We start from the raw sequence: 72,089 nt of genomic DNA on the forward strand, positions 1-72,089 counted from the left end.
CATAACTTAATCCTATAATGTTTGCAAAGAAAATTCTCTAAATTTTTTGGAAAAATCATGTTTTTTATGGAAAAAGATGGGTTTTTTAATGAATGTATGAATGCATGGATGCGTGGATGCCACATATTCAAACATGGTGAAACAGACATGGTAATGGTAACGCAAACATGGTACACAAACATGGTAATTCAAACATAGTACACACAGGTTCAAAGGTCCAGCGTCACGAGCATGAGGTCAGAGAACCAAATAGGGATAGATCTAGTTAATCACCTGTACAACATGTTCTACTGATACGTCAGAGTCTACATTTTTCTTTCGGATATTACCGGCTTTCACAACTAAACTGATGAGCCAGAAATATTCTCAAGAAAAACTCGTCTGAGTGTGGTTCTCCGCATGACAACTATCCAAGTCTTCACCTGGATCGTTTCTGCACCACGTCCTAATAAGGCCAGGATGGGTTGGGGTTCTACGGTCTCTCAGCTTCTACAGTTCAATGCGGCAATAATGTCTTCGCTACGAAAGCATGCTAAACATATATTACCAACAAGGAACCTCCACTGAGCGGAAGGATTCTCAAGTGCGCCTGCACATGACTATACCCTCCACCTAATTTCTTATGTGTACTTAATCCGGGTTAGGATTTGTCCATAATGTATCACTTGTAACAGAACCACACAAGTAACAGAACCAAAGAATCACACATGTAACAAAAATTAAAATAAAAACAATAATTAGAAATAACCCTTCCTTTGGAAACAATAAAAAGATGGTCCCCAGTGAAGTCGCCATTTTTCTGTCGCGGGCGAAAAACCGTTTTGTTCCTCTTTTTTGTGGATGAGACACCTGATGCCTTCTTTGGGCTCGAGTGCTCAAAAAATGATTTTTCTTTTGTACCGACCAAACTTTTTATTATTTCCAAAGGAGGAAAAGGAAAAAAGCTGCAATAACCTAAAAGTGGGGGGAGATCTTGGGTAAGAGGGTTGGTTATACGAAGGGAAGGTATTAGCACCCAACGTATCTGTAGTACTCTACAGGGTTCTTTATTGTTTTTTATTCTATGCTACGGTGAAGGTTCTGTTGTGAAATAGGTGGGACCTAAGGTGTTTGTTTGATTATGCTCGCAAAGATCATCGCGATCCTCTGCATACATATCCCTTAGAGGGAATCAGAGCATCTGTAGCTCGGGGTCTACGGGTGCTAAGGTTTGAATGGTTTTTTTTTTGTTTTGTTTTGCTCGCCAAGGATCGAACTTGTGCCTACGTATTCTCAAAGGGATGTTGAGAAAGTCAGAGCAATCGTAGTTCCCACTTATGCTAGTGGAAGCAAAGGAAAATAGACAAATGTCGTCTAAATGCTAGATGTATCTAATCTATATCATCACATACATCTGTTTGATTTTGTTTGAAAATCTTTTCATTATAAGCCCGGGGCCATGCCACTTAGGGTGCTTAGAATGATAAAGATGTTTTTGTTTAACCAGCCTTGTGGCAAAAGTTTCAATGAAGTCAGCCTTGTGACAAAAACTTTGATTAATCAGCCAGCCTTGTGGCAAAAGTTTCAATGAAGTCAGCCTTGTGACAAAAACTTTGATTAATCATCCAGTACGGTGGTAAAACAGTTTGATTGATTAGCCAGCCTTGTGGCAAAAAGAAAGTTGGATTGATTAGCCAGCCTTGTGGCAAAAAAGTTTGATTGATTGATTGATTGTTTGTGATGATATAAAAGAGATACTCCTAGCATAGAGATGAAAAATGTCTAATCTCCTAGGGTATTTGATTTGGATATTGGGGATGCTTATAAGAAGCCCGTGGGTCCTTGTACGAAGCCCAAGAGGAGGCTATCCGGGGGTCCTTGCATTGTAAGCCCAAGAGGAGGCTATGGGAGGGACAATCCAGGGTCCTTGCATTGTAAGCCCAAGAGGAGGCTATGGGAGGGTCACTCGTTTGTACAAAGCCCAAGGGGAGGCATGGTATAGTTGGTCTGAGCTCTTAGAGCGATTTCACCGGGAAACCATACTCTATGTCCTAACCTAAACTAGTGGAGATTCTTTGCACGAAGCCCAATAGGAGGCTATGGGGAACCTAGTGTTGTACTAAGTTGAATAAGCATATAACACAATCACAAGTATGAACAAGTACAAACAAACATGAACAAGTACATGAACAGTTATATATGACAGAGTGTGTGTATATAATGGAGTTTATGAAGGAAATATACCTGTAAGCATGCTCCATTTGTATATATAGAGGCTCGGGACTCATACTCGAGGAGAGGTCCACTTGAATTTATTCAAAGCTATGTAAACAGGTATTTACAAAAAGGGCTTGGGACTTATACCTACATGGAGGCCCATGGTATTTTTGGGAAGATTTAAAGAAACCTTCATTTTTGGTTTGTTATTCAAAGTTAAAAATCAAACTGATCGAGATATGTACAAAAGGCGTACAATGAAATACCTAATTTCATGTACATGAATGGGTATGTACAAAAGGGCTTGGGACTTATACCTACGTGGAGGCCCGTGTTTTATTTACAAAACATGGTTGATTGTTTTTATTTACAGACGCGTCGTTTGAAAAACTGTTTGAAAGTTTGTTTTGAAAGAGTTTTCTGTTTAAAAAAAACTGTACAAAAAGAAAAGAAGTGGGACTTACACTCTCTAATATTCGAGAGGCCCCTGTTTTATTTTCATAAAACAGGGTGGATGGTTTGAAAAAGATGTGTGATTTGTTGTTAAAAAAACTGTTTTGAAGTTTCGGAAAAAGTTTTCTGTTTTAAAAAAAAACTGTACAAAGAAAAAGAAAAGGGACTTATACTCTCTAATATTCGAGAGGCCCCACATCGTTTTGAAAATCAATTGATCAATTAAAAAGATTTAATCAATAGTTTCAAAAAGAAATGGTTTATTGTTTTGAAAAGAATGATCGTTTGTTTTAAAACAATTTGAATTTGACAAAAGTCAACTTAATTAAGTAAAAATCAAATTTTAATGCTTAATTAAGACCTAAAAAATTAGGGTTTGATCACAAAAATATTTACAAGTGATTAGGTTTGAAAAATCAAATGAAAAACAAAATTTAAAGTATTAAAAAACACTTAAAAACATGTCATTTTAAACCTATTTAAAAATGTATTAAATAAATATTTTTTGGTGATTTTTTTTGGTATTCATAAAATACATATATTAAATGAGAAGTGTACAAAAAATGAAATTAAAATGAGTTAATTTGATTGGTTAAATTAAATGATGAAGTTGTTAAAAAAATGAAGAAAATAAGTGGTAAAAAATTGGGTTTTGTCTTTATAAGGGTTTGAACCCACGCCCTTATACTTACCAGCCAAAACAACAACCAACTGAGCTGCGCGCGCAGCTTGTTAATAATACACACTCATTTGATTATATTTAAAACTAACAATTTGAAAATTCTGAACAGAAAATGGCGCCAAGAACACCATCCCCATTTGATTTTGAAAATTATGAAAACTGAACCAAATTGATCAAGTGAAGGGTCTAACTCACTCGTTTTTTCACAAGGATCATGATGGTACCATTTAATTTCATTTATTTTAACTCTAAGGCCACTGATTCTCTGATGAACACGAAGAACCCTAATATGACAAATCATTGTGAAATCGTGTATGATCATGATATGATGCAATTGATTGAGGGTTAATGATCCTCATAGGTGCAGAAACAAGATGGTATATCAATATTTCATTTATGATGCGTGCATGATAGAGTTTGAAGTTCATGAGGCTTACCTTCAAAAACGGCCAAACTGGAAATTGAAATCGTGCCTGGAGGTGTTATAGATGTTGTTTCTTGATCTGGACAGCATCAATGGGCCTTATGGAACATGTTTGAATGCTTGGAACAGTTTGAATTCATCTGAGCTAAGCTATGGAACCTGAACTGCAGTTGCTTCAAGTATGAATCGAATTTGAAGATGGAGATGTTTCAGATCATGGATGATAGTTGGGATAGCTCATATATGGTATATGGAATGTGTTTGGAAGGTTAGTTTGGACAGATATGAGCTTGAATGAAAATTGGCATGATAAGGCTCATTATGTGTTCATATGGAGGTGAGGTAGTGATTTTGAATTCTGAGTGTTTTTGGGGTGTGTGGATGGATCAAACACTTCACATTTGATGTTTATGGGATGTTAGAACCCTCACTTTGCTTAGAAATTGCAAGAGATGGAAATTGCAATTCTCCCTCTTTGAAACTCATGAAACTTGTAACTTAAGAAAGAAGAGAGAAAACCTATGATTATGAGGTTTTGGTGTGAATTTGAATGAAGTTTGGACCTCTATTTATAGGCCAAGGATTCTGAACTCCAAGATTTGCAAGTTGATCAAAGAATGGTGATTTGGCACTTAAGAGATAGAATGGAATCTTACCATTAAATGCATATGGTTAAAGTTACTAAACCATGGTTAAAATTGGCTATGCTTCTTATCTCTTTCCCATCTGTCTCAAATCAGAAAAATATCTCCAATTATTGCCTCTATGCATCATTACTTGGTCCATTTGGCAATTTGGTTCATAACTTTGTGAAAATGGCTTGAAATTTCAAGTGAAAAGTTCACTAATGGCAAAATTCAAAACCATAGCTACACTCCATATTTTTTCATGCTCTTGGACATTTTGAAAAGCTCATATTACACACTTCAAAACCCTAGTTGAAAGTTTCTTCAAGACCTTTAAGGAAATGGGTGAAAAAGATCCATGAACTTTGAAGAAAATGAGATTTCAAGTGAAACTTTCAAAAAGTACCAACTTTGAAGCACCATATCTCTTAAATGGTTGATCTTATGGAAAAAATTTATATGTGTCAAAGTTTTTTATTGGATCAAAATCTACAACTTTCATGTTGGAAGTTTTTTTCAGTTTGTAGGTGAAATTTTGAGAAATTCCCTTCCAAAGTTTGGAAAAAACCATTGAAAAACACTTAGAAATTTTTCTAAGTATGAAAAGTCAAACTTTTGACTTTTGATTCTTGATTGATTTTCTTGATTTTTCTTGATCAAATGACTTCTCATATCATATATTGATGATTCAAAACTTCAAAAGTCATGGTTGACCAAAATTCCCCAAAAGTCAATGGTGATCTTGTACAGTTGACTTTTTCAGACGAATCGCGTTTCTGGAGATTTCAAATGAAACAAGCTATCCTCATCAAATGAATAGTATGAATGGATCATATTGAAGCATTTGAGGATATTGAATCATGATTTGAGTTGTGGCACCATGTCCTGATTAAAAAGTCAGTGGTTTAGTGAATTAGGTCAAAAAACCCTAATTGTCGACCTGATGAAATTGATGCCTGTAGGTCTTGGATTGAGATACAATTTCCATTGTATATTGTCATAGGGATTATTTGAAGATGATTGAAACCTTTGATTGACTCCCTGGGGATTTTTAGGGTTTCCCAAATGTGATCCCTGATTTCAGTCCCTGATAGTTCAAAAACCCTGATCTGAGGATTTGTCTGATCAATCTTTGTATAGGAGATGTTCTGAGCCAATGGATTAGGTCAAAATGATGTACTTGGGGTTTTGAGGTCATGTCCCAAGTCATTAGGTCAAATCCTGAGCAAAAGTCAGGAGTATGCTGTCTTCAGTCAAAACCCTAATTCAGTCGATTCAAAGCTGTTGAGTTTGTTGAAGTGAATCTCTGGGGACCAAATGTTGATTGTTGATGAAGATAGTTCTTTTGAAATGAAGGGAGAACAAAACCCTAATTGATTGTTACTTGTACTGATGAGTGATTTCCTGATTAAACCCTGCTGAGTCACAAGTAACAAACACAAGCTATGCAATTTGTTAGAGATGCAAATGATGCATATGCAAATGATATGAGGTGGTATCTTAGGTCAAAAATTGGGGTATGACAATATCTTAATGAACTATCTTATGCATCTTTAACCTCTTGAGCTATCTTTAGTAGTTTGTTGACTTCAAGTGTTGTCATCATCAAAACTAAGCACCTATTTCTTGACTTACATATTTTCTATCCATAAGCTTCACCATCTTGGATCACTTCTTGACTATACTTGAAAACACATAGATCTATATTCTACCACTTTTTTATGATGAATACACATCTCTCATGGATAGGGTTTAAGAAAAAATAGATAGATAAATTTTAAAGTGGTTAAATTCCCCCTCACATGAGTAAAGAGTATATTTTACTCCCCCTGAGAGTATACTTCTCGCCCTTTGGCATAATCTAAGGAGCTAGAAAAGATGCTAGAAAGTATTTATAAATATGCAAGCACATAATTTACATAGTTCAAAAATATCTAAAGAAGGGAAAATGTTGATTAATTATCAAAATTCAATACTAGAACTCAAATAGAGACAATGGAAAATGCCAGGAATCTAGAATGAAGGAAACTGTGGAAAAAATCAAACACACTTAATTGCTAAAATTAAAACTCGGAAGTAAGACTAATTGGTTCCATTAATATCATCATCTATTGAGGCGTTTCTCAGTATGATAATTATGTCCTTTTCCATAAGGGTATTGAAGATTGTATCATTATAAACTTAGCTTCTTATGGAATTCATACCATGACCCCTTTAATTGTTCACTTAGGGTTTATCCAACTTTAAAAAATGATTAGGTTAGTACATATACTAAAACCCTAATCTTGAAATCTCTTGATCTTCCCCTTTGATTCAATGTAATACCTTGTTGAAATTAGTTTGATTGCCATGATCTCTCCTTGTTTATCCACTTGTACATATGCTTGTTGATTTACACCTTTATACTTTGGTTATTGTCTTTGTATATATCACTTTTTAGCTAGCCCCACATGCATGGGATATTCATTCATCATCACATCATACTCATATATAGATGATATGATCTCGAGGTATGTCATCCCTTTTATTCATCAAGCTTATAAACTTGAATTTACTTATATGTATATACTCACCCTTTGATTGTATCCATGATAAACATGTTATGTCTCACACACCACTTGAGATACTCACCCTTAAAATCTTATTTGATTTGTATGATTCCTCATTGAAAAATTCAAAAGAATGTGAATGGTATTGACTAAAATTGTCAAGGTACTTACTCTCTTTTCCTCCTCTTTTATCTTGTGCTTAGTATTGTTAAAGCTTAGCACCCTCCCTGTTTTAAAAATAACTTCGTATTGTTAAAGCTCAGCCTCTTTTTAATTAACCTTGATTTTATATTATTAAAGCTCAACCACCACTCTTTTAAACCACTCTTGCCTTGTATTGTTAAAGCTTTGAACCTTTTAAAACTTGTTAAGTATTGTTAAAGCTTAACATTTTAAAAAACCTGTTGAGTATTGTTAAAGCTCAACATCCAAAAGTATTTTGCCACTTGGCTCTTTACTTTTCCTTTTAAGGGGAACTACAAATGCTCTGACTTCCCTATTGTTAAAGGGGTATGTAGGCACAAGATGCGATGTCTTGTCGAGTACACTTTTAAAATCTTCTTTCCTCATCATCCCACTCTATTTCAAATAAACAAAATAATAATAATAATAATAACAAATACATATTTTCAAAGAGGTTCCTGTAGAGTACTACAGATGCGAGGGATGCTAATACCTTCCCCTTGCATAACCAACCCCCAAACCTAAGATCTCTGTTTATTTTATTAGTTTTGATTTTAAAAAACTTCTTTGGATTTTATTTCTCTCTTTTTCCCACTTTCTTTGGAAACAATAAAGTGCGGTGAATACTTTCACTAAAAATAACGAGCTGGGTTAATCTAATGGCCTCGGTCTCAATTTTTCACCGCTGTAGAAGCCTAAGATGATTGAGCGGCAAAGAAACTACTTTAAAGTGCAGTATGTTTGCTACCTCAACTATCCAGGATTGAGGAACATTAATTCATATGATCGATATTTTTTGAAAATTTACTTTCACTGCTAACATTGATGCAAAAAAGTAATAAAATTTCTTTTATAGTACAGATGTTGGACCATCTCTTCTCACTTATGATCATTGTGTCTTCTATGTACTGACGATGGAAAAAACGATGTTCACCATCCTCAAATCTGTAACCCACCAACTTACCCATATCAGTGGCTTTGTTCATCAAAACACTAAAAGCTTCCGCAAATATTAAAATTATGAAAAGAGATAAAGGATCTCCTTGTCTTAAACTCCGACCCATTGAAAACTCCTTAGCGGGACTACCATTTACCAACACTAAAGATGATGAGGATCTTAGGCATTCTAGAATCCACTTATGCCACTTCTCATGAAGTCCCATATTTTCTATCATAAAAATTAGGAAATTCCAATCCACATAATCGTAAGCTTTTTTGAAATCCACTTTGAATAAAACAACTTCTTTCTTCTATCTACTGAACTCGTCTATTATTTCATTTACCACCATCACCCCGTCTAGATTCTAAAAAAGAAGAGAGTGTTAGCGGCAACCAGATGTTGTCGTAACCCTAATAACTAACCTTTGTATGGTCATAACTAACCTTTGAGAAGCTTACTCGCGGGACAAAGAAATATAATAAAATATTTTATTTATTTCTTGCATTTTAAGTGGTCATAATAGTATTACCAAATTTTATTTTATGTATGTGATGCATAAAATGTACGTTTATATGCGAGTGTATGAGAAACACAACTAGATGAGATCAAACTTAATAAAAATATCTTCAATTAAATATTAAGTTAATTGTTTTTCAAAGTTTAACACTAATCAAGACTAGTATCGAATAATATAGATTTTGCCTACCGCGACGTGCATGTTTTATATTAGTAGGGTGTGATGGAATAAATGTAGTATCTAATTGCTAAATTTTTGGGTTTGAATTAACTAAATTAATTATAATAAGATTATATATGTTGAGAAGCAAGAGTTGAGAATAATCCATATGATATATTAGAATAAGAAGTTATTCACTCAACTAATAAAATTTGAGAGTATTATTAGATACAATTGGAATGAGTTCTTACCTAAATAACTGAGTTTTGTGTAATTTGTCTACCGCGGACTTAAAACAAAGTGAAATATGGATCTCGAACCACTAGAAATTCTTCCAAAGAGATTTTCTTAATCAAATATTGAGGGTCATTTGATTTGAGTAAAAATACTGGGATCATTTTAATAAAAGTCTTTACTAAAATGATTTTGATACAATCTTTTTTACAAGTTTTCTAGTTAGAAGTTATTGCATTTTCATTTTATATTTTAATGTGAAATGTTCTCAAGCACGAGAAAAATTGTGTGTTCTAAAGAAACTAATTTCTAACAACCAAATATAACTAAATTCGAAGAGCGATGCTTCTGAAAACACTCAAGTTGAATTTCTAAATATAACATGTATCATTATTGTAGTCGTCATAGAGAATCATATGATCATTAACCTTAAGGATTTTCTTTGTATAAGAACTACAAGACATGAGAAATGTAAGACTTCCCAATATTTTCTATACAATTTAGGAATCCAAATGGATCTAAAATAGTTTTGAGATTTTAAAAGTTTGAATTTCCTTATAGATCAAATAGTTGGTCACATATTCTATTTGAGATTATCTTGGATAGATATATTATATTCAAGATGAATGAATTGTACATGTACATATTAGAGATTGTTGAAAGAATGAGCAGTAGTTTGTGATGTTAAATATAAATTCATATTAAGTTTATTTGAACTAAGGAAGACAAGCACAATTTTTAAAAATAAGGCATTCATTTCATGTGTTGAAAGAAGAAAACTTCTAGTGGTTATAAAAAGAGTCAAAGTAGAAGAAAGAAGTAAGACTTCCTCCTCATACATTTAGTTATAGAAAGTTAAATCATATACTTTTACATCATGCATATTTGATACCATATGTTTATCTCACATTTATATGAATGTGTAGAGGCTTTAAAGAAGTAGGACATTGATTATAATTTGAGTCAGCTTACGTCTAGAATGGAACAACGAGTTTCATTGACTATAAGATTTTATGATTAGATTTAAATTGGAGTTTAGAATGAAACCAAATAATTGCTATTAAGTTTCATTTAATAATAAAACACTAATTTTAAGTCTTGGATTGACAAAAGTTGAAATGCATGTTTTAGTAATAGGAGAATTGTTGTTCCAATTATCCAAATAATGTTTTTATGCTAATCAAGTTGTGGATTTGAGTTCCATTATCTTGATAAGCTCATCATCAATAACAAATGTGGGATGGATCAAATAAGATTTGAACCTTATGTATATCAATTGCATGAATTTTTAGTCCAAATAAGTGAGAGATGTATTTCCAAAGTCTTTGTGAATGGATTATAGGACTCATTTGATTTTATAACATTTGATATATGAAAGTATTAATTTTGGAATATGTTTCCAGTGTCCTAATCATCGACTAAAATGAAAGGATATATGATATATCTTAAATGTATACATGTGTATATGGACGTATATTTGCTATAAATTTGTTTCCCTTACTCACAACAATAAATAACGCTTTTTGTGACAAAGCTTTCACCTCAGCTAGAAAAAACTGAGGTATTATGTCAAGCTCGCCATGTTTTATTATTTTTTAAAATAAAAACAACTTAGTTCCTCAGTTTATAATAAAACTATAATAAAACTGGAGAGAAAAACAAATCGGGACACGCTTCGAATCTCATCTAAGGATGTTTTTGTGTTTTTATTTATTTATAAGTGAATACTAAATGATCTAACTCTTTGGTTTCCTTAAAAACGAGGGATAACATAATCAGATTTTACTATAAAAACACTTGTTAAATATATTTTACCCTAATCCTAACTTATATGTTGCCTCCTCAAACTAGTACGCACCATTCTTTGAGATGAAATGCAAGACAGAAAAATATTCAATGTTCTTTTATCCTTGAACAAAACCTTTTTTCTGGCCTTGCAATCTATTTCACATAATGGTATTGATGTTGTATTTTTGAAACAACTCTCTGTTAAAGAATGTTGGAAAAGTTTCTACATAGATTGAAAGTGTAGAAAATCATTCATGCTTTCAAGTTAAACAAAAAACATTGTTCAACCTTTGAAAATATATATGTAACTGGTGTAAATAACGACAAGGTTCAATTTCAATCAATACTTTGATACGTGAGGAAAAGAACAATAGCAACCAAAATAAATGGCCTTCAGCAATAATAACTAATAAGTAGTAATTATAAAAGAATAAAGAGATAAAAGACAAAAGATTTGCTTACCTAGTTTGATCAAAAGATCTACTCTAGGGAGAGAGCGGCTCTCCAATTCACTATATTCTAAAAGTTGTTACAAGATTACAGATGAGTTACAAGAAAATAGCCTTCACCTTCAGAGTTCCCAAGAACAACCGTGAAGGCTCCCAAGAACAAACTCCTATTTTTTACCTAAGTGTTTCCCAACCTCCAACTCTCAATATATGAATTACTCAAACTCAAGGTGTTTAGAAGTATTTCTCAAACCCCTTAGATAACTCCAAAGAATTCTAAAAACCTTTGTCTTTCTAAGTTTTCCCTTTAGAATACCATAAACCCTATAAATCCTAAGATTGTCACCCTTATAAAACACTAAAGAGACACATATTTAAAATTACAAAAACCAACCTACAAAGTCCAAGACACAACCCATTAATTATTAGAATAAAATATTATAAATATCTTATAAAATATTTTATAGTGTATTAATTTAGACTCTTTAAAATTAATTTATATCCAATATACTAACATTAAATAAAGGATTCACAAACCAAACCGGTCAGATCTGAAATCTGCAAACCGTCCAATCCGTACATTCTTGTTATTTTTCGATTTTCTGATTTTCAGCAATCTCGAAATATATTTTCTTTCTCTTCATTTACAAAGGTTTTAAGGCACACTTCAACAACAACAAAATCTAGAATTGCAGCGATGTTGATGAATCGAGACTTTTTTTAATATTCTGTGTAAACAATGTAATGTTTAAAAAATAGATATTATTCACCTCAATTTTATTCCAAAACTGAGGAGCTTACTTATTTTATTTTATTTTATTTTTCTATTTAAAATATAAAATATGTATCCCCTCGATTTTTTTAACAACCGAGGGAATATGTTACACAACTACAACAACAAATCTCTATCCTACAATCTTAAAGGAACAACGCTTAATATATTGTCAAGACATCTATCCACAAAAAACTATCTACATTCATCACTATATATATTTCTTGTGAAAGAATTTGCCTTGATAACATTTGCTCAAGATAATGAAATTTTGGAACTTAAAAACTCTTGAAAAAGTTCTCAATGATGGATTGTAAGTGCAGAAAAAACATTTACAATGTTTGGAACTGATATTTCCTCACTTGAAGCAGATAGCTCTTTAAAAGTTGATTGCATGCAGTTCATAAAAATTTAAAATAATGAGAGCAAAATGTATCCAATAGGATTTGGATTAGAGCAACGATGTGTTGTTCTCCAAGAACAACAACTACTATGGTAACACTGCATTTGTCGTAATAATATAATTTAGGCTTAATTACAGTTTTGATCCTCCTATTTTTTCGGATTCACGAAATTGATCCCCCTATTTTTAATTTAAACAATTTTAGTCCCCCTATTTTAGATTTAAATAATTTTGGCCCCCCTTTCATACTTTTTCACTTAAAATTAACGATAATTTCACTTTTTAAATGACATATTACTTGTAAAACATGAGAAATCATCGTATATAAACTTATTATTGAATTTCGTAGATAAAAATATAAGTTAAAAAATAAAAAATCTCATCGATTTTCTTTCAAAAAATATGAGAGGGGGACTAAAACTGTTTAAATATAAAATAGGGGGACTAAAACTATTTGAATTTAAAATAGGGGGACTAAATTCGTGAACCAGACAAAATAAGAGGACCAAAACTGTAATTTAGCCTATAATTTAATATTTTGTGTAAACAGTGTAATATTAAAAAAAGGCTTATACACCTTTTAACTCGGTTTTGTTAGAAACCGAGAGAATAATTTTGGCGTGATAATTGAGAATATTGATCATTGTCCTTAAACAAACCTGTGTCGTCCACTTCATGAGTATTTATGCTCACGACACTTTCATTAGCGATCCGTGTGAAACCTAACAGGCATCCATTATAAAAGCATTGTGAATATTAATAATTGTTAATGAAACATATAACATGAAAAATTCGAAGCGTAAAAGACTCGGTAAAGTTCTCTACGATGGATTGTAAGAGTAGAAAATAAATTGTGTTTAAGGTTTGTGTTCTTCAATAATCAATTTTTTTACGATGTTCATTAATAATCATATAATCATTCATTTAACTAACCCTTTTCTTGTTTTACATCAGAAACAAATAAATGCAAAAGGGATCTGGAATATATTGCATCCAACATTTTATCTTTCCCGACATTTCAATCAAACGAGGGTCCAACATCTGGTCTTCACCCAATGATGACAATGAATCAAATTCAAAATTATATATATATATATATATATATATATATATATATATATATATATATATATATATATATATATATAGAAATATTTTGTGTAAACAATATAATATTATGGGTAAACAATTAATTTATAAAATATTACGTAGTCTGTAGCGAATTTATATATAAATGAGTGTTATACTTATTTAGAAATAAATATTTTACCCATAATATTACATGAGTTTTTGAGTAAACATATTACATGAGTTTTTGGGTAAACATGTTACATGAGTTTTTGGGTAAACATGTGTTTTAATATTAAATATTTTACCCAAAAATAATTTTTAATAATTGTTGATCTACTATATCTATTCATTAATAATAGATTGACCAATCTATTCATTAATAATAGATTGACCAAATTTCCTAAATTACCCTTTCACCAAAATTTATTTGCATTAATAAAAGGTCATTTTTGTAACTAACAAATTAAGTATTCACTCTTTCAACTTTATTGAATGAATGCCCCAAGTGTTAGCTTTTCATTGGTCCGAATTAAATAACATTTTCCCTACAACTTTATTGCATGAATGATAACATCACATGTAAGCCATGGATGATGGAAGTCATATTTAAATTTCTTTTACATTTCATTTTCCCACACTTTCTTACTTTCATTTAAATTTTTCTTAATTTATTTATTATCACAAAAAATATTAATAATATATTTTTAAATTTTAATCTTACTAAAAATTTCAAATTTCTTCCACATTTCATTTTTCCATACTTTCATTTTAATTTTTCTACATTTATCTATTATCGCAAAAAATATTAATAATCGATCATTTAATTATTATTCCCAAAAATATTTAATTATTTCACGGGCCACTATCAACTCAATATTTAATTTTTTTTTAATCGATCATTACACATTTTCTCTATCTTAATTAAAATTTCAAATTTCTCTCACATTTTTTCACACTTTCTTACTTTCATTTTAATTTTTTTCTCTATTTATTTATTTATTATCTCACGGGTCACTATCAACATAATGTCTATTTTATTTTAATCAATCCTAGTCTTTATTTGAGAGATAATATCTTTATTTTTATTTTTTTTCTCCATCTCACGATTTTTTATCATTATTTAATACAATTAAATTTCCATGATTATTGTTTATTTTACATTTGTTTTTAAATATATTTTATATCGCATCAAATTATTTTTTTATTTCACGGGTCATTATCAACATAGTAGCTATTTTATTTTAATCAACAATTACTATTAATTGAGAGATAATTTTTATTTTTAAATGTTAATATTTCATTTTTATTATCTCCATCTTATAGTATTTTTTTTATATGATTATTTAATATAATTGAATTTATATGATCATTTTTCATTTATAATTAAACCATAGTGATCTATAACATTTTCTTTTAATTGTTGTTGGACCGTCAATTATTAAATTACCTGACCCAATTTTGCTATTGTGTTCTTAACCTATCTTAAACATTTTTTTGTGGATCATTGTTTTCTATATAATTATTGTTAAATTTACAATTAAGTAAATTATTTCATATTTTTCATTTATATTTAAAATTTTACATTTGCATTTGTTAAAATTTTATTTTTTTCTCCAACTCACATGTCCTTTTTTATATGGTCATTTATTATACACAAAATTAGCACATGAATACGATAATAATGTTTAATCTTAAGGGCCACTTTCAATACAATGCCTATTTTATTTTAAACAATAATAACTTTTATTTGAAAACTAAAGTATTTATTTTCAAATTTCAAAACGATTCCTATGGCTATTCGGTTTTCAAAGAATTGACTCTATTCAAGTAAAATAATTCCTTTTAATTATGCATAATGCTTATAATTCCTTTTATTTATATTATTCATATCATTACAAAAATACTACACCAGAAAAAAAATCACCCGTGCGGAAGCACGGGTCTCTGACTAGTTAATACTTAAAAAAACCTATTATTATTAATATTAAAACAAAAATAATTTTTTATAATTAATACCATTCTATTTGTCGTATCCAAAAAATAATTAATATATATATTTTCTTCTTTTATAAAATTATATAATGATATTTATCAATAAATATTTATATTAGTCTCTATTCTTTAAAAACAACGGTATAATATATATAACTATTTCAATTAGTAAAAAATTATTAGAAAATTGTATAATGATATAATATAATATAACTATGATTTCATATTAAAAATTCAATATTGTAAATTAGATTTTATATTAAAAAGAAAAAATATGAATAGTTTATTTGGATACAACAACATATAATTATATTAATCATAAAAAAAATGTTTTAAGATTAAAAATAACATGTTTTTTTTTTTTGTATATTTTTTAGTTGGTATTTTAAAATAATTATATTAGTTATAAAAAATTTATTTATAATTAATATATAAAAATGTATTATTGTTATACTAAAAAGTAATAATATATTAATTAAAATGTCAATGTTATTATGTATTAGAAAAATAATTGCTACGATTATAAATTTATTTTTTGGGACACTAATAGAATAAGGGACGTATAAAAAAATTGGTTGCAATTATAGGGTAGGTCTTATAGAAAAATTTCTTGAAAAATATCTTAAAATAAGGGACCTAAAAAGGAAAAATAAAATATTTTTTATTTTCGTTTAAGATAATCAACAAGATCAAATATTAAATGAGTGTTATACTTATTTAGAAATAATCATGTATATTCCAACTTATTTTATTTATTACAATCTCAAGCGTTAATTAAATCTAACGATTGATATTAATAGTTCTCATTTCTCATATAAGATATCAGTTCTCACCGGATACACTCCATATATATATATATATATATATATATATATATATATATATATATATATATATATATATATATATATATATATATATATATATATATATATATATATATATAAGCCCTCGATATTATTAATAAACTGAGAGGTTTGATGCTCTAGTTTTGAAAATATTAAAAGTGCAGAAGTTGGGGTTCCAACCCATGTGCATAACCATTTTTCCCTCGGTGTTTTAAAAATCGAGGGGTAAAGTTGATACTTTTCTTGATGCTCTTTATTACCTCGCTTCTTTAGCCGAGGTTAAATGCATTTTACATCCAAGGTAAAATGTATTTTTTGTAGTAGTGACTTCGTTTATATTACTGATAAATTTGATAATTATAGATTTGTATCGGTGACATAAGTTAGAATTCTTTTGAGAAGAGTTCAAGAATGAAGTAGAAGAAAAAAATTCAAAAAGGTATTAAGATCATACGAATGGTTCATTATGTTAAATACCTATATAAAGAATATAATGACTATTTAAATAGTATCGTGTTTGACATTGTTTGATCTAAGATAATTTGATTATATCTTTGTAACTCTTTTTTTTTTATAAAAAAATTCACATAATCATTCTTATATATAACCAGTTCCATTTAAAGTAGTCCCAAAAACACCATACACCATTACAAAATATATCATTGGTAACACCAATAACTCATTTTCACATGCCTGAATTTTTTATTATTTTATTGAAAGATATTTCATCATGGTCCATACAAATAACCATTGTGATAGATAATAGGTTACATGATTCGATTCCCAGCACCAATAATTTATTATTTTTCGTTACAAAAAAGATTTGTCTATATACGCTTATGAATATATTAAAATTAAAATACTAAGTACCATAGTTATTACCAAAACCGTTGTGAATAGTTTTTTCATTTGATCACGGTTTTTGTTAACAGTTGTGGTGATAAGTTTTACATATATATAAGCGAAGTTATCAAGCTTTAGAACAAAATAGTCGTCACTTTCAAAACAAAATCCTAACATCTCTCTATTTTATATGCAGTGAACTCGTACTCATAAGCTTCCTCATACTAAAAAGTAATCAAGTTCTTACGCTTTATCTTTCTTCTTCTTCATGAGATTTTTTCCATGTTATTCATACACTTTCATCCATTTTTATGTGTATAGTTAGTTCTTCAATTTTTATTTATTTTTCATGCGCTTTCTTCTTTATCATTCCATTTGATATTACAAAGAGTTTTCACTTGGCATGATTTTCATAAGGAGTCTTATTTAGAATAGGTCTGATAGAGATTCTATTCTGAATGTAACATGCAGTGTTTATTGCTTCTGCCCAGAAATGCTTAGCCATATTGGTTTCATTGATCATGGTTCTGGCCATTTCTTGTAGAGTCCTATTCTTTCGCTCTACAACTCCATTTTGCTGTGGAGTTCTAGGACAAGAGAAATCATGGGCAATACCCTTTTCTTTGAAGAACTCCTCAAAGAATCTGTTCTCAAATTTGCCACCATGATCACTTCTGACCTTTATGATCTTGCACTCCTTCTCAGATTGGATCTGAGTGCAGAATTCAAAGAACACTGAATGAGACTCATCCTTGTGTTTTAAGAACTTTACCCATGTCCAGCGGCTATAATCATCTACGATGACTAATCCATATTTCTTTCCTCTGACAGATGCTGTTTTGACTGGGCCAAACAGATCAATATGCAAGAGTTCTAACGGCCTTGAGGAAGAGACAACATTCTTAGACTTGAATGCAGGTTTGGAAAACTTGCCCTTCTGACATGCTTCACAAAGAGCATCTGATTTGTATTTCAGATTTTGGAGTCCTCTGACCAGATTTAGTTTGTTAATCTGAGAAATCTTTCTCAAACTAGCATGTCCTAATCTTCTGTGCCAGACCCATTGCTCTTCAGAAACAGACATAAGACAAGTCACCTTCTGCTTCTGAAGATCAGAAAGATCAATCTTATAAATGTTGTTCTTTCTCTTGCCTGTAAATAGGATTGAGCCATCCTTCTGACTTACAGCCTTGCAAGACTTTTGATTGAAGATTATATCATAACCATTGTCGCTTAATTGACTTATGGACAATAAGTTATGCGTTAATCCTTCTACAAGAAGTACATTAGTTATGGAAGGAGAGTTACCAAGACTTATGGTTCAAGAGCAAATGATTTTGCCCTTCTGATCTCCTCCAAACTTGACTTCTCCACATGGTTTAAGCACCAGGTCTTGGAATGTAGACCTTCTTCCCGTCATGTGTCGCGAGCACCCAGAGTCCAGGTACCATGACATTTTGCTTTTTGTCCTCTTTGCCGCCAAGGATATCTGCAACAGAAATTATCTTCTCCTTAGGTACCCACAATTTCTTGGGTCCTTTCTTGTTAGTTCTCCTCAAGTTCTGATTGAACTTGGGTTTAGCAAAATATTTAACAGGAGGAACAACATGATATTCTTTAGGTTTGTCAGCATGATATTTCTTAGGATGTGTCACATGCTTCTTGGTGTGAACAGTGTTAAAACTCTGTGCATGTGAAGTGAGTATAATATCATGTGCATGGCCATATTTGAACTGATCATACAATGGCTTGTATGTGATCTTCAGATCATTAATAGGTTCAAATTTATGTGAGGTATCACCCTCATAGCCAAAGCCAAACCTTCTGTCTCCAGAAACACCATATATCATAGAAGCAAGATGACTTCTGCCAATACTTCTAGATAAGAACTTTCTGAAGCTCGAGTCATATTCTTTCAGAATATGATTCATGCAAGGAATGGATTTTTCTGTTTCAGAAGGAGATCCACTATCTTTGGATAGATTTAAAACTTTTTCCTTCAGTTCAGAATTTTCCAATTCCAGCTTCTTAGTTTCAAATTCAAACTGTTTTTCAGCTTTTTGTATTTGATACTAAGATGAGCCTTGAGTTCCAGAAGTTCTATTAAACTGGAAACTAACTCTTCTCTAGATAGTTCAGAAAATACCTCTTCAGAATCTGATTCTGATGTAGATTCTGATCCATCATCTTCTGTAGCCATCAGCGTGAAGTTGGCTTGCTCTCCTTCAGAGTCTGATTCTGATTCTGATTCAGAATCATCCCATGTTGCCATAAGACCTTTCTTCTTATGAAACTTCTTCTTGGGATTCTCCTTCTGAAGTTTTGGACACTCGTTCTTGTAATGTCCAGGCTCATTGCACTCATAGCAGACAGCCTTCTTCTTGTCAGATCTTCTGTCACCAGAAGATTCTCCTCGTTCAAATCTCTTTGAACTTCTGAAGCCTCTGAACTTCCTTTGCTTGCTCTTCCAGAGTTGGTTTACCCTTCTGGAGATCATGGACAGTTCATCTTCTTCTTCAGATTCTGATTCTTCAGGATCTTCTTCTCTAGCCTGAAAAGCGTTAGTACATTTTTTAACATTTGATTTTAACGCAATAGACTTACCTTTCTTCTGAGGCTCGTTTGCATCCAGCTCTATTTCATGGCTTCTCAAGGCACTGATAAGCTCTTCCAAAGAAACTTCATTCAGATTCTTTACAATCTTGAATGCTGTTACCATTGGACCCCATCTTCTGGGTAAGCTTCTGATAATCTTCTTTACATGATCAGCCTTGGTGTAGCCTTTATCCAGAACTCTTAATCCAGCAGATAGCGTTTGAAATCTTGAGAACATATTCTCAATGTTTTCATCATCCTCCATCTTGAAGGCTTCATATTTCTGGATTAGAGCAAGAGCTTTAGTCTCCTTGACTTGAGCATTTCCCTCATGGGTCATTTTCAATGACTCATATATATCATAGGCAGTTTCCCTGTTAGATATCTTCTCATACTCAGCATGAGAGATAGCATTCAGCAAAACAGTCCTACATTTATGATGATTCTTGAAAAGCTTCTTCTGATCATCATCCATTTCTTGCCTTGTAAGCCTTACGCCACTAGCTTTCACTGGATGTTTGTAACCATCCATCAGAAGATCCCATAGTTCACCATCTAGACCAAGAAAGTAACTTTCCAGTTTATCTTTCCAGTATTCAAAGTTTTCACCATCAAATACTGGTGGTCTAGTATAACCATTGTTACCATTGTATTGCTCAGCAGAGCCAGATGTAGATGCAGGTGGGTCTGTTGGAATTTCTCCAGCCATCTTTTACTGAAGCGTTTTTCTCTTCCTGAATCTTTTCTAAACACGGTTAAGTACTTGCACCTTAGAACCGACGCTCTGATACCAATTGAAGGATAGAAAAACACTTAGAAAGGGGGGTTTGAATAAGTGTAGTCTAAAAACTTGAACGATAAAAACAATTTGCACAGTTATTTTTATCCTGGTTCGTTGTTAACTAAACTACTTCAGTCCACCCCCACAGAGTGATTTACCTCACCTGAGGATTTAATCCACTAATCGCAACAGATTACAGTGGTTTTCCACTTAGCCCACGACTAAGTCTTCTAGAGTATCCTGATCACAACCTGATCACTCCAGGAACAAATGCTTAGACACAAGCTAAGACTTTCTTAGAGTATCCTGACCACCACGTGATCACTCTAATTACAACTGCTTAGACACAAGCTAAGACTTCCTAGAGTATCCTGATCAACACTTGATCACTCTAGTTACTTACAAATTAATGTAATCAAATAAGAGTTTTACAATGCTTCTGAAAAGCTATAATCACAACAGTGATATTTCTCTTAATGTCTAAGCTTAATCTCACTAATATATTACAACAGCAATGTAATGAGCTTTGATGAAGATGAAGTTTCTGAGCTTTGAGTTGAACAGCGTTTCAGCAAGTTTTTCAGAATAAGTTCGTTCAGAATTGGTAACCTTGCTTCTCATCAGAACTTCATATTTATAGGCACTTGAGAAGATGACCGTTGGGAGCATTTAATGCTTTGCGTATTCCGTACAGCATTGCATTTAATGTTTCACTCTTTTGTCAACTACCTCGAGCCTTGTTCACGCTGTGTCTACTGACGTTGCCTTTAATAGCTTCTAACGTTCCTTTTGTCAGTCAGCGTAGCCTGCCACTTGTAGTTGCTTCTGATCAGATGTTTGTGTATACAACGTTTGAATATCATCAGAGTCAAACAGCTTGGTGCATAGCATCTTCTTGTCTTCTGACCTTGAAGTGCTTCTGAGCGTGATACCATGAGAACTTCAGTGCTTCTGCTTCTGATCTCAAGTTCTTCTGATGCTTCCATAGACCCATGTTCTGATTCTGCTTGACCATCTTCTGATGTCTTGCCAGACCATGTTCTGATGTTGCATGCTGAACCTTCTGAGTTAAAGCTTCTGAGCGCTGATTTGTGCATACTCTTTATATATTTCCTGAAAGGGAAATTGCAATGTATTAGAGTACCACATTATCTTACACAAAATTCATATCCTTGTTATCATCAAAACTAAGAATATTGATCAGAACAAATCTTGTTCTAACATCTTCAATGCCTTTCGATTATAATGGTCATGTCCCTCGAACGTGGGAATACCTCTAGCGAGCTGCCTACGATTCAAAATCATCACGTCCCTCCGATTTAAAGATCATAGTCCCTTCGATGCTGCCTACGATTAAAATGATCTCGTCCCTCGATTAAATGATGATAGTCCCTTGCAAAAGCTAAGGTATCCATACGAGTTGCTTTCGATGACCGTACGATGACCCTTCGATGTCCCTTACATCCAATGAAAGGACTACCTGCCTAACAATTGGTATGGATAGTGTAACGCCCGGAAATATTATTATTTGCTTAATTTAGTCATTTCTGACGTTTATTGAGATTTTTGCGTTTTGAGGTGATTTAGTCGGTATTAGTTCGGGATAGCGGGTCGATATTTAATCGGAAATTTTAATGTTTTTAGTATTAATAATATTAATGAGGTAATATGTAGCATTTTGGGAATTTTCCGAGTAATTAGAATTAGACCGTAAATATGAGACACTGAGTATTCAGTCAGTATATTAAAATAATCAGATTTTATTTTAATGGTATTTAAGTGGAAGTATTATTTTTTTTATTAAGAGTAGAATAAATTTTGAGTTTAATTAATGACATTTCTAAGTGTTAAGGGGTATCTTTTGTTAGGCCCATTAGGTGGTGGTGGTCTCTTTTGTCACTTAAAAAAAAAAAGAAAAAGAAGAAGCATAGATAGAGAGAAAGAGAGAACCGAGGAAGTGAAAAACAAAAGCAAAGAAGGGAGACTAGGGTTTGTGAAGAGGAGAAAGAGGATCCAAAAGTGTTGCTCCAAAGTGCAATTTTTTCTCAAAATTCCATTGAAACTTCTTAGAGTTGCATTCAATCCAAGGTAAGAGTGGGGTTTTTCTTTCTATAATGGGGTTTATGAGAAATTATATGTGGGAATTAGGGATTTAGGTTAATGTTTTGTTGTGTTGATTTGTACCGAAACTTCAATTCTGTTCATCGCTATTTGTTGATTTCTACTGCTTGTTAGATAATTGAATGATGCTATACTGTGTATTAAATGTTTGTTGATGTGGTTACTGTTCGTGTAAATTGGAAATGCTCTATTAAACATAAGTATTAGTAAAAGAGAACATACACTATTGATACTTATATATAGCATGAATAAATGATTTAGGATCCACAACAGTATAGCACTAAAATACCATGTTATTTCCTATTCCAATGTAGCTAGAAATAAGTTGGTGTTTAGAAAATAAATAAATATTAACAGTAGACACATTATTTGAGTAATATACATATATATATATATATATATATATATATATATATATATATATATATATATATATATATATATATATATATCCGTTTGATAGAAATAGCCGATTTAAGCAGTATATTTAGTTGTCCGGAATTCGACAAAAATTGACGTGGTAGCTAAACTTAATTAGTACATTAACATGGTGGTGTTCTTTTGTCGAAATTGTAATATTAATCGGTTGATTAAATCAATAGTTGAATTAATTTTTTTATAAGCCTATTTAATTAGAATAAACTTGAACTTAGATTAACTATTCGGTTTAGCGATAAAGTACGGTATCTTGCGGATTTGACCGTGAATGTGATTGTTGTGAATATCTTTGTGATTCTTTTGCTAATGGCTTCGTCCGTTGATTTGATGAATTGTCAGAATTGTTCCGTTGTTATATTATGTGTGAAGTGTTATTACCTTTAATAATCGGTAATAATTGTGATATGGGCGTGTGCCTTGTGACAAATATTTTGTGAAGTAAATGATGATGATGATGATGTGTGATGTTCGGTTCATTGAGTCGCATACATTTGCATATATATTGTGACGGCCTGGATTGGCAAATTAGTGATGAAGGCTTATGCCTTGTGCCTCTGAATTGGGCAATTGGTGACGGGGGCTGAAGCTCCGATTGGTACCACATGCATATACATGAGTCATGTCTCATGTGTCTTATGTGATTTATACATTGTGACGTTTTGTGAATATATTGTGATTGTATCTTTGTGACTTGTTATATGACGGAAGTATGTGAATTGTGAATTAATGACTTTGTGCCCGCATATGTCTAATTTTGTGAATATATTGTGATGATATCAATTCTTGTGAATGTGATTAACCGCATATGTCTAATTTCCAATATATAGTTTATCATGTGCCCGATTATATGAATTGATATCTCACCCTTTCTTTGTTTGGCCGTTGCCTTTATATTGGTAACGTGCAGGTGGCTCGCATTGAGGAGAGGTTAGCTGAGTTGGTCTTGAGTCGTGTCGCTCTGATACGTAGCACTCGGGGGGGACGAACGAGTTGATTTACTTGCTTTTAGATTTTTATGTTTTGGCATACACTTGAGTTGTTTATTTGAGATTGTCACTTTAAAGTGCGTTAATTGTTGAATTAAGATGCTATGAAGTCTTGAACTAATTGTTGAGCTTCCGTTGCACTTCTATGGAAGTTAATTCATGTTAAAAGACTATTATTTGATGTTTTCAGTCCTTCCGTATTTGTGAATGCTATGTATCTGCTTTATGCGACGAGGTGATTTGTCTTTGTGAATGAATATGTGATACCTCCATTGTTTTATTTGTGAATTTTTATACTCTGATTTCATTTAAATTCTGCAGGTAGAATTGGGGTGTTACAGATAGCCCCTTTCCTAAAAACGAAAGACTTTAAGAACAAGAAAGACCTTACGAACTTAGGGTAGGTAGCTCTTGATTGCTTGCTCAACTCAAAAACAATTCAAGATGCTTTTTACACCTCCTCTTTTCAAAACAATTTTCAAAGACTACACTTTGTATACATTCATACGAGAATCATTACAAAGTTAAAGTTCTTTTACAAAAATGTTTTCTAAACACACACCACATTTCAAACATTTCAAAACAAACAAGTGAGTTAAGCAATTAAGAGCATATGGATAACTAGGGATACAAAGGGTGCTTACACCTTCCCTTTGTATAACATACCCCCGAACTCAAAATCTTTAAAAAGGTTTTTCCTGTTCTTTTTGCCTTTCCCAATTGGATAAAATAAAAGTCGGTGGCGACTCTTGCTTATCGTAACATTGTTTTGCGAAATAACAAAACAAAAAGTCAGTTCTCCCACCGTATTACAGTATTGTTAAAGCTTAACACCCAAAAAGATTTTGGCCACCTTGGCCCTCCTTTTATTTTCCTTTTTAAGAGGAACTACAAAAGCTCTGACTTTCCTTTTCTTTAAAAGGGGTATGTAGGCCTAAGATGCGATGTCTTATCGAGCTCACTTTCAAAAACTTCTTTTCCCATCCCCACACTCTTTTTAAACAAGTTCACATATGCTTTTTCAAATAGATGTACACAAAAACAATAACATTTTCAAAGAGGTTCCCATGGAATACCATGGATATGAGGGGTGCTTAAAACCTTCTCCTTGTATAACAAACCCCCTTACCCAAATCTCTAATAAGTTTATTAGTTTTGATTTTAAAAACTCCTATGGGTTTTATTCGCTCTTTCTCCCATTCCTTTTGGAAACAATAAAGTGTGGTGACGACTTTGTTTAAAACAAATAAGTTAAGCCTTTCCCATGGCTTTAATCTCACTAATTTCACCGCTACAAAAGGCATTAAATGCGCCTATTTCCAATGATAGTGTCGTTCCATCAAATGCTTTCACCTCCCCATACCAAGCAATCAAGTTAGAGCATGTGTGGAAAACCCATGTCCTGCAAAACAGAGACAAGAGTTAGGGGGCAACTGATATGGGTCGTACACAAGACCCAATAAAAAGGACTTGATGATAAAAATGAAAGTAGTAAAGCACACAAAACAAGTAGACCTCTTTTTCCTCTAAAGCGTGAAATTTCGTCAATTGGAGCTCTACTGATCGTCCAGATCAATTTAATAGTTAACCGTGATCCACACATTATTCCATGCTTTTATTGATAATCACTTCCACTATTTAAGACTCTTACGTCACTTTTCATTCTCTTACTAACTTAGACATTAGAGTGCTAGTCTTGTATATAAGTCACATTTTCCACTTTCAAAGACAATTCTACGGTAAAAAACACTTCATCATTTATGAAACAATTATGATTCAACCACATAACTATATATATAATCATTTGTAAAGAGTATTATACTAATGAAAGAACAAAAGAGTATTATACTAATGAAAGAACAAAAGAGTATTATACTTTCTCTAGCCTTTTCTATAAAAAGAAAAAATAAGAACATCAAAATCATTAATTAATATAGTAATTGTTGTTATTTTTGAAGTTTTTGTCAAATATACTTTTATTGAAAAATGTGAAATAATAAACACGTTCATTAATATTAAAGACAAACATTTTTAGGGAAATAGTAATATTTTAAGAACATACATTTTATATGTTGTGACTTATACCCATCATAAAAAAGTTGTCTTATTCATATAAAAATATAAGTGGAATCTTTAAAAAATATGTATTACACTAATAAAGATTGAATAGAGTAGTTAAAGTCAGAGTTGAGTACCATATTGTTGTAACTATGAGCTGTAACCATTCATATTCATGCCTTATTGATCACACGGTTTGCCAAGTATTAGTACTACGTAATAATACGCATATATAATTTTTTCTTTCCACATGGGTTTTATGACTATGAGCTGCTTCAGTTGAATAAGTAATTGCTATAAAATTGCGACACCAAAGCTTACTGCATGTGAGATTATTCCAAAGTCCTTTCTTTATGTCCTTCATTGCTTATTATTTAACACACAAAAAACCCATTTTTGTCCTTCGTTGCTGTCCCCATATGTGAGTCCTAAGTTATTGTTTGGTTTAGGGTAAAATGAGTCTTTTTCCTTGTATTGATTACACGGTATCTATTAGCCAAACAAATTTAAAGGTCATTCTATTCTAGGGTTGAGTCATGTATAGGGATGAGTTGAGTCATGTATGGGGATGTAAATGAATATTTAGGTGGATAGATAGTATGATATTCATGTCCGTTCTATTGGATAAATATGATATTCATATCTGTCTCATATTCGTGCGGATATCCGTTAAACGTATAATTTGCCGGTTTTAAAGTATCCGCAGATATTTATAAATATTCATGAAAAATATTTTTTTTTAAAATTATTTTTTGAAAAAATATACTTTCAACTTCTTTTAAAGACACAAGAAGTTATTATCACATTGCAATTTGATTAGGCTTTTCAAGCCTCAGAGAATAGAGGAAAAATGCAGTAATAATTACATTCTTCCATGTCTGTAATTGCTATAACTTCACAATATTGCAAGTTTCAATCTCACTGATTATGTTCTTAATCTAACTTATTTTAAACATAACAGTAAGTTATTCCTTCTTGTATATATGCTCCAAAGTAATCACTTTCCCTTCAGCAAAATTCTTGGTTAGTTGGATATCAAGATTCTAGTTCCACCCATGTTGAATGAGATATCTGATAGTATTCAAATCAGCATAGTGTAATGTCAAGACATTATGTTTGACATTGAAATCCTTCAACATATGTTTCATCCTTAGCAAGTCAGAGAAACTTCCTCTTGTTTCCCTAAATTCAACTTCAGTAGTGCACCGCAAAACACATACTTGCTTCTCGTTGATCCAGAAAAAAATTGTTCCCTAAAGCAAAACATCCATCAACATTAGATATTTGCTCATTAAATTCAGTGATGTCCCTTTTATAAGAGAGTATTATAGTCAATTCCTTGGATTGTTCTATCTGTTTTTCAGTAGAAAGACCTATGCTGGATTGAGAACTTACTGATTCAGTGCTTGTGAATTCACACATTTCATCCCTTAGTACTTCTTTAGTTTGCACCTAAGATGTTCCAACATTATCTGTGACATCCATCTTCTCTTCAGTAATCGAATCATCAAGTACTACACTTATGAGTTTCATTGTAACTCTCTTTCTAGAGTGAAACACTCTATAAACTCTTCCAAAGGTATGGAAATATTATATTGTAGGCTTCTTTCCTTTCCATAATCTATATAGAGTGATTGAAGCACCTTCTATCAAGGTCACCCTGTTATGAATATAGCATGCAATATTCATAGCTTCAACCCAAAATTTTTGGGGCAGTTTCTTAGCATGAAGCACGATAAATTATGGTCCATATTGGGATTTTCCAAAGTTTCGTTATTAGCTTAAATCTTCTACCACCTTGCTCCTAAAATTTTCAAAATCACTTCGTATATTTTTATTGTTGAGAGTTTTGTTCTCTTAAACTTATAAAGTATAAAGGTTGTAACCTGAGCATGAGATAAAAACTTGATGTAAAAGTTTTGGGATGAACTTATAATAAAAACTCAGATAATAATGAAAATATTGATGTTCTATCCTTGGGATTGGATAAAAGCCTCTTGGTTTCAGGCCAAACCAAGATAAATATGATGTTTGTCCTTCACTTTTTCTTATCTCTTTATTTTCTTACTTTTTTTATGTTGAATCTAAAATAAAAATTAAGAATAAATAGTGATTAGAATAATTCAATTGATGTCCTATTAAGTCGGTTCAATTAATAGTTGAGCGGGGACATCAGATATAAAAACGTGAGTTCGAACCCGCAACATCTCACTTGTTTACTTTTAAAAGTTTGAATTCCAACCACTAAACTACTTGATAAAAAATAATAATTCAATCCATCACACATAATTTATAAATAGAACTTTAGATGTGATTAAAGTAAAAAATTAAATATTTATAAAATTTAATAGATATAATTAATTGACAATAAAAATATATTTATTCCGTCAATATATATATATATATATATATATATATATATATATATATATATATATATATATATATCAATTAACTTATTATATTTAAGTATTAATGTAATTAAGTTTAAATTATTTATTATAAAAAGTCAAATAAATTAATAAAAAATAATAGCCACAATTATTCAGAAAGTAGCAACAAGTTTTTTTTGGGATATAGGTAAGAAATCAAAACAAGAATGGAATAAGTAATAAAAAAAGAAATTATTCAATTATATCATATAACTAGTGACAAACATGTGTATACGCACGGGTTCAGGTTTGGTATGCGGATTTTGTTTACATAATGCATTTAATTTTGATAAAAATAAAATTTGAATTAAAAGTTTTGGATCATAAATACAATTTTTCGTACATAAAAATATTTAGATCAATAATAGTTTTTTTCCCGTATACAAATATTATTTATGTGTATGTATCATTTAGAAAAATATCTGGATCAATAATAAATTTTCGTATACAAAAATATTTAAATTAAGAGTAATGCTAACATGTTTCCTAAGGGCACTTGTTAAGAGCTAAATATAAAAATATTTTATTGGAAAATGTGTAATATTTTTATTAAAAATTTATAATTAATGTTTTCATTGCTTTGTTTCAAGACAAACTTTTTATTAATGTGTTTCTTAAAATGTGCCCTTATGGCACATGTTAATTTTACCCTTATATTAATAACAGATTTTTATTTCCCGTATACCATTTTTGAATCAAAATTTGTTAGATCACAAATACCAATTTTCATATATAAAAATATTTAGATCATTAATAGATTTTTTTCATATACAACCATTATTTATGGTTAGGTATCATTTACAAAAAAAATCTGAATCAATTGTAAATTTTCGTATATAAAAATATTTAGATGAATTTTGGATCATAAATACCATTTTTCATATATAAAAATATTTAGATCTTTAATAGATTTTTCCCTTATACATATATTATTTATGTTTAGCTATCATTTACATAAAAATATTTAGATCAATAATAGTTTTTTCCCGTATACCTTTTTTGAATAAATTTTTTTTGGATCATAAATACCATTTTTCGTATATAAAAATATTTAGATCAATAATAGATTTTTTCTCAAATACAAATATTATTTTTGTTTAGGTATCATTTACAAAAATATCTTAATGAGTAGAATTTGATACTAATAGAATTTGACTATAAATAATAGTAGTATGTTACAATTGAATAAGTAATACATTTTTTTCCCGTAGATATATATATTTCTTTTATTTACATGAATAACATATATTTGTGAAATGACATCAATAACAAATAATTTTTCTAATATTTAATTGTGCAAACATTATTTTAATTGTATAAGCTTCATTAATGACATATATTAATATAATAATATTTTGAATCATATAAATTAAAGTTAAAATTAAATGACACATATTTATGTATTTTATCCAATAACACATATTTTCAAGTATATTTTTAAATTCATTTTAATTGAAATAATTTTTTTAAACTAAAATTATTATTATTTTCTTAAAAAGTATTGTATTTTAAAATAAAAATTATTTCAAATTATATTTCTTTGTTATTAATATTCAATTATTAAAGTTAATTTTTAAAAATTAAATACTATTTTAAATGTATATTAACAATCATTTAAAATGATCGTAATAATCTTTTTAATAAAAAAATAATTTATTCGAATATTTTGATTAATAATTTATTAGGAAATAAATATGATAAAGTAATAAAAAGTGAAAAAGTGAAAAAGTGAAAAGTGAGTTGAAAAGTGAAAAGTGAGTTACAAAAAACCAACAAAAGATATTTTTTGCCTTTAAATTATTAACTTAAACTAAGATAACAAAAAAGTATTTTTGTAATTTTCAGAACAATAACTTTTAAATAAATTAAAATTTACAGTCGAATATAATATAATAGAATATATGATAGTAATTTTTGGATAGTATAAAATAATGATTGTAATTTGTGGATAATATAAAATAATTTTAGATTATATGTGCATATCCCATTTTCTGATAAAGAAATTGAGGTAGTAGTATTTATAAATTTTCGACAGAGAAAATACTTTAAAAAACCATCGAATAATATTACTAACTTTCCATGCATTTTTTTCTTATGGGGTTTTAACGATTTATAGCATGTTTGGATTGGTTTTTGAAAGATCCAAAATCAATTTTAGATGTGTAGAATTGATTTTGGGTGATTTTGAGGTATTTGTTATCAAAAGTAGAATTGATTATATCTCTAAAATTGATTTTACTTGAAGCTAAAATTTGTAGCTTCTATCTCCAGAATTGACTCTGGATAATTTTTACACTAAAATTTATTGTTCAACTCACTTTTACATAAGTGTATACAAATATAAATTAATTCTGCCAAACTCAATTATGTTAAAGTCAATTCTACCAAACTCAATAATTCCGTTCACCGTCATTAAAAAAAATATATTGCTAGCTATAGAGTAAATTCATTCCTTTCTAAATTTATTTGTGTCATTTAATATCCAACTAAGTTCTATACTTCTATTCACAGTCAAATAAACAATCATTCATCTCCTCCATTTCTCTCTCCCAATGTTTTTCAGAAAACCATCACCAATTCAACCTCAAAAGCATCAACCATGCACAACAAAATCCCAAAGCCTCTCAAAAACAAAAGAACCCCACATCACCACAATTAACCTACCCATAAAATCAACTGTCTTTGCATCTTTCTTCATTGCATCATGTTTCCTCTTTCTCCACTTCCGCCACCCAACAACCACAACCACCACCACAACCACCGTCAACACCACCGCCACATGCAACGGTTCACCTCCATTCTACATCTACAACCTTCCTCCACGTTTCAACCTAGACCTCCTCAAAAACTGCCAAAATCTCAACATCTACATGAACATGTGCCCTCATGTCATAAACAATGGACTAGGTCAACCACTCTCCAAACCATCATGGTATGCAACACATCAATTCTTAGCTGAAATGATTTTCCATGCTAGATTAGAAAACCACGTGTGTCGCACGTGGGATCCAAATCAAGCAATTCTCTTCTACATACCCTTCTACGGTGGTCTCTACTCCTCCAGCGTCTTCCGGCAAAACAATCACACTCTCCGTGACTCCCTCGCCGTTGATTTTATCGATCACATCAAAAAACAACGTTGGTTCAACCGCTACAATGGTAAGGACCATTTTATTTCCCTGGGGAGAACCGCATGGGATTTCATGCGCACAAAAACCGGTTATGATTTCGGAGCCAACATCCTTTTAAATCTGCCACCTGTCAAAAACATGTCGGTGCTAACAGTTGAACGACAGCCTTGGAAAGGGAAAAACCAAAACGGCATACCATACCCGTCGTATTTCCACCCCAAAACAAAAACAGAAATGCTGACGTGGCAGAATAAAGTTCGACAAAACGACAGGCCGTTTTTGTTTTCTTTCATCGGTGGGAAGAGGAAAGGGTTAGGAAAAGCAAAGATTCGCGACGAGTTAGTTAAACAATGTAACGAGTCGACTCGGTGCGAGTTGGTTGAATGTGGGGTTGGGAATAGTAAATGTCATGATCCAATGGAAGTGATTGGTGTAATGATGAAGTCACGTTTTTGTCTTCAAGCGCCAGGTGATTCTTTTACGAGGAGGTCAACGTTTGACTCGGTGGTTGCCGGTTGTATACCGGTGTTCTTCTCGCCGCATACGGCGTATACGCAATACGCGTGGTATTTTCCGGAGGAAAGAGATACGTATTCGGTGTATATTGAAGAGGGGGGTGTAGGGAAAAAGAGGAATTTGATTGAGGAGGTGTTGATGGGAATTTCGGGGGAGGAAGTTGAAAAGATGAGGGAGGTGGTGATTGGTTTGATTCCTAGGATTAGTTATTCGCATCCGAATGGGAGTGATGTTGGGTTTTTTGATGCGGTTGATGTAGCACTTCGAGGACTTGCTAAGGTTGTTGGGGATAATATTGGGAACCATGAGATTTGATTTTTTAGGAATTTTGTATGCAGTTAGTTACCGACATGTTGTTCACCGACATGTCTTTTTTTTGTTTGTGATGATTGTTTCAGATATTGAATAACTACCTACTTCTCTCACGTTTAATTTTGTTTATTACGGGTGTGTCTGGATTGGCGGTCAGAATTGATTCTGAGAGAATTGAATTTAGTAGAATTAATTTTAACAAAATTGAATTTAGAAGAATTTATTTATGTTTGGATACAATGATATAGAAGTGATTGTTATCAATTAATGTTGTTTGGATAATTTTAACAAAATTGATTTTGAATTGTATAAATATCAAAATAGTAACGAATTCTAGTACAAATAAAAAAGAAAAGAAGTAATTGATGAAAATTAAAGAGGGTAAAGTAGGAAAATTTAAAAGAGTTGTAATAAATAATATATAATAAATGAAGAATTGATTATACTAAACTCAAAAGCTAAGAATTGTAGCTTCTACAAGAATTGCTTTTGGAGGAGGAGAATTGATTTTGAAAAAATATCCAAACAAAAAAAAATCAGTTTTCAAGTTAAAGTGGATTAGAAGTGCTTTTGGGGTTTGTAGAAGCTAATCCAAACATGCACTTCATGTGATTCCTAGAATTGGGTTATGTGCTGGTGTTTTTGGATACAGGTAAGAGAAAAATTTTACCCTTTTAATTAATAAGGAGCAGTTATCCTTTTAATTAATAAGGAGTCTGTATCACAATAAATTTTAATTATTTTTAAAATACTGAAATAACATGATAAATATATGATAAATATAAGAGCTTTTATTATTTTAAAATACTAAAATAACATGATAAATATAAAAGTTTTTATTGATTGTATGTGTAAAATTATTGTATATTGACAGTGAACTACGTTTAAACTCTATAAGTAATCTAGTTGTGATTATGTGAATGATATAAATCAATGATTTAAAAGTTGGATTGGTCGGATCGATTGGCTCAAATGAAAACTAAAGCTTGCATAGGTCCAGTCAACCTTTTTAAATAAATATGAGATCTAAAAATCATACTAAAATTTAACTTTTTACATTCACTGAATAAATGATGTATCTAGTATATATATAGTCTAAATATTTTATTTATTGAATGAATATAAAAAGTCAAATCTACAATATAAAAAAATGAATTGGTCTGGAAAATACCAAATTAGCCCTCTGCTTATATATGCTTCCACGTGTACATGTTCTCCATCTTCAACATTTTCCTGTTCCATCTTTCTATTCTACTCCTCTTCAGCTTTTTTAAATGTTGCATGCTTTGCCAATGAGTTTTTTATTCATTTCTTGAAAAGACAACTATAATCTAAATTATTAAAAATCTTCCATCTTGGAAGACAAATATTTAGTTTCTATTTGCTTCTAATATTTGCTTTATTCTATTTTTTTATTACATTTTTTTAGCTTCTATTATTCACATTTTTTTTTAAGAAAATTGCATTTTATATTAAAAAAATCTTTTTGATCTAGATATTTTTTACGGGTACCAGACATTTTTCTATACATTTAATTATTATTTTTTTACGGGTACCAGATATTTTTCTATATATTTATATTATTATTTTTTCACAGGTACTAGACATTTTTCTAAACATTCAATTATTATTTTTTCACGAGTACCAGACATTTTTCTATATATTCAATTATTATTTTTTCACAGGTACCAAACATTTTTCTAAACATTCAATTATTTTTTTTCACGGGTCCCTGACATTTTTTTATACATTCAATTATTATTTTTTCACTGATATCAGACATTTTTCTAAACATTCAATTATTATTTTTTCACGGGTACCAGACATTTTTCTAAACATTCAATTATTATTTTTTCACGGGTGCCAAAAAATTTTTTATGCATTCAATTATTATTTTTTTCACAGGTACCAGACATTTTTCTATACATTCAATTATTATTTTTTCGCGGGTACCAAACATTTTTCTATACATTCAATTATTATTTTTTCACAAGTACCCGATATTTTTCTATTAAAAAATATATATCTGAAACAAATGCGCGTCCCGTACCAGAACCCGTACGAACGGATTTGTTGCTAGTTTGTTTATAAGAGAGAATCAACGGTGTAAGAAACAAGAAAGATACTATGTGTGATGAAAATGGAAAGCGCAAAAAAGAAAAGAAGAAACCTTGCCCAAGGAGAACAAGAATAAGAAATTAAAGCAAAACAATGTTTAGATGAGGTATGCATTAGGATTAAAGACAAACTTATGAATCTATACGGATCTAGTACTTAAAGGCCATATGGGCCTCATATGGGAAACAATAGGAGACTCGAGAGAGAAATTAGGAAAGAAGTTTGGAGAATTTGTCCTACCACATGTTTTTTACTTTTTTTTACCTCAAAGCTGTTAGTGTGAACAATTTTTCCAAAGTATCTTTAAGTAAATCAAATGTCTTATAATAATTGAGAAAATTATTATTATTATTACTTATTTAGAAATATCAATTTAATTGTCAAATTTAAAATAGTAATGTGAAATTATTGAAGATGAATAATTTGTCAAAGATAGAATAGTAATATCAATTATTACCTTAGTGTAATAGATATATTTCCAATAGTACAAATATTTTCCTTTGGATCATAAGTTATACTACTGTACTTTTTCCTTATTTTTTTTAGTTTGATATAATAACTAGATTAGCAACTAATATCGTCATATTAGTTAATAAATATTAACTAAGTTAGATTCAAATATCTTGCTTTTCTCAACACGTTATCAACACAACCGTTTCTATCATAAATTTTTATTACATTAGATATATATTCTATACTTATCATTTAATTCTTATTATTACTATTATTACAATTATTTGTCTCAGTTATAGAAAAATGGCAACCCGTCAAGTGATTTATAACTAGAATGACTATTATCGTTATTATTACTTTACCTCTTTCCTATACAGAACTGACAATTTGTCAAGTGTCCTATAATAAGTGTGGCTATTATTATTATAAACTTTGTGTGGAGGTTTAAAATCTCATATATAGATACTATCTTTTATCTTTAGTGGGGGTCTAAAACCCAATATGCAGTTACTAACTTTTATGTTCAGCGAAGATTTAAAATTCTATATGCAGTTATTAACTTTTATATTTATTGGAGGTATAAAACCCCATATGCATTTATTAAATTTTATATTTATTGGAGATCTGAAACCCCATATGCAGTTACCAACTTTTATATTTAGTCGAGGTCTAAAACCCCATATGCAAATACTAACTTTTATATTTAATGGAGGTCTAAAACCCCATATGCAGATACTAACTTTTATATTTAGTGGAGGCCAAAAACCCCATATGCATAGACTAATTTTTATCATATATATTCATTTACCATATATGTTATCTTATAATCATCTCTAACACTTTGGCTAAATGATATTTAACACACTTAAACTTTTTTTTTTCCTTTTCCCCAACGATAACTATAACGACCATTTTCACAAAATTATCTCTATAAATACTTCAACTTCTTTCATAACTTTCACGGTATTATCAAAATATCTATCCATATTTTTCAAATGACTAAATAATTTCTTTTATTCATCACTATTCTTATCAATATTTTGTTCCTTATAGGTATTGTCAAGCATGAAGAATTAGGGAAAGATTATGTGGCATTAAGATATTGATTGTTTTATCATTACTAGTCTTAGCTTGATTTCGTTATGCATTTCATTGTATGCTCTAGCTAAAGTGGCTTGACTATCGCAATGTATCAACACCTTTGAAACATTGTCTTTAGCTAATTGAACTTCCAACTGAAGATCCCTCAACTATTCAACTTGTTGACTTGCGGAAACAAGATCCACGAACTCCAATTCCATGGTCGAAGGAGTAATACATGTTTGTTTCTTTCTCTTCCGAGAAACTACACCTCCAAAAAGTATAAATATCCACCCAGATGTAGATTTATGACCTCCAACACTCGATATCCAACTCGTATTGGTATATCCTTCTAATATGGCGGGAAATATACCATAATGGAGGCTAAAATTGTTGTTTTTCAAAAGATAACCAAAACTCTTTGTGGTGGTCTTCTAATGCTCACCATTTAGGTTGCTAATAAACCTACTTATTTTACCAATTGTAAATGCTATGTCAGGTCTGATACATTGCATCAAATCCATTAGACAACCATTTGCACGTGCATATTTCAATTGAGCCAAAACTCTTCCATCATTATTTTAAAGTTTGACACTATGATCAAATGGAGTACTCACTTTCTTAAAATGTCAGTGTTTAAACTTATCAAGTACTTTCTCATTATAGTGTGTTTGAATAAGTTTATAACCCCCACTTTTTCGCTTTACTTTGATCCCCAAAAGTGCATCAACTAGTCCAAGATCATTCATCTTGAATGTGGAAGTTCGAAACCTATTTGTTTATAAAATTTCATTCATCTTGTTGCTAATGATCAACATGTAATCAACATATCAACAAAGGAATATGACAATGATATCACACAAATTTGTGTACAAACAATTGTCACTAGAATTAGATGAAAAAGGTTTTTAAATGATCATGCATGATGATGCAAGAAGGTTTAAGATGAAGTGAGAGATGAAATTTTGAGATTTAAAGTAATATAGTATGAATTGCATTAATCACTTTAGTTATGTTCACTTCTCTCAAATCTTCACTTGAATTTCTATGTTCAACCTTCTTGATCAACTTCATCATTAATGTGCATGACACTTGATTCTTTTCTTCTTTGATAATCTTTGTCTTTATCAAAACTAGAAATAAGATGCATTCTTCATAATCTCCCCCATTTTGATGATGACAAACTCTTTGAATTCTTCTTTTAATAAGATTGAAAAGTATCCCTCCTAAGTTGTGTGTCTCCCCTTTAATTTGTGAATTGTGCAATGACAGAATCAATTATTGATGTTATTGTTTCAGTGCTTATTTTAATGCATGCAAGGATTTGACATGCTTCCACATCTTTTGTTCATTACTAGGAAGCACATAGTCTTCTAGTTTCTCCATGTAAATCTCCTCACTGAGATATCCTCTTAGAAATGTCATTTTAACATCCATTGGATGAACTATAAGGTCATGCAAAGAAGCTAATTCAAACAATACTTCTAATTGTCGCTGTCCTTGCTAGCAGTGCACACGTGTTGAAACAATCAACACATTCCTTTTATCTAAACCTTTTGGCTACCAATTTATCCTTGTAGGCTATTAGTGTACCATCACTATGATACTTCCTTCCAAACTCTCACTTGTATCTAATGGATCTTAATCCTTTAGGTATATCAACATTTTCCCAGGTATGTTTTGACATTATTGAATCCATTTCGTCTTGGATAACATCATGCCAAAAGAATGAGTCCCTTGAAGTTACTACTTCCTTATAAATCTTAGGATCATCTTCCACTTGAAGAATAATAGGAGTCTTACGAACAAAATTCTCATTATTTCCTTCTAATATATAAAAGAATTAAATCGAGAATTAATTTTATCTGGTTCTAGATCCTTAGCCTTTTAGACTCTCTTGCTTATCCTAAGTTCGGGTTCTGTTTCAATAATCCGTAAAAAAAATTTGGTTTGTGTTTCAATAATCCGTGAAAAAATTTTGGTTTGTGTTTCAATAATTCGTGGAGGACCTTTCTCACGGGGTTATTTATCTGTGAGAATCTCGAATTCCTTATCCTCCGTGATAAGGTTCTCAAAATTCTACATCTTAGGATTCAATAGTTACATTAGACATCAAATTCAGAGATCCATATAAGTCATGATCCATCTTGGGATAATCTTTATATGCTTTATAATAATAAATCTCATTAAGCACAAATATGTTATTCACATAGCATCTGAATCATAATTCAATCACATAATTTTGGAATCATAAACACTAGTGAATTTGAGCATTTGGCGATTAATAAATTTTAACTTAAATAATTCTAAATTAGGCGATACACTTTTCATATTAAAATTAAATAGATTGTAGCTCATAATCAAAACTTAGTTATAAAATCTAAAATTATAATTTTTTAATGAATTTGACCACTTTGATGATTAACAGATTACGACTTTAATAATCCTATAAATTAATTATTTAAATACCAATAATAAATAATAAATAATAAATAATAAATTTTATTTTATTTTATAATATGCAATATTATTCATGCCATATCCATTACGGTACCATGTTATCACAACTTGTACAACCATGTTATTACAAATCCATGTTCATAAAAAAAAAAGATTTTGATCTATGTATAATTAATAATCAATTATAGTATATAATATATATGATCATGATTATTTTCACTTACACCAGTACCACATATTCATTATGTGTCTCGGATTGTTGACTGTGCATTTACAAACAGGTTTATAATTTATGACTAGTCAGAGACCCGTGCTCCCGCACGGGTAATAGAATTTTGTATATAAGCCTCATTGTTAAGGTAAAGTGTAATTCAAGAATGTTGTAGTACTTTGCAATTGATAATACAGTAGCAAATAACATTAAGAAAAAAATGGCTTTTAATAAACCAATGATAATGTTGTTATAAAAAACAAAATACAAAAGCTGTTATCATGGGTTCCTAAAATATGTAGAGTTGCCATTTGAATCTTCTGAAAGAATTGGCGGATTGGACCTGAAAATGCCAAACAATACAAAGATAAATGTCTAAGTTATGAAATTAAAATGAAAGAATATTAACTTTGCATGGAATAATAAAATAGGTAGAGCAAAAGAGAATAACCTCATATGTTTTGGAACACTTCTTTGAACACAACATTAGTGGTGGTATTCATCGGTTCTCTTTGTTTGTCATGAATAAGAATCTTTAATCCCTTTTTGGATTTAACTCTAGAGATAGCCACATATAATTGACCATGACTAAAAACATCTTTTGGCAAATACAAACCCACGTAGTCTAGAGATTGCCCTTGAGACTTGTTAATTGTCATGGCAAAGGAAACGATAATAGGGAATTGGCGTCTCACCAATTTAAATGGCCATGGAGATTGTGAGGGGGACAAAGACATTCTAGGAATATAAATGAGGTTAACAATATTTTTTCCAGAAATTATCTTTGCTTCAATGACATGAGAGGCAAGCCTAGTTACAGTCAGTCGTGTACCATTGCACAAGCCTTCAGACTGATCAAGATTGCGCATCAACATAATGGTGGCACCAACTTTGACCTTGATTGAATGATTAGGTAATCCTGAAGTTTTAAGGGCATTTAGGAACTCCGGTGTGACATGCTCATATGCATCAAAGTTAGTTGAATCAGATTTATCTATAGAATCACTACTGAAGTATTCTCTCTCTTCTCCTAAAAGAGTTGCAAAATAGTAAAATTAGATAAAATCATAAGTTGGCAAAGATTAAATAATAAGTGTAAAATGGTAGGAATAAGTGCAACTAAAATACCTGGAAGAAGGTTTGTAATATATTGGTTGATATCATCGACCACTTCAATTGTCGAAGCTAAAATTGCACGACTTTGGAGGTAGTTGGAATCAAGATAGTTATGAATGAGATCTGGGTATGTATCCTCAACAATTGCCTTAATGGGATCGGAGAAGCTTGAAATTAAAAACTCTTCTGGAATACAAATACTTGCATACCCATCATTGGGCTCACACATGGTTCCATCTCCAATTTGTAAAATCCACTCTGAAAAGCTCCTAATATCATGAGTAGTAGAAGTAGTGGCACCAGTTTGCAAGCGCATGTTTTTTGTAAGCCTCAACACTTTACAGTGATCCCAAATATAAGAAGAATTGATTGTTGCATGGATAATATCAGATCTAGTACCTCTTGGTATAACGGGCAGAATTTGTCTGAAGTCACCACCAAATACAACAACCTTACCTCCAAATATACTGTCACCAGCATGTGTAATTCCACTCATGATATCTTTCAAGGATTTATCAAGAGACTCAAAGCGAAACTTGTTAGCCATAGGAGCTTCATCCCATATGATTAGATCTGTCATCTTTAGAAGCTCAGCAAGATGATCTTTTTTGTTTATGTTGCAGATAGAAGTTTCTAAAGTAGGGATAGGAATCTTAAACCTAGAATGAGCTGTTCTTCCACCTGGTAACAACAAACTTGCAATCCCACTTGAAGCAACCGGCAAGACGATTTTTTTCTTAGACCTAAGTGCTGCTGATAAAGTGTTCCACATGAAGGTCTTACCGGTTCCACCGTAGCCATATAAGAAAAAAACCCCACCTTGTTGCTTTTCTACACAATCCATAATTTCCTCAAAAATTGCTCTTTGTTCATCTACAAATAAAAGATGTATGAAAATTAAATTTTTACTCCACAACTTCAGTATAATTCAGCAAAAAGTAATCGTGTTGACTGAAAGTGAATTGCATGGCAGACAATTGAAAGTACGTGTTTTTCTTAATTCCATGTGAACCATGGTTTAAATTAGCCATGAGATCAGTATAGTGAATTAGTAGTTTTTAATGATATGAATGTCTATGTTTTTCAGGTTCTGCCTAAGAGGACCAATGTTACTGGAATGATGCAATACCGTCCTAGGCGATTCAATCCTTACATGTCATACTGAATAGTTAATAAAAGATGTATGAAAATGAAATTTTTACTCCATAACTTCAGTATAATCCTCAAAAATTACCGGTAAGAGAAGAGTACAATCCAACAAAAAGTTGTTGTTGTTCGGCAACATTGTATTGACGCTCTTCATAAAGGAGCCTATTTCCTATAAAGGAAACAACATAGTCTTTTGGATATGGCATTGGTTTGAAGTCCTTCAAACTTTTATTATTGTTTTGCAACAATGATTCAATAGCCATTAACGTTAAATCCTTTAACTCCCCATCGGTTAGCGTCAAACCTACAATAAAAAAGTTAAAATTGTAGTTTAACATTAAAAAAGATATATAATGGCTAAATATTAACTTAGATGTGATATTGACAACATGGCATATTTATAGACTATTGTATGAAAGAATGGGTCGGTAGTAATATACCAAAATAGGATATTGGCTTTACTACAGTAGACCTTTTAAAAATATTTCCACCAAATCAATTTACTGTTCGCATGATGACTATATAATACAAACTTGAAAATAAAAAATACTATTGCACATGGTAATGATAGAGTATTTCACCGCAAGACTATATAATACCAACTCTTAATAATAAAAATGCTTGTTGAAATTCGTGCAGCCCTACTACATAAGAGCATTGTTTGAAATAAGGGTGTTGTAAATATATAATTCTGTAAGAATAAATGGCACTGGTGTAATATAGGATGGAATATCTGCCATGTGCCATTGACTACATTAGAGCATTTAAAAATATCTGCCAGCACATTAAACTAATGTTTTCCTACCATGTCTATATATCTAACAAACTATGAATAAAAATAAAGTATTGCATGTCACAGCAGTATTGTTATGGAATGGTGCAGCCCTACATACATATCACTCATGTTTGACATATAATGATGATTTCTCAGAAAGAATGGTAAGATTGGAATATTTTCCAGCAAGGACGTTATTGTTTACGTAATACTGTTTATGGGCATAATGATATATACAGATGATCAACATAAATTGGAATTTTTTTAGAATGTTGTTTAAGCACTAAAGGATCCTAAATTATAATATACTTAAAAATTCATATATACATATTACTACTTAGTAACAGTATGGGCAGAAATACAAAATATGAAATACCTTGATCTCCGGCCAATAATCGTTGTTCGTAAAGAATTCCATCCGATAGATACATCCAAGTCTTCCTCCACACATGCTCTGGTCTATTCATGGATGAGGATAACAACATAGTAACAAATAATTTCCGTAAAAAGACTCCGGAACCCCAAACATGTGCCTCTTTTATTGCCTCGACAAATTCTCGATCATCTTGTAGAAATCCCATCGCAAAGCATGCTCCTCTAAAAGTTTTATGTTTTTTACCATCCACAGTCTTGATGTCTTCGTAACACAAAGGGCCTTTTTTTACCGTGAGCATCATCCTTAAATAAAACAATTCACCGGTGCTTTGAGGGACCCAAATAAGCCGACCAATTGTATATCCTCGCTTCCTTGGTTTCCAACTTCGACTTCGTTTATGGTAAACAAACTTAGAAACAAAATCACCATAAGTTAGTAATCTAGCATCTTCGTAAGTTTTGTTGGCTTCAAACCAAGAAGTAAACATCGACTCGGTTACACTTGGTTTGAGTAAAACATCACCAACTTGCTCGTAGTCTTTGTAGAATACCGAGTTTTCACCTTCCATGTGTAAATACAATCTCTCTACGGCTGGCTTTCTACCATGTATAGAATAAGAAAATATCCTCCAACATGCCTCACTTGGAGAGATGTAACGACAATCTAGATATTGCTTGATCTCGTCAACGTTGTCTTTGTCTTCTCCTTGTATGACAGCGGAAATTCGATCAGAACCTTTGTTTATGTATTTGAAAAGGTATTTGATGGAAGTACTTTGATTGCACCATTCCATGTTGATGTGTGCTTCGTACTTCAACAACAAACTTGGGTTGTGAGGAACAACATGACCACTATGAAATATTACACCGTTTTTCTCAATTCTGTGTCCGTTATTTCTTCTCCTATAAACAGGATAACCATCTTGGTCCACTATAGTTGAAGGTTGAAATTTCTTGGGGTAAAACTTGGAGCATTTATTATCTTTCATGCAAGGTGAGAGAACATTTGCCAAGCCACAAGGACCATGGACCATATGATTTTTCACCAAATTGTACAATCGTGGGTGTGTTATGGGATCGGGCACTTTCGCACTAATGATCTTGTCAATGTCCTCGGGTGTTGGATATTTGTTTGAAGGATGCAGAAATATCAATATATGGGCATGTGGTAATCCCCTCTTTTGAAATTCAATGGTGTACATATCTAGCCAAAGAAAGTGACAAAGATATCAGCACAGTATGATAGACTATTAATATTAGTAGAACAATAAATTAAAAGACAAAGGTATTAATTGACTCACAAGCAAGGACTTTTCCTAGTACACCTTTCTTGGTTAAATCGGCTAGCAATTGATCAAACTTGATTTTGAATATTCTTGATATGATGTCCGGTCGATCTTGTGGTTTCAAATGAAGTGGACCAAGAACTCTTTGAATCTCAGGCCAGTTAGGATTGCAGGTAAATGTAATGAACAAATCAGGAAACCCAACTTTACTACAAATAGCCATCCCATCGTAGTACAATTGATCCATAAATCGACGACCGCCCACAAACGAAGATGGCAAAACAACTCTTTTACCTATGTTTGACCCTGTGGTTTGACTCTGATCGCCTTCTTCATTTAGTCTACTATACTTGCATACCCTAAGCTTTGGTTGATTCTTTCGTAGCCATTCCAATTTCTCTGATTCTAACATTGTGTAACCATCGCACAGAAATTCCTGGAACAACCTTCGTGAGGACAACAAAGTCTTCGCTTCATTCTTCCTGCTCTGAATGCGAAATGCAAGCCATTCTCTAATTGTAAGCCTGTTTCTGACGCTATTTTCGTATATCGGCAAGTCTCTATGAGCTACATCGGGCCTATAACCGTCCTCACCATACGGAAATATCAAAGGATACTGAAAAGCCATGTAACTGGCATGAAGCTCATTGATTCTCTTAAGTCTTCTTCCTCTTGTTTGCATAATAATATCCCTCATCTCCGCCGTGTCAATATCACCAACTACCAAGGCAGCAACTTCAGAAACGGTTGGTTGATTGTATACTCTGCCATCTTTGGATCTCTCCGAAATTAGTCTCAACTTCAAGTTTTGCGTATCCTCATTATTTAACCATTGCCTTGCCATTTGAAAACTCTTAGCATGAGGATTGCACCGATACAGCATCTCCGACAATTGATGTACAATACCTTCATCAAAGTCTTCTTTGTTCCTATACAGGAAGTAAAAGTGAATATTACAAAAGGTTTAACACCAAAATACATCAAAACCAAGCTGAGTGAATATTACAAAAGGCCTCATAATTCTATACATCATACATAAGTTGACAAAATTTCCCACACCACCATACAGCAGTATTAAAAACCAAATACTACTCATGTGAATTAGTATCAGCCAAAAGAAGCAAGTTATAGATAAAAAGAAGGGAAATAAATACTACTCATGTGAATTAGTACCTTAGTCCGTGCATTCTATTTTGGACCTCATTCTCGGTGTCGTAAATATACAATTGAGCAAACTTTGGCATTTGACCTTCAGGAGGTAACAAACTCCCAATTCGATGGCACGTTTTACCTTGTACCCTAAGTGTTGGAGGCCCACGTCCATTTTTAAAACGGTTGTCCAACTTAGCTCCGGGTGATGTGAAGGCGAACATCATATTATAAACTCGGATTTGTTGCTGGAACTTCCTGCTGTCAAAGTTATCGTGATCAAATAAGAGCTGGGCAAGTATATTTGGAGGTTCTTGTAGCAATGGAAGTTCAACTTTCCCATTTCCACAACAGAGCATAAACTTCGGATTAGCTGCATGAGAACTTTTGTGCATCCTCTCTTGATACCACATCATTGCTTTACAATACCGGCATTCAATTAGAGGTGAACCAATGTCGTAATAATCTACATTTGCACTCATTGTGTTAGCCATTGGGTGGAATTAGTTAACGGTTAGATATGATGAGTTATGCGTAAGTCATATTGTAAAAATGGTATACCTTCAGAAGTACCAGCAGAATTGTCATTAATTGTAAAAGGCGGTGTATTCTCTTTAGTTTCGTCAAATATTTCATCTTCGGAATGATAAGCTACGCACGATAAAAACATTATTTATTAGGCCATCCATTAAGTTGTTGAAACTTCTGAATTTCCTTTAACAAATAGACCTCACAGTTTTGCTAATGATATAAATCACACAATAGTAGACTAACCTGCGAACGGGTCATAGTCTTCGCTATCATCTTCGGAATCAGTGTTAAAATCCAAATTGACAGTAGGCGTGAAAATAGGACATGCCGGCTCAGGAAGATGGTTGTTTTTATGTGTGGACTGAGATAATGGTGTAGCCACACTACAGGAAGGCTGGGCATTTGGTTGAGGGATCTCCAAATTATGGGCAGCAGGTGTCTTTTGTCCCCTTAAAAGCCAAAAAAGTGATATACCATATGAGAATTGAAACCAACTATCAAACCAATGCAAGTTTTATTGACTATTAAACAGAAACCAGTAATCATGTACTTCTAACATCATGTACCTGGTTTGTGAGGTAGAATCGGGTGTGCCTTTAGAAGGCCCTATTTGATGTTCATTAATCTGGACCGGTATCTGTCTGCTCAAGTTGAACGCGAGGTCCGGAACTCCCAAACGCTTTCTAGGCCTGCCCCTAACTGGTTTTTTAACTGTTGGCCTATTACGTTTACAAAACAATAAACAGTCTTGCGTAAATATAAACAATCAGTATGTGTCATAGTTAATGAGTTTCAACTCTATACAAACACACAGAACAATGACTTAAAGATCAAGGACTTGGTTTTGAACATACTGTTCATGAGTTACGGCCGAAGACGGACAGTTCTCCTTGCACGCCTGTATAGAATGATCAATTTGTAGTGTATGTGTATCCAGGCCTGTTCTCTGAGTAAGTGTCGACTTGTTACCAGAATTACGGTGCCGATTATTCTCAATTTGCACCCTTTGTAAGACGTTGTTAAAAATCATGATTAAAAAATGAAAAATAAAATTGTATTCATTACATATGAAATGAGTAAAATTTAAATGTAAGTACCTTTTTCCTGAGCTCGATTCTGGTGTCACTATAGAAGAGGGAATCCCATTTTTTTGGGTTATGATAGGAAACTTGCTGGTCAAGTTTAGAGCTAGGTTGGGAAGTCCCAAGTTTGTTTTAGGCCTGCCTCCACCAGGTCTATTAATTGCCAGTGATCTGTTTGCAAAAATCAAAGAATCATATAATATAAACTTTAAAATAATACAGAGATTAAACGAAGAATATTAGCTAACGTCGGTGTATTAGAAGAACTTCCAACTTCACTGATGATGCTATGATTAAAAGGCGATCGCTCTTGTATATTTTCCAAGGTTGATAGATTAATCCCTTCATTTGTGTCAACTGTAGGCTTTGAGGAAAATTTGGACAATAAGTTTCTTCCTAGTGAGTCTATCTGCCTGCACTTTCTATTTCTTTTAAAAGCATGTCTTGATAGGCTAGGTTTTGAACTTTCGGTGGGAGTTTGCGAAATTAAATTCGTGTTCTGAAATGACGGGGTCAAGTCGGATAAAGGTGGTCTTAGCGTAATTGAAGATGGAGAACTATGGTCTGTGTCAAAATCAATTGGAAGGTGAGTAGAATATTTTGGACGTTTTGAACGATTTTCTTTCAAAATCAATGCTCGTCTTGCTCTTGCTTTTTTCCGTGGAGTTATAATAGCAACACGATCCATCGTCCACACTAACTAATCCCTACATCATGTAAAATATTATAAGATTAGTTGAGAGGTGTATAGTCATTTCTTTAAGCCATGATAGTTGCAGTAATCACATAATTGAAGTAAGCTACATTTCTCTGTCCAAAATTTTTTAATCTCATGGCATACTAAATAAAGCAACATAACTTAACTTCAGCAATTAATGAATGGGCCAGTTTCCAATAGATTTCATATCTACTAACATTAAAAGATTAACCAACCAACATAAATGTAATTGCAGATGATGCATCATAAATGACCGAAACCAACCACCTAATTTATTGATCATATATTAAGTGTCTCAAGAGGCATGAAGTCTAATATAATCTCAGTAAAGACAACCAAAGCTATTTCAACTATCTGGCCACGAATATGTTATAATCTGCTATGTTTTCCTACTTTGTATTCAACTATGAATAGCTATATGATTTGTTAAATTTGAACATGGTATTGTGTTTTGTAGATTTTTTCAGCATTGCAAGAACAGTGCAAAATGTCTTGGTTGAGCACAAATTCAATACGCATACATGGTAAATGAATTCTACTTTAACAAATTAACACATTTCTCACACCAAAGAAACATTTAACATTACTTGCACATACTTATATTTCCACACAGTTCTTTGTGCTTATTTAAAGACCTCTAGTTATTGACACTGACCTTGTTTGCTGATGGATCTTTGTCTATTGTAGAAGATTAGTTGGTAAGAGCTATAGTTGCATTCGAAGCCATTGGAAAACAGCAGCCACAAAGCAGCAGAAAATGCCTCGTTTGCCCCTTTGTAAATTATGGTGATATTTATTTCTTAATTTTTTAAAATGATAAATGTTAGTTTCTAAGAGAATATATGTTATTTAATGAATAATAAAATGTTTCTTTTGTTAGAGGAATATCTCATGATTACTTTAAGATGATCTTCAATTACTGGGATACCATCTATAGTTGAAGTAAACAATATCTCCTACATGGTAACATAAGTTAATTAATATTTGGGTCCATCTTTAATCCAACAAAACATCTCAACCTCTAAATATTTGTTACAATGTAAGTTGAGTTATGTCTAGTAAAGATAGGACTGATTTATTAATTTAATAAAGAATGGCTCTAAACATACTTGCCTAGGTAATTTAGTTAGTTTTGTTGCTAAATACTATAATTTTGAACTCCAATCACCTTAAAGTAATCATGATATGTAGTTGGTATTGTTAGGTGTTGGAAGTAATCATAGTTTTAGAGGGGAGGCTGCCTAGCAATTTAGAAAAGTAGTCTGCAGTTAACTTTAACAGACTGCCAGCCAGCTGTGCAAAGTCTATGAACATTGAGTGGTTTCATCCCCTTCAACCAAGCATTTTTTATTGACTGTGCAAAGAGTGCTACTAATAAAGGTAGGATACAAATATGCCAACTAATAAAGTTAACCATGAATGAAGCATAAGCTGCAAAGAGTGGGTTTGTTACCTTGGGGAAGTATCTTTAGCATTTAAGCCTGAAGTGACAAGGTCAATAGGTCATGCTGCTCCCATATTTGCAGCAGTGAAAGGACAGCCTGCAGTGATAATGACAGGTCACACATTGGCATAAAAGGACGCAGAAATGGGAGTCAAACACAAAAAGTAATTCGGCTAAAACAATTAAAAGTCCTTTTCAAACCATGTATATAAATATACCTAGTAATAAAGTGAAGAATAAAATAAGCATAAAGTACAATCTCAGTGTGTTTAGTACCTTGGGGAAGTATCTTTAGCATTTAAGGTTGAAGAGACCTTGTAGGAATTGGTTACCCAAAAATCTTTCCAAAGTCAATAGGGCTTTGTTGCTCCCATATCTGCAGCAGTGAAAAATACTGGTCTAATTATGTTGCAGTTACCAATGAACATATTTTATAAAAGTTAAAGGAAGCACAAAGCTATCAGAGGCAAACAGAACTTCTATTTGTGCTGGCATGTTTAAAAAATGTGCACAAAAAATGTTTGAAAGTATCTGAGTCATCATAAATGTCGCTCATGAAATTATAAATGTCGGGCATGAAATTATATAAATTGTTTCAAACTCATCAAGCATATGAATGAACTAATGACTTAACTTACACTAAATGTATGCTTTAAGGTGGCTATTTAGATAAAAAAAAAAAAAGGCACAGGGCAAAGAACATTATACAAATACTGTGATACAAATTGGGTGCTGTCATTTGTTGAGTGAAAAACCTAAGTTACAAAACCTTAAATGAGGTTGCAAGGCAAAGAGAATTCATAAGATGAAAGGAAATAAACTTTGAATAGTTGCATATTATTATAAAAAAGCTTCGTGAGTAATACTAAGTAGATAAGGCATTTAGATAATGGAAATAACATGATTAATGCAACTTAGTATCATCATTACAAATACCTAACTATGAGGTTAGGAGTTAAAGTACGGAACCAAACATGCATAACGACACGAATGCCACAAATTAACATACTTAATATTTGGATAAACTCCTTACAAAAAAGGGTGTCAAATAAAGTTATGCATCAAAAAGGAACCAAAACATCCGACTTAGGCCCACCAGTTTACTCCTTCTTAATCAACTTAGTCTTCCTGATAGGCTTGGCTTTAGTGGCAGACTGCTTGGGTGTGATTTCTTCAGATAACATGGCATCATTGATAGAGGTTGATGGAGCAAACCTCTTGGCTGGAGTAGTGCTGGAGCTTGCAGTAGGACTCCCAGAATTGTTGCCAGCAACGGACATCGGAGCAGATTCGGTTGGTTCAGAAATCTGTGTTCCCTAGTAATGCAGAAAATTATACATGAGCATGGTTGGATAGTTTGGTGAATTGAATGCATTGAAATTATTAAAGGCTGAGATGTTGTAGTAAATGGCTTACATTAGGTTGGATAGGTTCCTCAGTAAGACCATTTGCCGGAATTTCTTTAACAGCTTCCATTGATTCTTGCTGCAAGAATTCCTCAGATTGGTTATTTGTTGGTTGTATCAAATTCTATGTCATGAAAGAACTTAATTAACATGTAATGTTATAAACACTAAAATAGTACCTCATTAGGTGTGAGGTAGTTGTCAAACTTCTCGTATAAGTTGTCATCGTTAAGTATAGTGACAATAGAGAATTGACCGAAATCAGATTGATATTTGACGCGGAAGACCAAGTCTTTATTCAAAAGTACATCGAGATGTGCAGGCCAAATCTTCGGGTTATCCTCTCCAGCCTAACCATTATAACAAAAAACCAACATAAGATTGCCATATAATTGGAAGCAAGTAAGAAAAACAGTGCAGATTTTGATTATGTCATTTTTTGTGTATTAGTTCATGGTCTATTTTAAATGAAAAAACAGTAAGACAAATTTGAAGACTATGACCTCCTTCATAAGTTGTTTCAGTTCCTTCGCATTCAATTTTGTGTAAGGAATAACATCCTTGTCCCAAAAAACAAAAGTACCACCGTAGTTTTCATACACAACCTCGACCTCAATTTTGAATCTATAAGAAAAGGAAACACCAATGTTAGCCACTTGATAATGCTTTAACAATCAGAATGATCACCATTTGCAGTTGAAGTTACAAATGTCTTACTTAGTCACTGGTTCAACATTGGAAATTCCGCACGAACATTGAAACGTTTCGCCGAGTGACTTGTTAGAAGCTTTACAGCCTGGGCATGCTTCAAAAAACCAGCCAAACTTGGAAGCTTTGAAATACTTTGTAGTTCCAATAGTGGTTGCATAACAATCCTTAAGGGACATGAAACATAACATTTAATAAAATGAATGACCGACGTTACTTTAAATGGCATATTATGCAAGAACAAATTAAAAATACAAACCTTTTTTAACTCAACAATTGCACGGATACTTTGGACCTCGTCGAGACTCTTCCAATTCTTGTTAGCCGATTGAAGAGATGAATCACAGGTTAAAGACAAGGAAAGCGCAGGGGCATTGGATGAATCATTTGCAACATAGCTGGAAAATGAAAACAATTTGACATTGTAGATGTTTTCAAGTGGAATAAATGAAGTAAGCATGATAGTTTGGCAAAGTTTGGAATTACCTAGCTTTGAATTCTTCCACTTGTGGATGTTCCAAGTTGATGAGGAGTCGAGAACCATTCCAAGCATTAGAGAGAGATGGTAAACCAGAAACTGTTAAACATATTAAACTTGGTTATTAAGAAACATTTAAATGATATAATAATGCCTAAGTTCAGTGTGATGCAGCAATGAAAAAGTGATTAGGAATTGGATTAAACCTTTGTTTGGCTTGCACCATGCATGTGTCAAGACAATGATTGTAGGACTTTTTTTCTGTGTGCCAGAGGTATTGTAGGTCGAGAATTGCTTGCAGTAATCATCCCATAACACAACCTCAATCACGTTTCCTTCAACATCACGTAAAGTGATATTCACGCAAGACTTCCTACCATCTCCTCCCATCTGTGACCTAAGGACTTCATGAAAAACACCTATGACATTTGCAATTTAAGTTATTATTAGGTTGGAAATAGGCTAAAGCGACAAACAAAAAACCACCTATATGCTAACTTGCATACTCACCATAAAGCATATCAGGCTTGAAGCTTCCTTTGAGAAAGTTCTCTATAGGGTGAAAGTTGTATTTGTGATGGGGTATGTCGGGAAACGCAACATTTGTCATGGCAGTCCCTCCATTGAAGACAATCTTGAGTGGGTTAGAACAAACTTTCAAGGCTCCATCATTAACAACAGGCTCTCCATTATGAAGTGTATATGTTTCATGTTCTTTCACTTGATCAATCCAATCTTTGAAATCTCGGCTCCGGGTGGTGACGTGAATTTGATCGCCCTGTGCCAATCAAGGCCAAAAGATGAATAAAACATAGTACATGGAATGAAAGTTAGTAAAACAAAGAAAGTTAAGAACTTTATATTGTGAATCCAATAATATTGTGAAGTATATTGACATTGAGTAATGGTCACAAAACAAAGTAATATAAGATCTTTAGATAGCAGAAAGCAGACAGACCAATACCAAACCAAAAAATTGATATTTAATGGAAAAAAAAATTTTGATTTCGTATGATTATATTCCTTTAACAAACAGGGTAAGACAAAGAAATAGAATGGAAGCAAAACCAATAGACACCCAGTATAACAGCTCCCGAAAAATAGACAAACATAGCCAAACACAACCATAACAACAGATTCAGACTTTACAATGTATAGAAAAACATAAAGCAGTCGCGGAACAGACCAAGAGTGAAGTTTATAAAATTTGTAAAAGTTTTTAAGTTTTTATTCATGTTACAAAGAAACAAACAACACAGGGCAGCAAAGTTAACAAACAATAGTCAAAGATAAAGCATTTTGAGATAAAGAAAAACAAACCTTCACATCCTGAATAACCAACTCGACGTGTTTCTGTCCGGTTTTCTCCTTAACGACCCACAAATCAACAACCCTTATCTGCATCTTCCAAACTTGGTTTCCTTTGACCAAATCCTTGATGAATATCGGAGCCCTTGACATTGTTCTTGAAGTAGTCTGTAGAAAAAAGAGCAAGTATTATAAACTGAGGAAGGACAAGTACGTTAGCAAAACGTTATATGAAAAAACGGAAATGACAACCTTGAGGAAGGAGATGAGTGCTCTGGTAAAGAGGGAGAAATCAGTTCGGTTGCTTGGAGAGAGTGAGCAAAAGGAAGAGTGTTCAGCTTGGGTTGAGTGTTAAGAAGAAAAGGAAAGACTTGGTTTGAGTGTCTGTTACCGTCAGTGTTTAGGAAGTAGGGAAGAGAAAGAGTGGAAGTGAAAAAAGTGTAATTTAGGTAGGAACCAATGAGTAGCAAACACTTGGCATGGATATGTCCAAAATATATGATTTGTTACATTGTTATCCTTAGTTTCATATTAAAAATAACGTGGTGCATTAATCAATGAAGGGGCAAATTTGTATTTAACAAACAAAAAAGTTACAAAGTTTATGAGGAAGTCTACCATGATTAGCAGTTTACTTAAATAGCCTTGGAGTAGTGTAAATAATTTTTTGTAAAAGGGTAGTATAGGAAAAGTGCTCAATCTTTTAGTAATGGTTAGGATAGTAGATAGTAGATAACATTTCTTTTGGAAAGCATTTTATTCATCTCCATATATATACAGTATAATATATCATTGTAAGTAATTGACATCATCACTAGAGCATGTAAATTTAAGGATACATTGTAGGAAAAATAATTCTATTCTAAGACTTAATGATAGGATGCACGGTTTTTTAGCATGATTGGATGTGTTGGTTTTAGTAAAAAAGTTAATGTCATTTACTAGAATACCCCTATTAATAGTAGTTGAATAACGTGAAAGTTAATAAATAAGGGTATAATAGTGAAAAAAATAATAACGATTGATGCATTGGAATTGTAAATGGACAATTAATTTGAGACAAGGAAAAAATGCAAATAAGACACTTATTATGAGACGGACAACCAAACTTTAGAGAATGAGAGCAACTTCACATTTAAACTTTGAAGACATATTCAACTTTTCTTTCGCATAGGACAATTTAATTATTGTAATGTCTGTTTTATTTTTTTGCTCTTAAGTTTCAATACAAATACTTTTCACTAGAGAAGCCTTTACTGGTTAGAATAGTGTTTACAGTTTCTGCACATTTATCTTGACGAGACTTTTGATATTATGTTAAGAAATGGTTCAACCTTAACGTATACTTCTAATATGTTATTAATGAAATTAGATAAAAAGTATACTAATTGTAAATAAGATAAAAAGTATACTAATTGTAAGGAAATGTTTATGAAAAAAATTAAAGATTTTCAATCACCGCCTACTTTGTTAGGTTTATCTCAGGGTGGGTAGTTTTTGGATTTTATGATTGACTTCCTATATTCCTTTTTATGTGCAGAAAACAATTCTTTGAATAGTCAATAATAGCCAATTGGATTTTCATAAACTATGTATTTGCTTAATGAATATGATGATTGTTTGTGATGGAAAATAGAAAAGGTATATTTTTTTATTTGAGTAATCAATTCAGTTTGTGTTTTAGTGGTATGGTTCAAAGGAGAAAATTGAACCGAATCAAATCAAATAATAGTTAAAGTTCATTCGAACTGAATCGAATTGTTTTAATTTACTTAGAATCGAACCGAATCAAGACTATTGGTTTGGTATACAGTTTAAAAATTTCAAACTGTACCGAACCGTTAGAAAACAATTTTTTTTAAATTGAACCATTTATTAAAAAAAATAACTGTTAAACTATTTTTCAATTTTTTTTAAAGAAAAATTATAACTTATTTTTAGTATTTTTTATTTTAAGTTTTGGTTCGGTTCTAAAACTCTTTGTTTAATATGGTTTAATTCACTAACTAAACTTAACGGCTTGATTATTTCATCCTCAGTTCAATTTGGTTCACTAAGAGGGGTAAGAGACCAATAACCTGATTCACTAATTTTCAACAGGAACTGAGCCTAACCCGAACAGGTTGGAACTTATTTTTAATATAACTTGTTAAATATTATGCAATAGATAATCAGACGCTAGAAACAACGTCGAAATTGAAGGCGTATTTGAGGGTGGACTACACTATAAGATTCAAAAGTCAACATGGTAATATAATAGTTAAATAGAATTTTATAAAAATTGTAAAAGTTAAACTATGACAAAATAGCGCTCATTTTCATGTACATGTTCGAATGTTGGAAATACATTATGATATGAGTGTCAGACACACACTTTGATTCTTAGTTGTTGGTAATCAAATGTGGAACATGACAAAAATTAAAAATTATACTTCTCTTTTATAGGTTGATTTAAAATAAATATTAAAGATTTTGAAAGAGAAACCAATCCAGTTCATTAAAATCAACAAATCAAAATTTAATGGTCGTGATTCATTGTTCTCATTTCTCATAATAACCAAGTGTTCTCACTTGAGTCGTCCTCTCACTCTTTATATATATATATATATATATATATATATATATATATATATATATATATATATATATATATATATATATATATATATATATATATATATATATATATATATATATATATATTGTGAGATATTGGATCGAACTCTAGTATGGTCGAAGGGTAGCTTCTTGGTTCGACAGTTCGACAGAGTTAAGCATGAAGTCGAAGGTTGTTCACATGCTGGTGTCGAAGTGTGCATGCTGTAGTCGAAGATGGGTCTAGCATGCAGATGTCGAAGATGCTAGGGTTGTTAGCATGTTAAATTAGGTTTTAGTGTTTAAACCCTAATTTGTTAAGTTAGCTTGTGTATTAAGCTGGCTTGTGTAATAGGCCTTGCTGAAAAAGCCCATTAGTTAGTATGTTAGGTTTTATTATAAATAGCATACTAGTCTCTCATCATTGCTAAGCTGCAAATCCTAATTTAGGGTGAGAGAGGTTATTTGTTATTCTTGTAAACTTGTAATCTTGTAATCTTGTTTTAAGAGAAAGTAAAAGAATAACAGTTATAACCAATATTTGTGTTCTCCTCTTCCCTGTCCTTTATTCATCCCTTATTTTATACTTTGTTTGTGGCATTGAATTCACAACAAATTGGTGCGGTGAGCGTGGAGAAGATGCCTTCAACAAAGTATGAGATTGAAAAGTTCACCGGAGTGAATGATTTCGGTCTGTGGCGCTTGAAGATGAAAGCCCTACTGGTTCAGCAGGGTTGTTTGGAAGCTGTCATACCCCAAAATTTGCCCACATTATTTCTCCTATTCAAGTTTCAAATCCATATGCAAAGCTCCTATACAAATTCTCCTATACAAAGTTCTGAACTAGGGTTTGGTTCTTTCAAAGGAAAATCAGTGAATCAATGGCTCAAGGTGGTTCCATAGGGTCACAAACATCCCAAAGAATCTCCATGTAAAGTTCCAAGCCAATCAGAAAAAGTTGAGTCCCTCAAATCTTGATTAGGGCAACAATCGACTCTCAAGGGCAAAATAGTCATTTCAAGTCAATACACAGTCAAAATTCAAGATATTTGGTCAGCAACATCCTATTAACCCTAAAATCATCATTTGATCAAGGGTTGATCATGATGATACAAGGAAAGATCAGAAAAGTCAAAAGTCAAAAGTTACTATTTTGGGCATAAACTGAAAAAGTCAACCAAACTTTGAAAATTCACCAAATATTCATACTTCATCAGAAAAATTCCCACCAAAGCTCATTTTGAAGGGAATTCATTCCTCTATCCGATGGTCCAAGAATCAAAGCTCATAGGTCAATAATCTAAGAGATATAGCTTCATACATTATAGGTCCTTTTCAAAAGTTAACAAGAAGACACTTTTTTCAAAAGGGCATAAAATGAGAATGGAAAATAATTTTGATATGAGACCAAAGACACTGGTTAGAGGACTCTCTAAGGTTTCGAAAATGTCCTAGAACACTTCCATATCTCAAATAATGAGAGAGATAAGCCTTGTCAAAGTTGGACTATTTTGGAGAAAAAATGTGAAGGAGTTTGAATTTTTTTGCTAATGGGCCTACATTTTTAAGATCCAAACTTGTTCCTTATGACATTGTGAGCCCGTAAATCAATTTCCACGAATTTACTTGAATTATGTGATTTATTATGAATTTTTATTCATATTAAAAAGAATTTAAAATCAAAATAAATCATATAATTGCAAAAACTTGATTTGATTCTATTATTAACCACTTCCAATCACCAATTAAATCATATATTCAGTAAAAATTCGTGCAAAGCAAATTGGTAAGGAAAAGATTGAATTTGGACATATTTAGAAAGATTTACAAATCAAATTTTCTCAAAATACCAATCAAAGATTCAAGTGGATTTCTCTCAAATTTGTTAACCTAAACTGTTCCACTATATAAACACAAGCCTTCCAGATCCCTAGGGCACAAAAAGTCTGCAGCCAAGAGCATCAAAACCGAGTTCAAGAAATTCCAAAAATCTCAAAATCGTTTTGGAGTTTAAGGATAATTCAAGGATTTCTATTGGTTGCAAAAGGTTCCCTGGTGTTCACTGAACGAATTCCAATCCTCATACGCAAGGAACACGGCCAGAAATCTCCCTAATCGCCCACGGTTTGCATCACTTTAAACTCAATCGATTAGCATCTTTCATGCATCATCAAAGGTTTTAATTCATATATTTGTGTTCTATATTGTGTGATGATCGATTCTGGATAGTTATACGCGTTTTTATGCTGTTATAAACATTATGCCATGTTAGGGTTTTTTGGCTCGTTTTGGGGCTTTTATCCACAGGTGAAATTGAACTCAATTAATACCATGACCGTGTTCGTGAGGATGAGACGAATCCAATGGCATAGGTGCGCCAAATTTATGTGAGCGATTAGGTGTATTCGCTATTTTTTAATTTCGTGTGCAGGGGTTTTTACAGCGCTTCAAGTCAAAAAGCGCTGTAATAGGTACAGTTGCAGGATCGGGAGGTTAGGGACGACTGCGTGGCACGCAGCGATTGGTCCATTCAAACTGAAACGAGCGCGCGCCCTTGGGGAAGCCAAGAGGATCACGTGCAACATGAAACACGCATTAGCGTGTACCCTCACGTTTCCAGCCAGCTGATCATCATCATCCTCGATCCAACGCTTCTGAGGCTGCGACTGCACCATAAACCTTACACGCGTGCCATACCCGATCGGAAGTTGAGTATTTTAGAATTTTTTTTAATTTTAATTACACAGCCACTTTATTTTATTTTAATATACATATACATACTTGTTTTATTTGTTTTTCCTTTCTTTTATTTACATAAAACTTTATAAAAACTTTATAATAATAATAAAACATTTTATTTTTTTTTAATAATATTTAATATTTAAAATTTTTTTTCTCTCTTTTGATTTAATATATGCATATATTATTTTATCTTCTTAATTATTTATTTTGGAAAATTCATATATGCATTATTTAAATTCCAAAAATTCCTAATAAATTATTTTCACACTCGATTTAATTAATTAGGTCGTAAGACCAATAATTAATTAAGTCCATTCACCATTATATTCCGTTTGAATCCTAATTAGGGTTTGCCCTACACTGAATACATTTTCTTTTCTGTGCCTTTTGCAGGGTTAGCAATATGATTACTCCCGACTACGCGCCTGATCCAAAAAAAAATACGAAGTTAAGTGTTCTATTCAATTTAATTTAAATTCTATTTGGTTTATCTTTAAAATTAGGGTTTGTTTCGCCTTCATTCTTCTGTTGCGTTGCCTCTTTTCAGGGTTAACCTTAAGGCATCCTCCGACTATCAATCACGTCAGATCAAATGCAAAAAGCTAAGTGCCCTTCATTTAATTACTTATTTCAAATTATTGTCTCGACCTTCTTATTTTAGGGTTAGAAACGTTCGCCTCTGAATTAGCCATACACTCACCCTATTTTTGGTTTGTTTGCCTTTTCAGGGTTCGTTGATTGCCAAAGCTACGAGTTTGGTATCCCTAAATTCTAATCTTTTATTCTTTCTGTTTAATTATTACTTATGTCAAACCCTATTAAGGGATCCGCTGGTTTCATTATCCCCTCCCCCATATTATTGTTTCTTGCCTTATATTATCTGCGTGGTTAGTAAAATAGGGAGTGACAACTATTAAATTGAATTAGCCTCATTAATTTACAAGATAATATAATTGAATATAATCACGTGATTGGTGCACACACACACGCTTTTGGGTAACCCTCTCTGTTGCCTTGTTGCCTGTTGCCAGCTGCCTGTTGCCTTTGTGTTTTTTGCAGAATAAGCCACGTCCCTCGAATACGAGGATACCTCAGCCATGCTGCCTCGATAAATAAAGGTCATACGACCCTAAATGATGCTGCCTTCGATACACAAATATGACCTCGACCCTCGGAAGTTGCCTACGGAAAAAGGCTGAGGTATCTTTTGGCTGCCTACGAATGAGGCTTATTCTGATCCTTACCTTAGACTACCTGCCCTCCTATGGCATGGGACAGTCTTATGGCAAAGGATATTTCGATGACCCTTCTACCTCCAAACGAAAGGCTTCCTGCCCCCTTATGGCAAGGATTGACCCTTTCATTCTGAAAGGCTAAAAAGAGACCTATCATCTGAGTTTAAGGTAATTGCCCCTAATTGCCTTGCAATGCTCAATTTTCATATTCTTTCTCACAATTCTTCAAAAAACTGGCTACGCTCATTTACGAGCTAAAGTCCACTTTTTTCTTTCATCTACTTTTTCTAAAGACAAACGAGCAAGAAAAGCAATTAAGAGCCCATGGAAAACCATGGATGCAAAGGGTGCCTTACACCTTCCCTTTGCATAAATTACCCCCCGAACTTAGATTTCTTTAAAAGGTTTTTTTCTGTTTCTTTTAGCCTTTCTGAATTTGTTTGGATAAAATAAAAGTCGGTGGCGACTCATGCTTAACCGCGACATTTCGATCGATAAAAAGTCAGTTCACCGTATTACAGAACTGGCGACTCTGCTGGGGATATTTCGATTAAGAGGGGTTACCTTAAAAGTTTAGGATTCACCTTAAAATGTTTTCTATTGTTTGCTTTGTTTGTTTTATTTTTCAGGGGCGTTTTGGGAATTAAATGAAGGACAAATCCTATTCCCGGATTCAAGAACACTTAAGATTAGGAGCGGCATAGTCATGGAGACCCTCCTTGCGCATGCTTGGGGTTGGTCAAAATGAAGCTCGCGCTTGAGTTAGGCCTCCACTGGTTATTGTGTACCTCTTTTGCATGAGAGAGGTTTACGCATGTATCTTTGGGTGCGTCGGAGCTCAAGGACCTTTAGTCACCTTTAACCCATCCTGACTTTTAGGAACGTAGTGGGAGGGCTATTCTTGGTGCATGCCAAGTTATGGTCGCTACCCGATACTACAGCTCAGATAGGTTTCTTCCTAAAGTATCATTGCGTGGTATGCATGTACCATGTTCGAGGGTGCTTTAGAGGGGGCTGACAATTCTGAGTCACTTGGTAGAACCCGTTGCTGAAATCTCTTTATCCATAGAAATAACCTTGGGAAGGACACCTGACCAGACTCCATGCAAGCCTTAAGCCAAAAACTGTGTGACTTGTGTGACTTGTGTGACTTGTTTGTGTTTACTACTAACCCTCATTTTCTCGCAGGTTTTGTTGAAAGGACTTGTTTGTCTTTACCATCTCGCATTAAGTCTAACAAACTGCATTCGCATAACATCATGACATCATGACATCATAAGCATAACATAATTAACTAACCCTTTCAAGGATCTTAGGAATTTAGGGCGCACAATTTCAGGTGCTCTTATCAAGGACTGAATTCCTATCTAGAGGCAAGAGGATTTATTTTCCTCTGACCGCATACCTTCCAATTCATAGACTCAGTACCTAATCAAGGGGCAAGAGGATTTATTTTCCTCTGGCCACGTACCTTCCAGTTCAGAAGTATCCCGAATCAGAGGCGATGACCCACTCGATATGGTGAGCTTGATTCTCAAAGAAGGACGTCCAAAGACGAAAGCCAGAATTCTCTAGACATAGCTGTGTTTGATTCAATGTCTAAACGTTGCAAATTAAATTTCCTATAGATCCTTGAAAGCATTGCATTTACATTAATAACATCGCATAACAGGTTTCTTACAATAGGTCTCTCATCCTTCCTCGCTGTTTATTTCAGCATCATGAATCTCGAACAATCAGTTAAGGATCTTCAAGCTCAAAATACTGAGTTCCAAGCCTTGATTCTGAATTTGTCCAAGGGGCAAGATGAACTGAAATCCCTTCTGACTAAGAAGAAAAAGAAGACCAAGAAACCTAAAGGTGTTCTCAATCGGGGAGGAAGGTTCAAAGGCCCTCTCAAAAAGGTTGAAGAAGCTGAAGCTCCCAAAGAGGGTAAGAAGACTCGAGTGAAAAGGCTTAGACCAATCTTGCAACTTAGGGATGCTGAAATCTCTGAAGACAGTGATGAGGATGAGCAAGATGATGATGCTAGTATCAAAACCGATGCAAAAAGTAACCACGATTCTGCCAAACTCTCTGAAGAAGAAGAGGACTATTACCATGAGGACGAACATCCCGATGACAAATACAAGATGTTAGAAGAGCGTCTGAAAAGTATGGAAATTCAGAAGGTACCTGGGCTGGATTTTGAAGAGCTTGGACTTGTGCCTGGGGTCGTTATTCCTCCAAAATTCAAAACTCCCGCCTTTGCTAAGTATGATGGAGTCTCTTGTCCTAAACTACACTTGAGGTCTTATGTAAGGAAGATTCAGCCTCACACTGCTGATAAGAGGCTCTGGATCCATTTCTTTCAGGAAAGCTTATCTGGAACTCAACTCGAATGGTACTATCAACTGGAAAGTACCAACATCCATACCTGGGAAGATTTAGTTGTTGCCTTCTATAAGCAATACCAATATAATTCCGATCTCGCACCAACTCGCATGCAACTACAAAGCATGTCTATGGGACCTAAGGAAAGTTTCAAGGAGTATGCTCAGAAATGGAGAGATCTAGCTGGAAGAGTCAAACCTTCCTTGGCCGACAGAGAGATGGTAGATATGTTCATGAATACACTGACTGGTCCTTTCTATAGTCATTTGCTGGGAAGTTCATCATCTGGATTCACTGAGCTTATACTGACTGGAGAACGTGTTGAAAGTGGTATCCGAAGCGGAAAAATTCAGGTGGCTACTTCTTCCGGTATTATAAAAGAGTCATACAATGGGAGGAATGAATCTAACACGGTTGGGGCAATTTTGGTCTCTAATCAAGCATCGATACAACAACAAAACAACCAACGTAAACAAAGCGCATCCAAAAGACAATTCACAAAGATCAACATGTCTTTGACTCAAGCGCTACAACACTTGTTGAAAGCAGAGTTACTTATACAGATAGCTCCTCATCCAAATCCCAACACTTCCTCCCCTCGCTATAATCCCAACGCGAGGTGTGCATATCACTCCGATAGTCCTGGACATGACACTGACAACTGCTGGACATTGAAGAATAAGATCCAAGACATGATCGATGCCGGGGAAATCAAGTTCGATCCTCCTGCAACTCCTAACGTGATCACTGCTCCCATGCCTAATCACAACAAGAGTGCTAATACTGTGGATGGCTAGAAGGATGAACTTTTTAGATCATTAGATTTACCTTCATTTGCGATTTCTTTTCCTGTTTGTTTAAACATTGAAATTATGATAGACATTATCTGTTTTAATAATCATTATCAGTGCATTGCATATGTTTGTCTTGAATAAATTATTTCGTTATCACTCATTTTAAATTATGTTTTTACTTTGCATGTGTTTTGTGATATTCAACTCCTGCTAAAGCTGTAAGCCTTTTAAGGGAGGATGACGAAAACGATACCGCGACCTCATACAGTATGCTTTTGAACGGACTATGCTGACGATGTACAGGCATTTGTTCAATTCCTAAACAATGGAGATATAAGGGTGTTAATCCCTCGTCAACCCCCTTGAGCCTAAGAAGTAGAAGTTTCTTTTTTGTACTAAAACCCTTTGTCATAACCTGGGGCAGGGTAGTTCTCAGTTAATTTGGTTGTGCATTCTATTTTAAGAAAACCATTCAGTACACCCTTCAACAAAGGTTTCAATCACAAGCGTTCATCCGCACACATCAAAGAAGTGTTGGAGATGCCAATCAAAAGCCAATGATGGTTCATCAATCATTAAGCAAGGCAGTCAATATCTTTCAAAAAGAAAAAAAATGATAAAACATATACACCAAGAAAAGCCTGCTAAGTCAAAAAATCAAAAGATGACTTAGGCAAAAAATCAAGGCATCCCGCTGACTGTAAGCTCAAAATAGACAGTTCAGGCAAAAGTTAGGGATATCAAAAAATGAAAAAGAGAAGTCAATAAATTTTGGAACAACTCAAAGTTGTGATTACCAAAAGGAAGAAGTGACTGCCTTCTCAAAAGCTCTCTTTGCTTGTGAACCATCAACATTATCAGAGGCGCAAATCCAAAAGTCTCTTAGAACCTGAATGCATAAGTTGAATTAACTGAGCTTAGGACTGAAGATCATCACGAAGAGGGGTGGGTACAAATAAATTTCGAGCCTTTATCCTTTGTTTTTTAAACCGTGAACCAAGCCACATTACAACCCTTGAAAGTCCTAACTGAAGCATGGTTAGTTCGAAAGCATATTGTCACCAAAAAGGTATCCCGACTCCTTAAGGTTTGCCAAAAATGCTGAGTTGATACTTCATTTTTACAAACGTCACGTTGTTATAAATAGCATGTTTTACAAATATCACGATTTTACATCTTTTGTTTACTATTTTCAAAAAAAAAAAAATCAAGACAGACGTATGCATTGCATCTCATGATTTTATTATTAAACAAATTCTGCTACATAATTTCAAACGTTAGCAACAGAAAGAATTTGCACAGGGTACAACTAATGACTGAAAGTTATCCCGACAGACAAAATTACTCCAAGAAGCAATGTCTCCTAGGTATACAAGGGGGCATGGCACGCTTTGCCCAATCAATCTGGGGAAATCAAGTCAAGATTCCAAGAATCTCCCAAACGCCAAACAGTTAAAGGTATACATCCCAAGTGGACTTCAGACTCTTTCCCGATCAATCAGGGGCATGCATCCAAGTAGATCTGAAGCAACTTCCCAATAAACATGGGGCATTGTCCTAGGCCTACGATTACTAGGGGCAAGTCGCCCATAGTGCACATCTCATAAAGTCCTCGCGAGGCGAATCTCTCCAAAGTCCCTACTAGCAGGGGCAAATCTATGCAAGTCCAATTTTTATATCTTTACCAAATACTCAGTGGCGTGTTCTAATCAAATCCAGGAATGGTAGTACTATAATACTGGGGGCAATGTTCAAGGCATCCATGTGTTCCCGTAATTCCAATTTCATAAGATCATATACCCACAGAGTAATCATTAAGAAGATACCTTCAAACACTCTCGACAAGGAAATGGCTCCCCAACAAAGTTTACATCTTCAGCACTGCTGGTTCTCCAACACTTTGTTCTTCTCCAACATGGTTTATTAATATTTCTTATCCCCAGTCAGGGTACATCAAGTTATTGATCGTCCCCAAGCAGAAATCATAAATTCCCGGCTGAGCATCTTCAAAACAAGATCAGACATCAAAATCACAAAGGCATAGAGATTTATTTTCTCAATCAAGACAACATAAATCATGTTCACATATCATATGTCATAAACATATTCATATATTGCATACATTACCTCATAAAAAATTCATACATAACATACAAGTTTCTCATTTATTTTGAGAGACTCGTCACATAAATACATGCATCATGGCATTGCATGCTGCTAACTTTATCTTTCAGGTAAGTTCCCAAGCAGACGAGTATCATCAACAAATCATTCCAATCAGATATACATTCCGGAAGCTCGAACCCCGGACATTCTGAAAATTCCAATTAGATGAACATTCTGGAAGCATGACCCCCAGACTTCTGAAACATTCCAATCAGATATACATTCCGGAAGCTCGAACCCCGGACATTCTGAAAATTCCAATCAGATGAACATTCTGGAAGCGTGACCCCCAGACTTCTGAAACATTCCAATCAGATATACATTCCGGAAGCTCGAACCCCGGACATTCTGAAAATTCCAATCAGATGAACATTCTGGAAGCGTGACCCCCAGACTTCTGAAACATTCTTATAACTCCCATCTTTTGACACTCATTCAAGACACAATTCATAAACAATCCAAGATCTAATTCAGTTACTACGAACGGTGCTGACACGATCAATCTCCAACAAATACTTCCCAGTCGATTCAGTCTAACGTACGACTCATCCTAAGTATATTCTTCAGATACGGTCTAACTACGACGTATTCTAATTCTCAGGTCTATCAAGCCGGATGGCATCTTTAAGCCCATCTCCGACAAAAGTCCCTATTTCAGCTAGGGCAAATTTCTTGGTATTCTAGTGTTCAATCATCTTCCACCTTCAGATACCGAATGGCATACAAACCACTCTACATCTTCAGGTTTAAGATAATTGAACAGGGGCAGCTTTCATACCCCAAAATTTTCCCACACTATTTCTCCTATTCAAGTTTCAAATCCATATGCAAAGCTCCTATACAAATTCTCCTATACAAAGTTCTGAACTAGGGTTTGGTTCTTTCAAAGGAAAATCACTGAATCAATGGCTCAAGGTGGTTCCATAGGGTCACAAACATCCCAAAGAATCTCCATGTAAAGTTCCAAGCCAATCAGAAAAAGTTGAGTCCCTCAAATCTTGATTAGGGCAACAATCGACTCTCAAGGGCAAAATAGTCATTTCAAGTCAATACACAGTCAAAATTCAAGATATTTGGTCAGCAACATCCTATTAACCCTAAAATCATCATTTGATCAAGGGTTGATCATGATGATACAAGGAAAGATCAGAAAAGTCAAAAGTTACTATTTTGGGCATAAACTGAAAAAGTCAACCAAACTTTGAAAATTCATTAAATATTCATACTTCATCAGAAAAATTCCCACCAAAGCTCATTTTGAAGGGAATTCATTCCTCTATCCGATGGTCCAAGAATCAAAGCTCATAGGTCAATAATCTAAGAGATATAGCTTCATACATTATAGGTCCTTTTCAAAAGTCAACAAGAAGACACTTTTTTCAAAAGGGCATAAAATGAGAATGGAAAATAATTTTGATATGAGACCAAAGACACTGGTTAGAGGACTCTCTAAGGTTTCGAAAATGTCCTAGAACACTTCCATATCTCAAATAATGAGAGAGATAAGCCTTGTCAAAGTTGGACTATTTTGGAGAAAAAATGTGAGGAGTTTGAATTTTTTTGCTAATGGGCCTACATTTTTAAGATCCAAACTTGTTCCTTATGACATTGTGAGCCCATAAATCAATTTCCACGAATTTACTTGAATTATGTGATTTATTATGAATTTTTATTCATATTAAAAAGAATTTAAAATCAAAATAAATCATATAATTGCAAAAACTTGATTTGATTCTATTATTAACCACTTCCAATCACCAATTAAATCATATATTCAGTAAAAATTCGTGCAAAGCAAATTGGTAAGGAAAAGATTGAATTTGGACATATTTAGAAAGATTTACAAATCAAATTTTCTCAAAATACCAATCAAAGATTCAAGTGGATTTCTCTCAAATTTGTTAACCTAAACTGTTCCACTATATAAACACAAGCCTTCCAGATCCCTAGGGCACAAAAAGTCTGCAGCCAAGAGCATCAAAACCGAGTTCAAGAAATTCCAAAAATCTCAAAATCGTTTTGGAGTTTAAGGATAATTCAAGGATTTCTATTGGTTGCAAAAGGTTCCCTGGTGTTCACTGAACGAATTCCAATCCTCATACGCAAGGAACACGGCCAGAAATCTCCCTAATCGCCCACGGTTTGCATCACTTTAAACTCAATCGATTAGCATCTTTCATGCATCATCAAAGGTTTTAATTCATATATTTGTGTTCTATATTGTGTGATGATCGATTCTGGATAGTTATACGCGTTTTTATGCTGTTATAAACATTATGCCATGTTAGGGTTTTTTGGCTCGTTTTGGGGCTTTTATCCACAGGTGAAATTGAACTCAATTAATACCATGACCGTGTTCGTGAGGATGAGACGAATCCAATGGCATAGGTGCGCCAAATTTATGTGAGCGATTAGGTGTATTCGTTATTTTTTAATTTCGTGTGCAGGGGTTTTTACAGCGCTTCAAGTCAAAAAGCGTTGTAATAGGTACAGTTGCAGGATCGGGAGGTTAGGGACGACTGCGTGGCACGCAGCGATTGGTCCATTCAAACTGAAACGAGCGCGCGCCCTTGGGGAAGCCAGGAGGATCACGTGCAACATGAAACACGCATTAGCGTGTACCCTCACGTTTCCAGCCAGCTGATCATCATCATCCTCGATCCAACGCTTCTGAGGCTGCGACTGCACCATAAACCTTACACGCGTGCCATACCCGATCAGAAGTTGAGTATTTTAGAATTTTTTTTAATTTTAATTACACAGCCACTTTATTTTATTTTAATATACATATACATACTTGTTTTATTTGTTTTTCCTTTCTTTTATTTACATAAAACTTTATAAAAACTTTATAATAATAATAAAACATTTTATTTTTTTTTAATAATATTTAATATTAAAAATTTTTTTTTCTCTCTTTTGATTTAATATATGCATATATTATTTTATCTTCTTAATTATTTATTTTGGAAAATTCATATATGCATTATTTAAATTCCAAAAATTCCTAATAAATTATTTTCACACTCGGTTTAATTAATTAGGTCGTAAGACCAATAATTAATTAAGTCCATTCACCATTATATTCCGTTTGAATCCTAATTAGGGTTTGCCCTACACTGAATACATTTTCTTTTCTGTGCCTTTTGCAGGGTTAGCAATATGATTACTCCCGACTACGCGCCTGATCCAAAAAAAAATACGAAGTTAAGTGTTCTATTCAATTTAATTTAAATTCTATTTGGTTTATCTTTAAAATTAGGGTTTGTTTCGCCTTCATTCTTCTGTTGCGTTGCCTCTTTTCAGGGTTAACCTTAAGGCATCCTCCGACTATCAATCACGTCAGATCAAATGCAAAAAGCTAAGTGCCCTTCATTTAATTACTTATTTCAAATTATTGTCTCGACCTTCTTATTTTAGGGTTAGAAACGTTCGCCTCTGAATTAGCCATACACTCACCCTATTTTTGGTTTGTTTTCCTTTTCAGGGTTCGTTGATTGCCAAAGCTACGAGTTTGGTATCCCTAAATTCTAATCTTTTATTCTTTCTGTTTAATTATTACTTATGTCAAACCCTATTAAGGGATCCGCTGGTTTCATTGTCCCCTCCCCCATATTACTGTTTCTTGCCTTATATTATCTGCGTGGTTAGTAAAATAGGGAGTGACAACTATTAAATTGAATTAGCCTCATTAATTTACAAGATAATATAATTGAATATAATCACGTGATTGGTGCACACACGCACGCTTTTGGGTAACCCTCTCTGTTGCCTTGTTGCCTGCTGCCTGTTGCCTTTGTGTTTTTTGCAGAATAAGCCACGTCCCTCGAATACGAGGATACCTCAGCCATGCTGCCTCGATAAATAAAGGTCATACGACCCTAAATGATGCTGCCTTCGATACACAAATATGACCTCGACCCTCGGAAGTTGCCTACGAAAAAAGGCTGAGGTATCTTTTGGCTGCCTACGAATGAGGCTTATTCTGATCCTTACCTTAGACTACCTGCCCTCCTATGGCATGGGACAGTCTTATGGCAAAGGATATTTCGATGACCCTTCTACCTCCAAACGAAAGGCTTCCTGCCCCCTTATGGCAAGGATTGACCCTTTCATTCTGAAAGGCTAAAAAGAGACCTATCATCTGAGTTTAAGGTAATTGCCCCTAATTGCCTTGCAATGCTCAATTTTCATATTCTTTCTAACAATTCTTCAAAAAAATGGCTACGCTCATTTACGAGCTAAAGTCCACTTTTTTCTTTCATCTACTTTTTCTAAAGACAAACGAGCAAGCAAAGCAATTAAGAGCCCATGGAAAACCATGGATGCAAAGGGTGCCTTACACCTTCCCTTTGCATAAATTACCCCCCGAACTTAGATTTCTTTAAAAGGTTTTTTTCTGTTTCTTTTAGCCTTTCTGAATTTGTTTGGATAAAATAAAAGTCGGTGGCGACTCATGCTTAACCGCGACATTTCGATCGATAAAAAGTCAGTTCACCGTATTACAGAAGCGTTGAAGGGAGAGGCAGCCATGAATGCAGAATTGACGGCAGCGGAGAAGACAAATATGATCGAGAAAGCACACAGCGCAATTTTGTTGAGCCTTGGTGATAAGGTTCTCCGGCAGGTATCAAAGGAGACGACAGTATCAGGGTTATGGGTGAAACTTGAAAGTTTGTATATGACCAAATCGCTGGTAAATCGACTCTACCTGAAGCAAGCTTTGTATTCATTCAAGATGATTGAAGACAAAGTATTGGCTGAGCAGTTGGATATGTTCAACAAACTGATTCTTGATCTTGAAAATATTGATGTGAAGATCGATGATGAAGATCAAGCGCTGTTACTATTGTGTTCTTTGCCTCGATCACATGCTCACTTCAAAGAAACTCTCTTGTATGGAAGGGAGTCCCTGACCTTTGAAGAAGTTGAATCAGCCCTGTATTCTAAGGACTTGAACGAACGAAAGGAGCATAAACCTTCGACTGTTGGCGAAGGTCTGGCCGTTAAAGGAAAACTCTTACGAAAGGATGGTAAGTTCGACAAGAAGAAAGGCAAAAGCCAGTCGAAGTCTTACAGTGGCGAAGCATCTGGCATTCGATGCTACCATTGTAAGAAGGAGGGTCACACAAGAAAGGTGTGCCCTGAACGCCTGAAATATCATGGAGGTAAGGATAATGGCAACGCTACCATTGTTCAAGATGATTTCGAATCATCTGATGTTCTTGTGGTTTCAAGCAGTGACTCTAAGAAGGAGTAGATTATGGATTCAGGTTGCACTTGGCACATGACTCCAAACAAAGACTTGTTCGAGGAATTATGTGATCAAGATGGTGGATCAGTATTGCGGGGAAACAACAAGGCTTGCAAGATTGCAGGTGTTGGATCTGTGAGATTCAAGCTCCATGATGAGTCAATAAGGTTGTTGACTGAAGTCAGGTATGTTCCTGATTTGAAGAGAAATCTGCTTTCTCTTGGTGAATTCGACAAGAAAGGATATGTTTTCCAATGAGAGAAAAGTATCCTAAGAGTCATGAAGGGTTCAAAGGAAGTCTTGAGAGGCGTGAAGAAACAAGGCTTGTATACCATTGAGGCTGAAGTTGTAAGTGGTTCGACAAATGTTGCATCCACGAAACCTTTGTCGAAAACAGAAATCTGGCACATGAGATTGGGCCATGTCAGTGAAAGGGGTCTGGTCGAATTAGGGAAACAAAATCTGCTTGGTGAAGACAAAGTCGAAAAGCTGAAGTTTTGTGAATCCTGTGTACTTGGAAAATCTTGCAGAGTGAAGTTCAACAAAGGCAAACAAAGAACACATGGATCCCTTGATTACATCCATGCTGATCTTTGGGGGCCTGCAAGGTGTCCATCACATTCAGGAGCAAGGTATTTTCTATCCATAGTAGATGATTATTCCAGAATATTATGGGCATTCATCCAGAAGACTAAGGATGAAACTTTTGAGAATTTCAAAAGTTGGTAGACTCTGGTTGAAAATCAGACTGGCAGAAAGGTCAAGAGGTTGAGAACCGACAATGGCCTGGAATTTTGCAATGAGGCATTCGACAATTTTTGTGCTGCCTCTAGTATTGCAAGGCATAGAACTACTGCAGGTACTCCACAACAAAATGGTTTGGCTGAAAGGTTTAATCGAACTATTTTGGAGAGAGTCAGATGCATGTTGACTAGTGCGGGGTTAAAGAAGGTGTTCTGGGCTGAGGCTGTTTCGACAGCAACATATCTGATAAACAGATGTCCTTCGACAACGTTAGATATGAAGACACCTGAAGAAGTTTGGTCGGGACATCCACCAGATCTCGACAAACTGAGAGTATTTGGCTGCATAGCCTATGCTCACATTAGGCAAGACAAGGTCGAACCTAGAGCTCTGAAATGCATGTTCATGGGATACCCTGAAGGAGTCAAAGCTTATAGGCTATGGTGCCTATAGCCAGGTTACAGGAGGTGTATCACCAGTCGAGATGTAGTTTTCAATGAAGCTGAAATGACTTTTAAGAAAATTGATGATGTTGGTCGAAGTACAGAAACATCTGACGAAGAGCTGGAACAGGTAGAGATTCCTGTTGAGGTGGAGCATGTTGATGCTGAATTGCATATCCCCGATGAAGTCGAAGAAGAAGCAGAAGATGCTGAGGAAGTTGAGGAAACTGACGATGGCTACCTATTGTCGAGAGATAGGTCAAGAAGAGTCATCAAGGCACCTCAGAGACTTGGGTATGCAGATCTTATAGCTTATGCCTTAATCTCTGCAAGTGAGGTTCTAGACGAAGAACCTAGAGACTACAAGGAAGTTATGAGGAGTCCAAATAAGACTGAATGGCTGAAGGCCATGGATGATGAGATGAAATCTCTTCATGATAATCATACTAGGGAACTGATCAAGAAACCTGCTGGGGCAAGGTTAGTCAGCTGTAAATGGATTTTCAAAGTTAAGGAAGGAATTGAAGGAGTGACGTCGAAAAGATACAAGGCAAGGTTAGTTGCAAGGGGTTTCACTCAGAAAGAAGGTGTCGACTTCAATGATGTGTTTTCTCCTGTTGTGAAGCATAGGTCCATTCGAATGTTGCTTGCCATGGTGGCACAGTTCGATCTTGAACTAGAACAGATGGATGTGAAAACTGCATTCTTGTATGGTGATCTAGATGAAACGATCCTGATGAGGCAACCTGAAGGGTATGTCGAAAAGGGGAAGGAAGATTGTGTGTGCAAGTTAAAGAGATCTTTGTATGGGCTGAAACAATCTCCTCGACAGTGGAATAGGAGATTCGACAAGTTCATGGCACGCATAAGTTTCATTAGAAGTCAGTTCGACCACTGCGTTTACTTCAGATTTCGACCTGGTAATTCATTTGTTATTTTGTGGCTTTATGTGGATGATATTCTCATAGCAAGCAACAATGTTGAAGATGTGATGAGGGTGAAGGCTGAACTCAATAAGGAGTTCGATATGAAGGATCTGGGAGCTGCTTCCAGGATTCTTGGAATTGACATTAGAAGAGATAGAAAGAAGTCGAAGTTATGCCTATCTCAAGAGGCATATCTACGGAAGATTCTTGAGAAGTTTGGTATGTCGAATTCGAAGCTAGTTGTGACTCCAACAAACCCTCAATTCAAGCTGAGTATTGATCAGTGTCCCAGTACTGATGTCGAAAGAGCCTATATGAATAGCATCCCATATGCTAATATAGTTGGTTCTTTGATGTATGTTATGGTCTGTACTAGACCCGACATAGCATACGCAGTAAGTCTTGTAAGCAGGTACATGGCGAATCCTGGAAAGGCTCACTGACAAGCATTGAAGTGGATTTTAAGGTACA

At 33.4% G+C, this 72,089-nt stretch overlaps 4 protein-coding genes across 4 annotated transcripts; 1 reads left to right on the plus strand and 3 right to left on the minus strand.

Moving 5' to 3' along the window:
* Nucleotides 1-31,011: 31,011 nt before the first annotated feature.
* LOC131634196 (probable xyloglucan galactosyltransferase GT17) lies at nucleotides 31,012-32,874 on the plus strand. The gene has a single exon (XM_058904851.1). It carries the CDS (start codon nucleotides 31,093-31,095, stop codon nucleotides 32,500-32,502), a length of 1,410 nt encoding a protein of 469 aa, XP_058760834.1. The 5' UTR covers nucleotides 31,012-31,092; the 3' UTR covers nucleotides 32,503-32,874.
* A 6,399-nt stretch (nucleotides 32,875-39,273) lies between these two features.
* Nucleotides 39,274-46,972, minus strand: LOC131634212 (uncharacterized). Its single transcript, XM_058904866.1, has 12 exons — nucleotides 46,533-46,972; nucleotides 46,300-46,455; nucleotides 46,057-46,206; nucleotides 45,769-45,921; nucleotides 45,446-45,651; nucleotides 45,233-45,322; nucleotides 44,696-45,137; nucleotides 43,538-44,451; nucleotides 42,238-43,440; nucleotides 41,172-41,390; nucleotides 39,950-40,810; nucleotides 39,274-39,851 (listed from the first exon to the last, which is right to left on the minus strand). The coding sequence occupies exons 1-12, from the start codon at nucleotides 46,970-46,972 to the stop codon at nucleotides 39,274-39,276; spliced, it is 5,412 nt and encodes a 1,803-aa protein (XP_058760849.1).
* Nucleotides 46,973-49,829: 2,857 nt separating this feature from the next.
* LOC131634213 (uncharacterized) lies at nucleotides 49,830-51,460 on the minus strand. The gene is made up of 7 exons (XM_058904867.1): nucleotides 51,245-51,460; nucleotides 51,047-51,137; nucleotides 50,820-50,958; nucleotides 50,570-50,727; nucleotides 50,356-50,476; nucleotides 50,032-50,202; nucleotides 49,830-49,976 (listed from the first exon to the last, which is right to left on the minus strand). Exons 1-7 carry the CDS (start codon nucleotides 51,426-51,428, stop codon nucleotides 49,830-49,832), a joined length of 1,011 nt encoding a protein of 336 aa, XP_058760850.1. The 5' UTR covers nucleotides 51,429-51,460.
* A 71-nt stretch (nucleotides 51,461-51,531) lies between these two features.
* On the minus strand, nucleotides 51,532-52,638 carry LOC131634214 (uncharacterized). The gene is made up of 3 exons (XM_058904868.1): nucleotides 52,599-52,638; nucleotides 52,359-52,514; nucleotides 51,532-51,816 (listed from the first exon to the last, which is right to left on the minus strand). Exons 2-3 carry the CDS (start codon nucleotides 52,497-52,499, stop codon nucleotides 51,532-51,534), a joined length of 426 nt encoding a protein of 141 aa, XP_058760851.1. The 5' UTR covers nucleotides 52,500-52,514; nucleotides 52,599-52,638.
* Between the last annotated feature and the right edge of the window lie 19,451 nt (nucleotides 52,639-72,089).

This window comes from Vicia villosa, unplaced genomic scaffold (assembly GCF_029867415.1).
Source record: "Vicia villosa cultivar HV-30 ecotype Madison, WI unplaced genomic scaffold, Vvil1.0 ctg.001256F_1_1, whole genome shotgun sequence".
NCBI lineage: Eukaryota > Viridiplantae > Streptophyta > Magnoliopsida > Fabales > Fabaceae > Vicia > Vicia villosa.

Excerpts from the sequence above, each read along its gene's own strand:
- LOC131634196 (XM_058904851.1), top strand. The coding sequence starts at position 31,093 with ATGTTTTTCAGAAAACCATCACCAATTCAACCTCAAAAGCATCAACCA.
- LOC131634213 (XM_058904867.1), bottom strand. The coding sequence starts at position 51,428 with ATGGGAGGAGATGGTAGGAAGTCTTGCGTGAATATCACTTTACGTGAT. Across the intron at positions 50,959-51,046 it reads GTGGAAGAATTCAAAGCTAG|CTATGTTGCAAATGATTCAT; the intron begins GTAATTCCAAAC and ends TTCATTTTCCAG. Across the intron at positions 50,728-50,819 it reads CAATTGTTGAGTTAAAAAAG|GATTGTTATGCAACCACTAT; the intron begins GTTTGTATTTTT and ends ATGTCCCTTAAG.
- LOC131634214 (XM_058904868.1), bottom strand. The coding sequence starts at position 52,499 with ATGTCAAGGGCTCCGATATTCATCAAGGATTTGGTCAAAGGAAACCAA. Across the intron at positions 51,817-52,358 it reads TGGTTATTCAGGATGTGAAG|GGCGATCAAATTCACGTCAC; the intron begins GTTTGTTTTTCT and ends TGATTGGCACAG.
- LOC131634212 (XM_058904866.1), bottom strand. The coding sequence starts at position 46,972 with ATGGATCGTGTTGCTATTATAACTCCACGGAAAAAAGCAAGAGCAAGA. Across the intron at positions 44,452-44,695 it reads AATAGAATGCACGGACTAAG|GAACAAAGAAGACTTTGATG; the intron begins GTACTAATTCAC and ends CTTCCTGTATAG. Across the intron at positions 43,441-43,537 it reads ACTAGGAAAAGTCCTTGCTT|ATATGTACACCATTGAATTT; the intron begins GTGAGTCAATTA and ends TTCTTTGGCTAG.